This window comes from Gossypium arboreum, chromosome 4 (assembly GCF_025698485.1).
Source record: "Gossypium arboreum isolate Shixiya-1 chromosome 4, ASM2569848v2, whole genome shotgun sequence".
Classification (NCBI taxonomy): domain Eukaryota; kingdom Viridiplantae; phylum Streptophyta; class Magnoliopsida; order Malvales; family Malvaceae; genus Gossypium; species Gossypium arboreum.
In genome coordinates this window covers 114,772,460-114,844,548 of record NC_069073.1, presented here as the reverse complement: position 1 = coordinate 114,844,548, position 72,089 = coordinate 114,772,460, and the positions used below count along the sequence as shown (strand labels likewise).

General features: G+C 32.7%; 2 protein-coding genes, 2 long non-coding RNA genes and 1 pseudogene across 4 annotated transcripts; 3 read left to right on the top strand and 2 right to left on the bottom strand.

The window, feature by feature from the left end:
* Nucleotides 1-23,721: 23,721 nt before the first annotated feature.
* On the top strand, nucleotides 23,722-24,983 carry LOC108459667 (major strawberry allergen Fra a 1-E-like). The gene is made up of 2 exons (XM_017759068.2): nucleotides 23,722-23,961; nucleotides 24,550-24,983. The coding sequence occupies exons 1-2, from the start codon at nucleotides 23,790-23,792 to the stop codon at nucleotides 24,834-24,836; spliced, it is 459 nt and encodes a 152-aa protein (XP_017614557.1). The 5' UTR covers nucleotides 23,722-23,789; the 3' UTR covers nucleotides 24,837-24,983.
* A 1,619-nt stretch (nucleotides 24,984-26,602) lies between these two features.
* On the bottom strand, nucleotides 26,603-33,248 carry LOC108458490 (SAL1 phosphatase-like; annotated as a pseudogene).
* Nucleotides 33,249-33,387: 139 nt separating this feature from the next.
* Nucleotides 33,388-38,950, bottom strand: LOC128291408 (uncharacterized). The gene is made up of 3 exons (XR_008281182.1): nucleotides 38,841-38,950; nucleotides 38,682-38,752; nucleotides 33,388-33,709 (listed from the first exon to the last, which is right to left on the bottom strand). It is a non-coding gene; the product is annotated as an uncharacterized LOC128291408 (long non-coding RNA).
* A 23,395-nt stretch (nucleotides 38,951-62,345) lies between these two features.
* LOC108458277 (uncharacterized) lies at nucleotides 62,346-63,236 on the top strand. The gene has a single exon (XM_017757613.2). The coding sequence runs from the start codon at nucleotides 62,471-62,473 to the stop codon at nucleotides 63,005-63,007; it is 537 nt and encodes a 178-aa protein (XP_017613102.1). The 5' UTR covers nucleotides 62,346-62,470; the 3' UTR covers nucleotides 63,008-63,236.
* An 870-nt stretch (nucleotides 63,237-64,106) lies between these two features.
* LOC108460020 (uncharacterized) lies at nucleotides 64,107-65,366 on the top strand. Its single transcript, XR_008281882.1, has 3 exons — nucleotides 64,107-64,167; nucleotides 64,233-64,538; nucleotides 64,646-65,366. It is a non-coding gene; the product is annotated as an uncharacterized LOC108460020 (long non-coding RNA).
* Nucleotides 65,367-72,089: the final 6,723 nt, after the last annotated feature.

Here is a 72,089-nt window from a genome sequence, read left to right as displayed (position 1 = left end):
TTTCGTAATCACACTAGTAGCCACACGGGCGTGTGCGGATGCACACGGCTGTGTGCTTTTGGGAATTAGGGTTTCGATTGACCTGGGCATCACACGGCCGTGTGGCCGATTTGCAAATTTTTTCGATTTTCACACGGCCATGTCCCTTGGGGACCTGGGCGTGTATGTTTGGGAATTAGGGTTTGAGTGATTTGGTGCCACACGACCAGGCCATACGGCCGAGTGGCTAATTTGAGAATTTAAGGATCCTACACGAGTGTGTATTTTGGACACACGGCCATGTGTAGTGGGCACACGGGCATGTGAGACCCTCACACGGCCGTGTCAGCCCTGTATTCAAATTTAGTGCAAATGGAAAAAGAGTTACACGGCCTGTTCCCACGGCCATGTCCCGGGTCCACACGGACGTGTGCTTCAGTCACACGGCCGTGTACCATTCTTCACATGGGCATGTGCTCCTCATACTAGTGTTTGATCTCCCGCACGTCCTAGGCATTACCACACGGGCGTGTGGTCCTAAGGCACCAAATTTTAGCTTGTGTGTGTTTTTGTTCTGAAAATGTAACTGTGTGCCTCGACCCTTAGCTAAGCTTTAGTGAAGGTGTTTAAGTTTTGATATTTGTGACGATTGTATGAGATGTTTGATTCTGAATCTAAACTGTGGAGTGCGGTTGCATAACTATTTTGTCTGATTGTCTATTAAAGTGTCACTGTTCTACGAGTTTATGTGCACGCATACACTTGCATAAAGTATTTTGGGTGGAATTGTGAAGAGAAAGGAGACTGATTCTGTTCTAATCTAGCAGTTCAACTGCAAGCTTGTTTGTACAGCGATTTACTGCACTGTACGGCATGTGCGATAGCTTTGTTGTGTATCGTTGTACGTTTTGGCAGTGTAACTGCATTTTGATAAGCCATCGTTGCCGGGCAACCCGGGGCGGCAGGTCATTATTGCCGGGCAACCTGGAATGACTTTACATGGTGTGTAGGGTTGGATGGGCCTTTCGAGGTCCTATGTGGCGTGTTTTCGTTAGATGAGCTTAATCAGCTCTTATGGGGTGTGATCGGGGGACAGAGAGGTGTGTTGGCTAGATGGGTGGGTTTTATTGCTGGACTGTTTTTCATACACATCTGTTTGAGCATTTTGGGTGCTTGATTATCTGACTGTATCCTGTCTAACTGAAAACACATATGACTGATTGAATTGTGTGTGATGTGGTGTGTGGTTGAAATGTTATGTTCCGTTGGGACGTTGATCTCAAAATTAAAATTACCTTCTGTTTCAGCATATATATATGTAGTTGTTTGATATTGACTTGGATACTGTATTTCTGTTCTTAGTCTTGATTCGGACACACACTAAGCTCAAGCAGCTCACCCCCTTTTAGTGTTTCCTTTTCAGGTACCTTTTTGAATTCTAACGCCTGGCTCGGTATGCGGAGGTCTCAGACAGTCTTGGACAAAAATAATTTGTCAGTTTGTATTTTCAATTCTATTTTGTTATTCGGATTTTGAACTATAAAGTGTTATAAAATTGTGGTACAAATTCCGTTTTAAGTTTTATTTATTTTTATTCCGCTTATTTATACCACCTTAACTATAATTTTACTGTCTAAATTTTCAATGATTCGATTTGATGCGACAACTTGTTTTGTAAAAATTTTCCTACAATCACATTGGTGATCAATGTGACATCTGGGATTCGGTCTAAACTTTTAGGCCGGGTTTAGGGTGTTACAATGTTTATGATGAATTAACATGGATTTGAAGCTTTAATTTTATTATATGATGATTTTATTAAGTAATTTTCATAGATATTGATTTTAGGACCAAATTGTAAAAAGGTTAAGAATTAGGGTTTGGTATTGGAATTCTAAATATCAAGAGCTATATAATAGCTTAGAATATTTAGATAAACTATCAATTGAGAAAAAAATTAGCTCAATTGATAGACTAATTAGTGAGGGACTAAATTGCAAAAATTGAGAAAGTAAGGGTAAATTTGTAATTTCAAAAAATAAAGGGTATTAATTGTGAGGTGAATTGAAACTGAAATATATGCTAACGAATGGATAATTTTATATTTTAGATCAAGAACTCATCGAAAAATGTAAAAAAGAAAAAATAGCATAATAGTCCCTGAAATACTACAAATTCTACAATTCAACCTAGAAAAGTTCGTATGGTTAAATTTTAATGTTAAATGTTAAATTTATGAATGGTATTATGTATCTATTCACATCATTTTTTGAAAATAAAATTATTTGTTAAAATTATGAAAATTGAATTGAATGTTCAAAGCGAACGGAACGCGGGATTGAGTACAGTCGTTCAGTGCAAAGGAAGAATTGACGATAAATTACCCAAGTAAATTGAGGTTCAGCATTTGTTGCAAACTTTCGTGTTTGCTTTCCATTTAGCTCTCATGAGCTTCAGTTTAACCCTTCTGGGTTTTAGTTTAGCTCTTTCGAGCTTCAGTTTAACCCTTCTGGGTTTTAGTTTAGCTCTTTCGAGCTTCAGTTTAACCCTTATAGGTTTTCATTTAGCTCTTATGAGCTTCCATTCAACCCTTATGGGTTTCAGTTTAGCATATGTGCTTCTGTGCAGCCTTCGAGCTTCCATACACAATGTCTCATATCCGTAAGACGTTGCTGGTAAGTGACATATGGAATAATATTTGAAGACTTAATGATATTATCAATTTTGAGATGAATTAAGTGAATTCATCAATTGAAGTTGTGATTGGCAGGAAATGTATTTTGAACGATTTATTTAAATGAATTGTTTTAGTATGTTCGGTAAGATTTATGTTTAAAGCCAACGAACTTACTAAGCTTCATTAAGCTTACTTGTGTTGTTTAATGATTTTGTAGATTTTTGAGAAGTTGGGAGATAGGATCAGTACTTCGAATCACACTATCCAACTTGCAGGTAGATTTTGTTAAACGTAATATGTTTTATATGGCATGTATAGGGATTGAAATGGTTGTGTAAATATTAAGAATTTCATTATGGTTATGTTTCAAGTTAACTCATATTTGAATGGTTTTATCATGTTTGAAATAGCATTAGTGTGGTTAGTGGATAATGATAAATCATGTTAATGTAAGTACTTGAATGTGTGACTTGTTTAAGTTCTAGTTTAGATTGTTAGAATATATGTGATAATATGACTATAATAGTGATAGGAATTGGTTGTCTTGAAGATTTTGTTATGGCCTATATGTATGAAACTTGAGATGTGTAGGTTAAAGTCAAGAATGGGTGAGAAAAGAGGCCATAAAATGGCCTATTTTTGTCCACACGAGCAAAGACACAGACGTGTGCCTTAGCCGTCTATGACACACGGCCTAGCACATGGGCATGTGGTGTGGCCGTGTGTCACCTGCACCTTAAAATTTCAAAATAGAATGCCAGGTTTTTACACACGGCCTGGCACATGGCCATGTGGCTTGGCCATGTGACCCCTGGACCTATCACACGGTCTAGCACACGGGCGTGTGGTTGGCCGTGTGACTCAAGTCAGAGAGTTACACAGGTAAGGACACGGGCTGGGACACGGTCGTGTGCCTTACATCGAACGCTCACACGGCCTAAAATACGGGCGTGTCTCCTGGCCCTGTGAGCCACACGGCCATCCACATGGGCGTGTGTTCCCTGCCCCTAGTTAAAATTTTAAAGTTTTGTGAAAGATTTCTTGAGTATTCGGTTTAGTCCCGATTCATTTCTAATGTGTATATTAGGCATCAAAGGCCTATATAAGGGACAATATGAGTGTTTTATGATTGGTTCTTGATGTTTATATTAAATATTGTGAAATGTTAGTATTTAATTCGTAAATTTCAGTAATGCTCAGTAACCCTATCCAATAACGAATAAGGGTTAGGGGTGTTACACAACCTTTTATATTTTAAAACAAAATAATTTATACAAAAAGATCACTTTAGCGAGTTATTACTTCAATTAAGTTATTTTAATATATATATATATATATAATTATACCAATATTCAATTTTAAAATTTACCCAATAGTCAAAGGTTAAAACTAAATTTTTTTATTGCACTATAGTTTTCGAAATAACCCAAAATAAGGTTATCTAAATAGAGCAATAAAAAACCGAAAACATTAATCTTTAACTCATTTTTTTTAAACTGTATATGTCAAAACCAAACAGAAACAATGTAGTGGTTCAAGGCCAAATAATTAACAAGCACATGTATCCATAATTTTGGCATAGACAAAACACCAAATCAGTTCACGCATATACGTGCATTCAAAATCAAATAGAAAAACTTACCCTACATATACCACATAAATCCAAAATTGTATTTATGATTAAACAGAGATTCGTATGAATACTTGAAAAATACTTTCAAGCCAATAAATTTCAAAAAATATAATCATAATAGTTGGCATATCCCACAATTCATACAATAAACCATATCATCATAATGTAATCAAATATTTGGAATCATAAGATGCCAAACCTATATAATATAATCAAATTTAAAACCAAATTCTTTAAACATATATCATGATGGCATAAATTTGCATCAAATCACCCCAAAAATTGACTATATATTCATAGCATAAAATTAACAACTTCAACGAATATCCATTAAACCAATTTAGCAAAAATAAGTCATAATTGAATCTATAAATTTTTTTCAATAATCTTAGCATCAGTACACACAAAAATTAAAACCAATTCTAAAATCACGTAGTACACTCTCAAAAATTGTTTATATTTATATACATATAATAAAAAAATACTACTCACTTATCTTGTGTAACATCCTGATTTTCGGGTTTTTCGCGATTCTTGATATTTTAAGTAAATTTCTAAAATTTGGTAGGTGATGATGGAATTCATAATTTGGGTGTGTAAATGGGCTTATGAAAGGCCCATGAGTTGGCCAAACCCGTGGAATTTTTAAATTTTGGACTTAGGAGTTAGGGGTTCGCTAGGTGCCCTTATATTAAGTTGTGGGTAAAGTGTATCACAAAAGATCCTCCGCAAAGTGGCTAAGTGGCGCCACTAGGGAGCTTTAAAGGTGGCGTGTAAGTGTTGGGGAAGACACGGATCGATTCCTGTGTTGGCAAATAGGAGTATTTATTTTTGTGCGGGAAGGGTAAGTGTTGCAACTTTGAGTGGATTCTGTAAGAGGAGAGAGTTGGATCAAGTCAAATGCATAAATTAAGGAGGGATAAGGGAGAGATTTTAGGGATGTGATATGGAGATAGAGTTGGCGAATAAGGGAGTTTGGAAAGGGATTTTCGGCAGAGGGTATTAGGTTAGTAATTTCAAAGATTAGGGTCTTAGTTGTGCCGATTTTGTTCTTTGGTGTGTAGCTTTTCTCTCTTTCTTTTCCAGCCGAATCTACCTCCCTTCTACTCAATTTTCTTCCTTTTCTTTCTTTCAAATCAGCCCACTATTTCCTTTCATTCGCCATTGTTTTCCTTATCTCTATTTTTGCCAAGTGTCGCAAAAAGTGAATCAATGAAGATAGGGGTGCCGATTCTTTGTGACCAGCAACCTTTTATTCCTTCTCAATAGTTGGCGTTCGATTCCCTTACCTTTTAGGCATCCGGATTCAAGAGGAGAAAGACGTGGTAAGTGTTCAAACTCTAAACAATTCCTAGTGTAGCTTTGGTCAAAAGTCAAACTCCAAGTTTAGGAGATGGCGAATATGGGCATAGACTCTATGGGGTCTTCTTTTAATATTTTTGGTTTATTTATTGAAGGAGCAGAAAGGTGTAGTGTCGATTTGGAGTAGCTTGGATCACGGAGTAGCTAGGCCTAGTCATCAATCGCGACAAAGGTAAGGTGCCTAAGGCCATTATGGATGGTGGCCGAATGTGTAAGTGTTAATATTGGAAAGTTCTTAATTTGGTTCAATTATTGCGAGCTGATCTATTTAACAATTGATTATAGGAGAAATCGTGTAGGAGATCTCGTCAAGGAATATCGCAAATCGTGTGTAACGAACCCTTTCATAGCTTAAAGCGATAAGATGTTTAAAAGTAAATGCCAAATTCGGCATTTCGAGGACTTGTGAGCAATTAACGCTCACTAGTTAGTTAGAATCGATGAGACGGTGAACGAGAACGATGGAAATGGTAAGAATGTGATTTTTGGCGTTCTTGGTAAGTTGGGCCTCGAGGGAAGTGGGGGGCCCATTGGACTTTCGGCCCATTTGGGTAAAATTGGTAGAAAACGAAATCTATTAAATTGCATGATAAGACTGTTAAAACCGTTATGGAATATAGGCTAAGTGGGCCTAGACGACGAATTGGCTAAGTAGGGCCCATTAGGGTTTTAGGCCCAATAACTCGATTTCGCTAAAATGGGCCGAATCACTGTTTGCACCCATGGATTGTTAGTAATCGTTAATGAACATGGAAACCCTAATTTTGGTAAAATTATGAGATTACCCTTATACCATGAAAATGACCGTTTTGCCCCAGGTAAAATGACCATTATACCCCTGGGTTTATGTATGATTTTAATACATGGGATTTTGATAAATATGGTATGTATGAGATGCACATGACATGTATGATATGCACATGATATGTATGATATGCACATGATGTAATCATAACGCATTGGGTTGGGTTTTATATGGATGGAGGAAGTGAAAAGGGCTTATGCCCTGTTATCAAAAGGGCTTATGCCCCGTTATCAAAAGGGCTTATGCCCCGCTTATAAAAGGGCTTATGCCCTGTTATTGAAAGGGCTTTTGCCCTAGTTATTAAAAGAGGCTAGGCCTCCAGGTTATATGATAAAGCGACTATCTTGCCGATGGAGAAATATGGCGGGATGGGTCGAGTTAATCCCACATGGTGTGTTGGTTGGTACGGTGGAGAGTAGCGGATGGTGGGTTGAGTAGTCTCCCAAATGGGTTGCATTCTTTCATTGAAATTATATGTGACATTGAAATGGGCCTAAGGGCCATACCGCTTACTGATAAAGGCTTTGGCCCAAGAATATGAAATATGAAAAGGCTTGACCAATATTATGAAATATGAAATATGAAAAGGGCTACTGACCCGAGGCATGATTGAGATTGGATTTGGGCTTAGACCCAACAGTCCGTTATTGTTTTGGGCTCTGAAAGGGCTTGTTGCACATGAGTTTCCAAACTCACCCCTTTCCTTAACCTTGCAGTGAGCCTTGATGTGGGGACTTGGGCGGAGGGATTCAGAGTGGCCACGGTGATCGTCTTGGGCTTTAAATAAAGTGTTGGTTTCGCTTAATTTCCTTTAACTATTATTTATTTTGGGTTGTAATAAGGCCAATTTTAACTTTTCTTTTATTTCTTTTCGGATTATTTTAATTTTAATAACTTTAAAATTGGTTAATTATTATTCAAATGGGCTAGACTTAGGGCGTGTTTTCAAAATGATACTTGTTTTCAAATTATCTCAACACCACGATTCACCGGTTAATCAAAGACGTCCACTTAAACGAATTTAAACTCGAAATGACAAAGTGTGGCTATGGTTGTGAGCATGTCTAGGATTGGATCCAATTAAAGAGCTTGGTACTTAAGCGACCTTCATGGCTCACCTCCTCCGCCTCGGATACCTACACGGTGCTTAGCTTCCATACACTTTGTTAACTCAAAAAACATATGGCTTTTAAAAACTCTAAAACGAAACTCGATTTTTAACTCCGATGTGGCACGTCAAATTTGGCCATAACGTCTGGGCCGGGTTTGGGGTGTTACATCTTGCATATACAAAATAAATCCAAAACTATATTTATAATTAAATAGATTCGTATAAAAAAATTCATTACATATAAACATAAAATTCCTAAAAATAAATATATATGAATTAATTCCAAATACTCGAAAAATAACTAGATTCATCTTTAAAATATTGTATCCATATATTTTTAAAAAAAATGAAAGAATAAGAAATCAAAAGAATTATCACTGCCTCAATAAGAGTTGAACGTGGATTCAACTTTCATTCTTTCCTTTAAAAAAAATAGAAAGCTGTGATTTCAATCAAACTTTCAGAAACGTAAACCTTCTTTATCAATTATCATTGTAATGGAACCCAAAATCATACAAATATCATTAATTTTCCATTCAATTTGGAATTCAAGAATCAAACTGAAGCCATCAATACATATAATTGGAGAATAGATTAAAAATAAAATTATATATTTATAAAACCATAAAATTTTAATATAAAAAATCAAATATTCTACTAAAGTCATTATAACTCTTTCTCTAGTGAACCTTCTTAAAGGAATTCGTTCTTGAGGTTGTTGAGTTTGTTCTTCTAGAACAATTACTTCATCTTGAATAATGAGTTGTTCAACATTGTCTTATTGATATTCTAGATTCACTTATTGATCAATGATAGGTATGAGAACCTGAATATTGTCAAAAGTCATAGCAGAAACTAAGCTAGAATCCAATTCCTCCTCAAAAGCAATGTCTCTAACCTTATTTCTCCCTTCAAACTCAACATTTTCAAAACATGTTGCATTTCTCGTCTAAAAAATATTCCTAATTGTAGGACCATAAAACTCATAGCCCTTAGATCGCTCAGAATTTCCTTGACCCTTATGCTTCATAGACATCAAAGAAGTTAGAAGTGATGTCATCTCAACCTTATTGTCTTTAGCAAAATGTTTCTCAATTTCATCAAAGAAACCATTGGCTTGAGTAATCTTTTTAGATTTTGTGCCCCTAAAGGATTCTGGAATGTTTTGCTTCATAATCACTGAACTCATGCAATTTGAATGATCCCATCTCTCAAAATCCCTTTTAGCATCAGAGGTGCTTTCCACAGTGAGAGGTGTGGGTTATTCTTCCCTTAGTGCAAGATCTATGTCCATACAACCAAGCACTACAAGTAAGTGTCTTTTTCATTCATTGAAATTAGTTCCATTAAGCATGAGTATAGAATTTATATTAGCAGATATTGTGACAGCAAAAGATGAGCTAACTGAATATAAAATAAAAAATAAATAAAAACAAGCTCTCATCAATATTCATACGTAAACAATAAAATCAAAATAATGGCGAATCCCATCTCAAGATACCAAATCCAACATTAATATCAAGTCTTTGGACAGTAATATTAATAGTAAGCGGTACTCTTGTTGTAGCAATCAAACATTGACAATAAATTATGTCAAACAATGAATTAATCTTTGGACTAGCATATTGCTCACATAAAGGACTTTATAATTGTCACACATTTATTACTACAAATGTCGTTAAAATTCTGTCAAATATTAACTTACTTTTAAGTCAGTTAATAAACGCTTAAATCACAAAAACATATAATCATCTTGATATTTTAAATAAACTAATCTATGCAAAAGAGGTCACTTTGGCTACCATTTGTTTCAACTAGTCTATTTAAAATATTAGACATTCTTAATTAAAACCCAAAGTTAAAATCTGAATTTATTTGTTTCAAAGTATTTCTCTTAAGTTCATCTTTCAACCAAATTAAAAGATAATAGTAAACATATGTATATATATATTTATCCCAAAACAACATACAATGATGTTGGCAAATATAATAATAGTTGAATAAAACATAAACAACCTCACATAAGACTTCAAATTTAAACCAAAATAATTTGAATAAAGGTAAACCTCATCTTAAGATATTAGACACTTTATTAATATTTCATATTTGGACAAAATATTAACTTGTAAGTAATATTTTGGTGTAATAATCAAACATTGACAATAAGAACATGTCGAACCATAAATATTTCTTTGGACCAATTTATTGCTCACATGTAAAACCGAATAACTGTCACATGTTTATTACCATAGTTGCACATGTAATGTCATCTTAAGATATCATACATGTAACGCCCCGTACCTGAGACCGTCGCCGGAGTCGAACACGAGGTGTTAACGGACTTAATTCATTAATTAAACAACTTAAACAACTTATTACCAACCATGCATATGCACATCACCAATATCAAACATAACATAAATAGCTAGATTTATAAGTCAGAATTATTAGCTCACTAAAGATCAATATATTTGGCCAAATTATAATAATACATGTTATAAAACTACATCCCTATACGTGCCACTCACTTGATAATTCTAGCATATGTGTATATATTGTCAAGGTGTTGGCTTGATAGTGTGATGCTGCCTCCGACGATCTCCAACCCTGAGCTAACCTTAACCTGACAACACTAAAAGAAATGGAAAGGAGGGGGTAAGCTTTATGCTTAGTAAGCTCACATGAATTAATAATAAGCAATTTACTAACATGCTTTCCACAGTAAAACTAACCCAATTGTACATTTACACATGTTCTGGTTAAGCTGCTTTCTTGAGTAACAGTCACTAAATCATTTATATCTAGAGTTACAGAACTCCAAATTAAGATCTGTAAATTTTTCCAGAAACTAGACTCATATATATTTCCACCATTAAAATTTCAGGATTTTTGGTCCAGCCAATAAGTACAGTTTATTATTCAAATTCTCCCCTGTTTTTATAATTAACAGCTTCGATCTTTCTTCACTAAAATTTATTTATCTCATAGTACGAGACTCAGATAATGTTCCCGTTTGTTTCTATTAAAAGTAGACTCATCAAATATTCTAATAATATAGATTATAACGCATAATTAGTTTTCTAAAATTTTTAACAATTTTTCCAAATTAGAACAGGGGATCTCAAATTCATTCTGACATTGTCTCACAAAAATTAGAATATCACATAATATAAAACTCTTTTGCTCCGCCTGTTTCCTTTATATGAAAATAGACTCATTAAGATTTAATTCCATAATTTATTTGAAATTTAAATCAACTTACACCTCTTCTGCTGCTGTCCAACACTATTTTACTACTAAAACTCACTCTTACATAATTTCACTTTATCCATTTTGTCTTATCGAAGTTCACTCAAATATCGATCATATTGCTCAAAATTTTCTTAAACATATACCTGCACTTATTCTTCATATAATCACGTTCACATGTATTTTTTTCTTAATCGATTTTCCCGTTGAACTCTTCGGAATAATAACTGATACCCAGATGCCTGCACATATTTTCACACTTATAGCCAAAGCTATCTGGTATGCATAGTAGCCTGCACTTAGTACTACACATGCGACCAATTATCCAGTACATGTAGTAGCCTGCACTTAGTACTACACACGTGACCTAACCATCTGATACACGTAGTAGCCTGCACTTAGTACTACACACGTGATCGAAGTTATCGAGTACGCATAGTAGCCTGCACTTAGTACTACACATGCGACCTCACAATAGATCATTCGTATCGCTTCTATTCCGAAGGCTCAACAGGGAAATTCCTCACTTTCCAATATGTTACAAATTTATTCATAGTCCTTTTTCAATTTGCAATTTACAACAAATAGTCATTCTATAGGCAGCCACATTTCATATGATAACAAAATATAATAAAATAAAAAGAATCGATAAATTATTTACGTACAAACTTGTTGAAATCTCATCAGGTACAACCGTGTAGCAATTCATACAACCAAGGTAATAGTAATTTAACACTCAATTCATGTAACAATAATTTGCCATTCAATTTCACATGTCACAACAAGCATTACATTTTTCCATATCATACACACCATCCATCAACTTCTCTTAAACATATTAACAAATAACAATTTATGCCATATCAATAGAGAATTACAATTCATGCATGGTATTGCATTATTATTAACACACGAACTTACATCGATCCAGAAACGGCAATTTACCATTTTAGTCCATAACCTTGTATTTTCCCGATTTAAGACCAAATCTTGATTTCCTTCATCTATAATATCACATTTAGCCTAATAATTAGTCACATTATTTATACGGGTCCAAAAATCATATTTTTACAAATTTTCATTGTTACCCCTAAACTTTTGTATATTTGCACTTTTTCCCCAAGGTTCGGAAATTAAACTTTATCCTATTTTCTTATGTTTTATGACATGCTGACCATTTTTCCCTTCTATGGAAACATCAAATTCTCACTCTAACATGTACTTATGAACATTAGGTATTTTTATTGATTATGTCGTTTTACTCGTTTTCACGTAAAATCACTTAGCAAAAGTTGTTTAACACAATTTCAAGCTTCATATTCTACCATTAAACATCAAAATACATGCATATCATTCATGGGTAAATTTTTAAACACAAATCCTAGCTCAAAATAATAGTAGAAATAGCTAGAACATGTTACCAAGACTTCAAAAATGTAAAGAACATTAAAAACGGGGCTCGGGATCACTTACAAATGAGCTTGGAAAGCTTGAAAACCCTAGCCATGGTTTTTTTCATGAAAAATTCGGCCATGAGGAAGAAGATGAGCAAATTTGGCTTATTTTGGCATTTTTAATTCATTTTAATTACCAATTTACTAAAATGCCCTTAATGAAAAACTTTTAAAAACCTATCATACCATGTCCATTTTTGTCCACAAACTTTAAAATGGTCTAATTACCATTTAAGGACCTTTAATTTAAAAATTCATAACAATTAGACACTTCTAACATGTAGAACTCAACTTTTGCACTTTTTACAATTTAGTCCGTTTGACCAAATTGAGTGCCCAAACGTCAAAATTTTTGAACGAAATTTTCACAAAATCATTCCGTGAAATCTTAGACCATAAAAATATAATAAAAATGAATTTTTTCTCATCGGATTTGTGGTCCTGAAACCACTGTTCCGACTAGGCCCAAAAATCAGGATGTTACATTTCTCCCCCCTTTAGGGATTTTCGTCCTCGAAAATCTTACCAGTAAAGTGGTTTTGGTTTTTTTTCACTTGGATTCCTCAATCCTATAATTTATATTAAAGAACTTTCACTCAAGCTGTGCTTTTACTGTCTATCTCTTTAAATTTCACATACAAAAATCATAAGTGGTATTCACTTTACAATACTTTCACCAAAACTTAGTCTGTACCAGAAAGCTCATGTACTCAAAATTCTAATCCAAACCATCGTGTTACATATACATTCGCACCAGAATCTTTTCAGATTCAAATAGTGAAACTAGTCAGTTCATCTCGGCCTCATACTCTTTATAATGCCACACAGTCCAATTCAACTCTTAGTTACCTTTCATTTCAAAGCCTCCTCTGGCTTTCCCAAAAAAAAATCATGATATGAATCCGAGATCTCAATCTGATTTGTGAATATTAAAATTCCATGATATCCAACATTCATAAAGACATGAAATTCTATAAATCTGGTGAGCAGACATTCGGGTATACCAGCATAATTTACACATCTCAATACGTTTAACAACGCTACATATCACTTTCGTCTTTCAAGGACAGGAATGATCTAGACAAGAAAATCTATATTAACCTTTTCTATTTCCATTCTAATTCCAAAACGGAAAAAATAATTCTGATGATTCTTGCTATACATCTTTAAACTTTCAACATTTCAAGAATTTGTACTCAAAGATAAACAATGATCGTTTCAACATTTTTTTTTAATACCCAGATTATCTTCACATTATCAATATCAGATCTTCTTATTGTATACGATTCTTCTAGGAAACATTCACTTCTTAATTAGACTATTCGTCTTTTTACTCGTGAAGAAATAAAATCTTATTCTCAAGTATGCACATCTCATTAAATTTTAGACATATACTCCATACAGATTGAACAATCAAGTCGACCTTATTCATCTGTAATTGATATTTCAAGAAATTCTCTCTTATAGTCAATAGAACAATTCAACATGCATCATTCCAAATTCACTCATCATGCCAATCGAAGACCATAACAAATGCATTAGCATAAGTAATACTGATACCTCAACTGAATACATTAACTCTGATTAACTTACTTGAGAAAAGAAATCCACCATACACATTGGGACTTGAAATTTCAACACATTATCAGGATCAATTCAGAGGTATAGTTGTATTTGTTCTTTATATACATCAATCACAAGCTGAAGGTCATACTCTAAATGCAAGCCATGATCAACAAGTTACAAGATAAAATATCCAGAAAAATCAAGATAGAGAAATCTGAAACAGAGAAGCCAAGAATAAAGAAATCCAAAATAAAGAAATCCATGATACCAGAATCCAATTTACAGCACTGCATCAAAAGACCAAGAACCAGACTTATAAAAATATGAAAGACCCCAATGGTTTTTCAAAGAAAAAAAAATCTAGAATGACATCATTCCAAACCACTAACAACAAATACGACCGGAACTATATGCTTCTCATATATATATATATATATATATATATATATAATCAATCAAAGCAATGATCGATAGAAATAGAATCTTGGCACAATACACAATTTCTCATCGATTCTCAACAGGCGGAATATAACAAAATACCAGAAAAAAATAGAACCATGCAGATTATAATCCAATTAGACTAACAACACATTCGTCTAACGTTAAGATCAGGGAACATTTCCTTATTTCAAACATTATTCCTTTAACTATTTCTACTATCCCAAATTCCATAATATTCCCTTTACTAAGAAAACTAGTTCATGGGGAAATTGCAATCAATACATTTCTTGACATCATACCAGGATAGATCGTTTTACCAAAATTAATTTTTTTTGCTAACTACGATGTTGCGAAAGTTAAACAATCTTTTGGTCAATCCGATATCTTTCTAGCTCATGTCTGTACTTATCAACCCATTCTCAATCTCTAATCATGTTTATAACCATTCCATCATTGAACTCTTTGGTTTCTCGCCTGGAAACTCATTCAACATAAATCTCAGGAATTTCCCTTATAAATCACCACTTTGGTAAGGGGGAGGGGTCGTAGGGCCTCTAACTCAACTCTCATATACAAATGTAACACAGTTTTTATCATAGCAATCATATTTCAATCATGTCATTCATTTCGAGTAACTAACATTTATATTAATTTTACACTCACTTTTTTAGTTATCTCATTTAAATAAGTGTACTTATACATGTATTTCAATGTTTCCTAGATAATATTACTTATGCATTCATTAAATCAGACAAGTCAAGCACATAATATCATATAAGGGCCAAACAAACATGAATAAGTATATCACAGTCTAAACTTTCATCTTACACATCATCATATACATATTATTACAATCATATATATCAGTCCAAATAATTTAATACATTTACTCAAGTTATACGAGCTTACCAATCATAATCATCCCAACCAATATGCATGAATATTCATCTTATCAATATTTTTGATAAGTTACTCAAACACATGCATTTGTTCAAATAAATCGATCATATACATTATGGAATTATCTATTAATCATAGATAAACTTATTTCACCATGTACACATTTCATGAATCCTCATCCGTACCTTTCCAAGTTTCAATTCGTCATGACTATACTTTACTCAAATATTTTAGCATCACATTCAACATGGTCGGTGTAGCTCGGTTGGAGAGTACCTTTGTCTAAACAAAATGGCTTTCATACGCGTCGGGAGACATCACACTATCACGGATTTGTGACATGTATAGTTGGACTTTTACACATGCTAGGTTAGTCCGAGAACTGACTAAACCATAGCTCTGATACCACTAAATGTAACGCCCCGTACCCGAGACCATCACCGGAGTTGAACACGAGGTGTTAACGGACTTAATTTATTAATTAAACAACTTAAACAACTTATTACCAACCATGCATATGCACATCACCAATATCAAACATAACATAAATAGCTAGATTTATAAGTCAGAATCATTAGCTCACTAAAGACCAATATATTTCGCCAAATTATAATAATACATGTTATAAAAATAGGTCCTTATACAAGCCACTCACTTGATAATTCTAGCATATGTGTATATACTGTCAAGGTGTTGACTTGATAGTGTGATGCTGCCTCCGACGATCTCCAACCCTGAGCTAACCTTAACCTGACAACACTAAAAGAAATGGAAAGAAGGGGGTAAGTTTTATGCTTAGTAAGCTCACATGAATTAATAATAAGCAATTTACTAACATGCTTTCCACAGTAAAACTAACCCAATTGTACATTTACACATGTTCTGGTTAAGCTGCTTTCTTGAGTAACAATCACTAAATAATTTATATCTAGAGTTACGGAACTCCAAATTAAGATCTGTAAATTTTACCAGAAACTAGACTCATATATCTTTCCACCATAAAATTTTCAGAATTTTTGGTCCATCCAATAAGTATAGTTTATTATTCAAAGTCTCCCCTGTTTTGCTTTTTAACAGCTTCGACATTTCTTCACTAAAATTTATTTATCTCATAGTACGAGACTCGGATAATGTTCCCGTTTGTTTCTATTAAAAGTAGACTCATAAAATATTCTAAGAATGTAGATTATAATTCATAATTAGTTTTATACAATTTTTAAAAATTTTTCCAAGTCAGAACAGGTGATCTAGAATTCATTCTGATACTGTCTCACAAAAATTAGAATATCACATAATATACAACTCTTTGCTCCCCCTGTTTCCTTTATATGAAAATAGACTCATTAAGCTTTAATTTCATAATTTATTTGAAATTTTTTTCAACTTACACAATTTTTGGTAAATTTTCAAATTCACACATCTGCTGCTGCCCAACATTGTTTTACTACTAAAATTCACTCTTACATAATTTCACTTTATCCATTTCGTCTTATCGAAGTTCACTCAAATATCGATCATATTGCTCAAAATTTTCTTAAACATATACCTACACTTATTCATCATATAATCATGTTCACATGTATTTTTTTTTCTTAATCGATTTTCCCGTTGAACTCTTCGGAATAATAACTGATACCCAGATGCCTGCACATATTTTCACACTTATAGCCAAAGCTATCTGGTACGCATAGTAGCCTGCACTTAGTACTACACATGCGACCAATTATCCGGTACACGTAGTAGCCTGCACTTAGTACTACACACGTGACCTAACCATCTGATACACGTAGTAGCCTGCACTTAGTACTACACACGTGATTGAAGTTATCGAGTACGCATAGTAGCCTGCACTTAGTACTACACATGCGACCTCACAATAGATCATTCGTATCGTTTCTATTCCGAAGGCTCAACCGGGAAATTCCTCACTTTCCAACATGTTACAAATTTATTCATAGTCCTTTTCAATTTGCAATTTACAACAAATAGTCATTCTATAGGCGACCACATTTCATATGATAACAAAATATAATAAAATAAAAAGAATCGATAAATTATTTACGTACAAACTTATTGAAATCTCATCAGGTACAACCGTAGCAATTCATACAACCTGTAATAGTAATTTAACACTCAATTCATGTAACAATAATTTGCCATTCAATTTCACATGTCACAACAAGCATTATATTTTTCCATATCATACATACCATCCATCAACTTCTCTTAAACATATTAACTCATACAATTTATGCCATATCAATAGAGAATTACAATTCATGCATGGTATTGCATTATTATTAACACACGAACTTACCTCGATCCAGAAACGGCAATTTACCATTTTAGTCCATAACCTTGTATTTTCCCGATTTAAGACCGAATCTCGATTTCCTTCATCTATAATATCACATTTAGCCTAATAATTAGTCACATTATTCATACGGGTCCAAAAATCATATTTTACAAATTTGCATTTTTACCCCTAAACTTTTGTATATTTGCACTTTTGCCCGAAGGTTCAGAAATTAAACTTCATCCTATTTTCTTATGTTTTATGACATGCTGACCATTTTTCCCTTCTATGGAACCATCAAATTCTCACTCTAACATGTACTTATGAACATTAGGTATTTTTACTGATTATCTTGCTTTACTCGTTTTCACGTAAAATCACTTAGCAAAAGTTGTTTAACACAATTTCAAGCTTCATATTCTACCATTAAACATCAAAATACATGCATATCATTCATGGGTAAATTTTTAAACACAAATCCTAGCTCAAAATAATGGTAGAAATAGCTAGAACATGTTACCGGAACTTCAAAAATGTAAAGAACATTAAAAACGGGGCTCGGGATCACTTACAAATGAGCTTGGAAAGCTTGAAAACCCTAGTCATGGTGTTTTTCATGAAAAATTCGGCCATGAGGAAGAAGATGAGCAAATTTGGCTTATTTTGGCATTTTTAATTCATTTTAATTACCAATTTACTAAAAATGCCCTTAATGAAAAACTTTTAAAAACCTATCATACCATGTCCATTTTTGTCCACAAACTTTAAAATGGTCTAATTACCATTTAAGGACCTTTAATTTAAAAATTCATAACAATTAGACACTTCTAACATGTAGAACTCAACTTTTGCACTTTTTACAATTTAGTCCGTTTGACCAAATTGAGTGCCCAAACGTCGAAATTTTTGAACGAAATTTTCAGGAAATCATTCCGTGAAATCGTAGACCATAAAAATATAATAAAAATGAATTTTTCCTCATCGAATTTGTGGTCCCGAAACTACTGTTCCGACTAGGCCCAAAAATCAGGATGTTACAATACACTATATTAATATTTCATATTTGGACAAAATATTAACTTGTAAGTCATATCTTGATATAATAATCAAACATTAACAATAAGAACATGTCGAACCATAAATCTTTCTTTGGACCAATTTATTGCTCACATGTAAAACCGAATAACTGTCACATGTTTATTACTACAGTTGCACATGTAATATCATTAACCTTTATTTTGGCCTATCAATATTAACATAACTTAAGTTACCTACGCACAACCTTTTATATTTTAAAACAAAATAATTTATAAAAAAATCACTTTGGCGAGTTATTGCTTCAATTAAGTTATTTTAATATATATATATATATATATATATCAATATTCAATTTTAAAATTTACCCAATAGTCAAAGGTTAAAACTAAAATTTCTGATTACATTATAGTTTCCGAAATAAACAAAATAAGGTTTTCTAATTAATGCAATAAAACAACAGAAAACATTAATCTTTAAGTCATTTTTTTTAAACTATATATGTCAAAACCAAATAGAAACAATGTAGTGGTTCAAGGCCAAATAATTAATAAGCACATGTATTCATAATTTTGGCATAGACGAAACACCAAATCAATTCACGCATATACATATATTCAAAATCAAATAGAAAAACTTACCCTACATATACCACATAAATCCAAAATTGTATTTATGATTAAACAGAGATTCGCATGAATACTTGAAAAATATTTTCAAACCAATACATCTCAAAAAACATAATCATAATAGTTGACATATCCCACAATTCATACAATAAATCATATCATCATAATTTAAGCAAATATTTGGAATCATAAGATGCCAAAACTTATACAATATAATCAAATTTAAAATCAAATTCTTTAAACATGTATCATGATTGGCATAAATTTGCATCAAAGCACCCCAAAAAATTGAATATATATTCATAGCATAAAATTAACAACTTCAACAAATACCATTAAACCAATCCAAAAATTATAGAGAATCAATTCGGTCTCAATGATTTGTCATGTTAGAACTGTAAAATAATATCTGATATAAAACTTAACAAACCATAAACTAGGATTTGTCATGTCAAATCATCAAGAATAATTCAAGAGCAAAACTAGATGTGGAAGCTTACCTGAATTCATCGATTTTTTAAAATCTACGAATCTTGCGGTTTTGATATTCCAAATTAGCACATAAGTAATCTAGAGAAGGTAACTCTCTCTTTTCTAAAGATATCTTATGTGTAATTTGAAGATCATAACCCTAATACATAACTTCGATATATTAGCTCTAATTTCTAATTAGCCCATCAACAATTTGAAATTAGTTACTAGAGTATCAACACATATTTGACCCATACTTTATTTAATAATTAAAGCCCAATAAACCTTAACCAAATTAGACCACTTTTAATTTGGACTAACTTATTATGATAACATGTAATTAACCTTATTATACATGTGATGTCTATAATTTCTAACATCCTAAAGAGAGAATTCAAATTTAAACCTAAAAGTAACATTATTAAGAGAGATGAATCATGAATCCTAAAATTAACATGAATGATATCTGAAAAATATTCAGTCAAATATTTGGTAGATTACAAGAGATATTTCATCTTTTCAAATTGGTATTAAGTATATTAAAGGTGAATACCCCCTCAATTATTAAAACAAATCATAAATATTCCCCTAGGTCCTAGAGATAATTTGGCCTATTGTTTTTTTAACTTTCTTCCAATAACCGCCTCCTCCACTAGCAGCCTACAATATTAAGAAACTAAACACCCCCTCAATTATTCATCACAAAATAATCCCATTTTCCAATTTATTCATTAATTAATATTTCTAGGACTTAATTCATAATGGTACGAGTGTGGATTAAGAATATAATGATTTTATAAGCAAAAGATTCTAGAGAAGGAATTAATTATGCCATAGAAAACATGTCGCATGGATTAAAATGATGTAGCTTTACAACAATATATACCACTTTTTTTTCTTCTTAGGATATTCACGTCTAAACATAATCTTTTTAAAATTTCATAACAAACTCATAAATTTGTCATGATGGACCTTGGGTGATAAAAGAAATGATTTTTTTTCTTTCAAAAAATAATTAGGAAATACTCACGGTAATTATTAGAGTCAACGAAATTAGTAATATTATTCATGAACGTATTGAGCAATATAATAGAGAAGTAAAGATTGTAAATACTGATACCATACTTCAAGTGGACAACGCCATTGCTCGTATTCATGGTCTTGATGAAGTAATGGTAGGTGAATTAGTAGAATTTGAATAGGGCACTATAGGCATTGCCCTAAATTTGGAATCAAATAATGTTGGTGTTGTATTAATGGGTGACAGTTTGATGATACAAGAGGGAAGTTCGGAAAAATTGCTCAGATACCAGTGAGTGAGGCTTATTTGGGTCGTGTTATAAATGCCTTGGCTAAGCCTATTGATGGTCGGGGTGAAATTTCAACTTCTGAATCTCGATTAATTGAATCTCCTGCCTCAGGTATTATTTCGAGAGGTTCTGTTTATGAGCATATTCAAACAGGACTTATAGCTATTGATTCAATGATACTTTCAATAAATCCAATAAGAGTGAGTGAGAAAATTTGAAAATTAATTTAAACTGAGATGCTTAAACGATTTATGGAATACAAATTAAAAACCACGATTACTCGAATCGAAACGGATTCTATTTTCATTTAATTTATAATAAATTTAAATTTTATTATTTAAAATAAATATTTTATATTTAAAATAGTGAAATAATTTACATTTTATTTTTTAAAATAACATATAAGAATTATTGATTATCTTTTATTTACTTAATTTTTTATAAATATTTATGGAGAAACTTTAAAAGCTTATCAATTAATGTTTAAAAAGATGTAACATAAAGCTCATTTTATTTAAAATAAGTCTAAAATCTCAAAACACAAACATTTAAATAGGAAAAATCGAAAATCAACTGCAGCGAACTTACCCCTAAAATCTAGTATTGATCCCAATTAGTTCTATCTTCCAGCTTTGCGACGACCTCTTAATGGGTTCACAACATAAGAACATTTGAACATATAAAACCATGGAAACCGAAATTGTACGCTATTAACTTCGGTTTTTATGATTTCATTAATCTTTAATTTACATTCTAATCCCAAAACAATAATGCATACATACAATTTTGTTTATTATAAAAATGCTTTCCATAAAGTTCTACTTGGACCAAATTTATGACACAAACATTCTTCACTCAAAAATATCTCAAAGTGGTTTTGGTTAGTGCTAAAGCTACCAATAAAGTGTCAAACAGCAGAATCTAAGAGGACTACTATGAAATTTTTAAATCTATAAACTATATCTAAAAGGAAGACTTCATAACACGTGCACACACCCATGACAATTTTTTTTTCCTTTAAATATAAATGGTTAAACTTTAGTTCTAATCCCTCTACTCTAATCGTATTTGAGAATTAATCCTTATCTACAAACTACATATAAAAAGCAACGTTTTACTGCCTTCTTTCATGACACTTGCACACCCACTATTCTTTTCTTTTTTTATTCTTTTATCCTTCAAAGATAAATAATGAAATTTTAGTTTTAATCCTTTATTATTAATCATATTTAGAATTTAACCTTTACATATTAATTTTATTTAATTTGGTGTTTTACTTTTACAATCTATATAACTATATATTGAAGGAAGGACTTTAAGCTGTCCTTTTGCTGACATGTGTATGATTTACATTATAAGAAAATGTTCAATTTTGGTTTAATCTCTCTATTGTACTTGAATTTGGGATTTAATTTTTATATAACTTACTCCTATATTTTATAATGTTATTAGTTAATCCAAATAGCTAAAATATCATTAATATTTCGATTAAAATATTACGTAGTTATATATAATTTAAATACTCTAACAGTCTTAGAGCTTGACACATCTTTTGGATTTGCTTGGCTTTTTTTTTTCGATATCTCTATCATGTAAATCTAAAAAGTGTATATATTAATTAATATTCATTCAACAATTGAAAGTTTCGTATACATAAAACAAATAGTTTGGAATTTTTAATTTGAGTCAAATTTGGCATGCATGACCTATATCAATAAAGCAAGAAATATAAAAGTTACAAAAAGGTGTAAAACCACTTTAGATTTGCACCGATGTAAATAGATTTCTCTTATAATATTATATAAAATTTGAAACCTATGATTTGTAAAAGAGAATATAATAGGTAAAAACAAAGGGGAGTACTTGCTTGGCAAACTAAAACTATGGTTAAAATGATACTTGGAACTATGGCCACAGTTTTAATCACAAAACAAAAAGTGCAAAATCAATAAAAAGAACACTGAGATTGTTTATGCGGTTCGACATCAGTCTACGTCTATAGGGTCTTGCCCGGAGTAATAGTCTACTATCTTTTTCACTATACAACCAATGATTTAAGTCCCAACACTAGTCTAACATTCACCAATTTAGCGACCTCACCATTGTACAAAAACTAGATCACTATCCCTCTAAACTTTCCTCCCGAAATCTTAGTTTTGCAACTCAAGAGACTCACTTGATTGCTTACAGAAATAATGCACACACATGTTCCTAACTTGAACATATTTGTGCTCTATCCGAAGTCTCGGTTACCTTTAACCTAGGCAAAACTTAATTTTATATACTACTTAAGTTGTGTTTACATAAGAATTACAATCTAATCACTTCTCTATAAAGAAGGCTAAAGATCAGCATAATTGCATGAAATAATACTTCCATAAGAGTTTTGGTTTAATCCAATGTCTTCAAATATAAAAAGTGTTTACTTGTTCCGCAATAGTAACCGCTATTAATTCGCAAGAAGTCAATCTTCAAGTCTTCAATTTCAACTCAATTTGTCTTTATATTTTGAGCTTTGCTCGTCCAATTATCTTTAAGATAAATAGCACAAACTTTAAAATAGACAAGTAGAGCAATGTAATAATGTTTGAAATAATGTTTGAAATTATGGTCAGTATGTCAATCATAGAAACAAGTTTACCTCACAATGTGGCAACAATATTGACTGGGATTAAATTTAAAAAAAAAATAGGGGATGTGTGTGCAATAATTGGATGTAAGAAATAGAAACGTGAAAACATAAAAAAGGATAATAATAATAATAAAGCACCTTACGTGGGCTTTATTGCAGTGTCTTATTATAAAAACCGACTCCACCTGTATACAATATGTTTGTACTCACACAAACACAAAAAGAGAGAGAAGAAGAAGATGGAGACGATGAAAGGGGAAGTGGTACTGAACATCCCGTCGGAGAAAGCTTGGGAAATGTACAGAAACAATGAAATCCTTAGCAAAATCAACCCTGATTTGCTTTCTGCCGCTGAATACATTCAAGGTGATGGTGCCCCTGGCAGCTTGAGGCTTTTCAAGCTTGGTCCTGGTTCGTAGCCCTTCTTTTACTTACTTACACACGTCTCTCTTACCTTTTAATTTACTTGAATTTATCGAGCAAAAGGGATTTAAATAGTGGTCCTGACATGATTTATCATCATATATATTACTTTTTTCATTTTTTTTATCATATTATTTACCTCAATTGATTGCGATGTTGATGGTGGTTTTTTTAGATTAATTTTGGGATGATTGTTTAGTTTTGATTAAGACTCCATCTGATTAATTATTTAGTACCACTAGTTTTAGCATTTTCTATGATCCGAACCCAAATAGAAGGGTCGGGTCGTATAATTGACTGTGAGGCCTATATTATAATATTGTTGTAGATTAATATGGAGATGTGGACTATAATGTTTCTATCATAAAAGCTTTAGATGCTAGATCATTTTTAAATTATGGGATTGGTCTTAAAAGTTTGTGAGTGAATTCATGTTCCAAAATCTTTAAGATCATCATCCTACACGACGCGATCATAGTAAACGATTGAAAACAGTTACAAGAAAAAAAAGTGAGTCAAAAGTCTTTGTAAAATACATGTTTTTTGCATTACAAGTCAAGTCATAATTACATGCAGCTATAAGGAATTATGTGAACGAATCCGTGGAGAAGATAGAAAAGGTGGAAACGGGAAGGTCGGTGACATATGAAGTGATAGGAGGGGATTTGAAGGAGATGTATGATCCTTACAGAGTCACTTTCTCATTCATTCCTATTGAAGGAAATAACAACGTTAACAAATGCATTGCTGAATGGAAGGCTGAGTTCAAGGTGTCCGCACCGGCCACTCCGCCACCTGAAAAGGCTAAGGATGCTGCTCTCCGGTTCCTCAAGTCCTTTGATAACTTTCAGCAAAGCTACTAGCAGATCATACATGCACGTCATATCATTGTCTATATATTGTGTTCACTATAATTATTATGACTCTTTTGGAATGAAATTAGACGTGAAACTGTATTCCATATTAAATAAATTGAAAAGAAAAACGTGTGGTTTGTTTGTAATCTCAAATCATATATGTTTTTTTTACACAATATTTAGAATTATCTATAGCCCCTCTTCAACCTATAAATAGGAAGATAATGCGTTTTATCGCAGTCGAATCCTTGTCCTCCTGCATTGACAATAATATCCATATCAATCGAGCTTAAAACTCAATTGACTGTAATGAAATTTTAATCGGTTTAGAATAATAATATATTAAATCAAATAAAAAGAATTAATTAATCAAATTTAATATAAAGTGTGATGGGTAGATCGCACATATAGACTTCACCCTCACAATCTCGTCATGCAGTAACAACAAACACCAAGATCTAGTCAATGCCAATACTTGTCAGGCTCCATGAACATATGTATAATTAGCACGTAGTGCTCTTTTAGTTTACCACGTCAAGAACAGGCGTTGGGGGGAGGGGTTTACAAAAATAAGATAAAAAATAAAATAATACTTAAATAATACAATCAAAAAAGTATGTACCAAAATAGTACATCCCAGGGTGGTGCCGCCTATGGCAGTGGCATGACTACCCTGGGTCTGACATTTTCTGACTTTTTCTATTAAAAAAAGTAAGAAACAAAAAAAAAACAAAAATCTAGAAAAAAAAAAGGTGGAGGATGTGCTAGAGGCAGCACCGGTCACGCCTTCCTCATAGGCGGTACTAGTGCTGCTGCCATGGAAGAAGAAGAATAAGAAGAGAAAAAGAAGAGGGCGGCGAGAAAGGAAAGAAAGAAAGAAAAAAAGAAAGAAGAGAGAGGGAAAAAAAGAGAAAAATAAGAAAAAATAAATAAATAGAAAGGAAAGTTTAGGATTTCGGGAAAAATAATTAAACCCTCGTTTTAATTGCTATAATTATTATTTCTTTTCCTTTTTGGGTTTTAAAAGAATAATTAAAGTGTTAAAATATAATTTTTTTATTATAAAATTTAATTTATTATTATTGTTGATTTAATTGGAATTTTAAGTTTTAATTTTTAATTTTATTTTTATAAGGTATTATTTGGTTAAAAAGAATTATTAAGGTATGCTTGTATTTATTTTACATTTTATTGATTTATAATTTATAATTTGATTTATAATTTATTTGCCAAGAAAATATTTTCCGGAAAATGATTTCGAAAAATGATTTACTTTTCGAAATGATTTACTTTTCTAGTGTTTGGATGAATTTGTGTAAAATATTTTCTATTGTTTGGCGCTTTTCTTGAAAATGTTTTCCGTAAAAGTTGTTTTTACATATATTAATAAATTTATATTTTAAATTGTTTTTAATAAATTTATACTTTAAATTGTTTTTACATATATTGCAATGATTTATTTATAAATAAATAAATCAAATTAAATATATAATAATACTCAATTATTAAGCTAGAATATTAACCGTCATAAATTGAAAACAACCAAAGTCAAATAAATTATTTGTAATTGTGTTATAAAAAATAAAAACAAGGATTGAATAATTATAAATTAGCTTCCAAACCACATTTAATACTATAAATTAATAACATTATCCAAATGCATAATTAGTAGCACACTACATAATAACAACAATATTGTCCAAGTGTATAATTAAAAGGAAAGGATGAAGCCTCGCCTCTAAAAGCAGATCATGAGGATGGAGCTTTCTCTTTCAGGATTCTTTAACTGCATTCAACAAGAATGGCATTAACTTCGGTTAGAGACAATGATGCTGTGTCCACATCAAGATGCTTTCCTTAGAAAAATCCAAGGTCGCCTGCAAACATCTGTGACCACACCCCACTTTCGCAAATCATGAGTTGCAAACAGTGAAAGGGTAGAAAAATAAACCAATGTCACCAACTAATCCTTAGCACTTTGAAAGAAAGCCAATGATGGAGTGAAATTGGTCCATACCGTTACAACAATACACCCAAAGACATGATCCCATATTTTCTCTCAATACCCTTTGTGAGGAAAACGCAGATATATGGCTCCATCTCCTCCAGACAGGCACCATATTTTGCCCGATCATCAATTCTAACCGGCAGTGCTTTAGCACCAAGTTTCATTAACATCTCAACATTTTTAGTGCATTATTCATGTGCTGGTCTATATGTGTCTGTGTGTGTGTAGAGAGAGAGGGGGGAGTATGTATGACCTAATTTTCAAGGTGTTTCGAACGGTGATTTGAGATCACTAAATCCGACAAATGAGTAGGAAATATTATTAATTTAGTGAGTATAAGTTAAATGTGAAGTTAGGAAAAATTTAGAAATAGTGAAATGTACTAAAATATATATATATATATATATTAAAATAATTAAAATTGAAAACAGGTATCGAGACCTCGAGAATTTTAAATCGAGCCATAAATATTTTATAAATATTTATGGAGTGTTAAAAGTTAGTATTAAAGTTTCACAAGAAATTTTAAAGTACTGATAGCTAATTGAACAAAAAGGACTAAATTGTATCAAATGCAAAATTGTGGGAAATGATTAAATAGCTTAAATGATAAAAGAAAGAGGGTTTAAAAGGCAAATAGACCCAAGGTCTATTTGGGCTGGACGGCAAGAGCATGAAATCACCAAGAAAATAAGGGGAATTAAGGGCAAAATTGGAAAATTGCAAAATTTACTTAATAAAGCGAGGACTAAAGTGGAATTATCTAGATTTCTCTGTATTTTTCTGCATTCTCATCAGTAAAAACACCATGGAAGAGTTCCCTTAAGCTGGTTTTTCATATTTTTACTGCAAGTAAGTTCAATTCTTGATTATTTCTTGAATTTTTTGTGTTTTTGTGACTTTTACAACTAGGTCCATTTGTTGAATTCATTAGTTCTTGATTCTATGAAAGAAATTGAAAGTTTCTATGAATATGTGCTGGAAGTATATGATGATTTGACATAGAATTAGAGCTTTAAATTGTTTATATGCTGATTTTATTGAAAGAATTGAATAGAAAGTGAATGTTTGGGACCTAAATTGTAAAAGAGTTTGAAGTTAGAGTTTTATGTGGAAATTCTGAATTTCAATAGTTATGAAATAACTTATAATGTCTATGAAAAGTATTAATTGAAAAAACTAGTTTAATTGAGGGTTGATTAAGTAAGGACTGAATTGTATGAATCAGAAATTTGGGGCAAAATGAAAATCAACATTTTGCACTAAAACAGTTTTGGACAGCAGCAATAGTCTAACTTTGAAAAATCTCCAAAAATTGTATAAAACTAATTAGAGAATGAATAAAATATGAAATTAAAGCTTATTGAGTCTAGTTTCTTATAGAAGAAACGGTGTAAGCAATGGAATTGTAAATCATGAGATATAATAAGTTTTGTGAGACAATGTCAGAATGATTTCGGGTTCTCCTGTTCTGACTTTGGAAAATCATCAAAAATTGGAGAAAAATAATTAAGGGATTAAATGTATATGTTTAAAATTATTAAAGAGTTTATTTTCAATAGAAATAAGCGGGAACATCATCCGAATCTCGTACGTTGAGATAATTAATTCTTAGTGAAGAATGGTCGGAACTGTCAGACAAAGAGAACAGGGGCAATTTTAAAGAATAAACTGTACTTATTGGCTAAACCAAAAATTCTGAAAATTTTATGGTAATAAGATAAGTAAGTCTAATTTTAAGGAAAATTATCGGATCTTAATTTTTAGTTCTGTAGCTTAAGATATAAATAATTTAGTGACTATGACGCAAATGGACAGTTTTGAATATACATAAGTAAATAGTGAAATTATTGATAATGTTACTTGTTGCATGTTATATAAATTAAGGATGTGGAATGGAGAGGAGGAGGAGGAAAATATGTATGAATATTCAGCTAGCATGGCTAATTTGTATGTTTTAGGCTCATGGACTAAATTGAATAAAAGTAAAATTTTATGGGCAATTTTGTAAAAAAAATGTTAGAAATGACCAATTTGCATGAAATGGATTATTTTATTATTTAAATTACAAAATTGAATAAAATTATTAATTTAGCTCAAGATCGGGAAAAACATATTTTAAGGATTAAATTGAAATGTGTTAAAATTATGAAAAATTCGACATTTTATAGAATTCATAGGTTGTTATCAATTTGTGTGAGAATAACGACTGGAAATAAGGATTAAATTGCAATAATTTTATTTTATTTTAATCTAAAGATGAAATCGTCATTAATTAAAAGTTTAGGGGTAAAATGATAATTTTGTTTAGAGCATTAGTTGAATGTATTATAACATGAAATAAATGAAAACGACGATCAAATTTCTTTATAAAGATCCGAATGACTTGAACGTGGAAAAGAAAAGATATCGGATTAATGAAATATCTGATAAATGAATCGGTAACACCGGTAATGCTCCGTAACTTTATTCCGGTGACGGATTCGGGTTAGGGGCGTTACAGAGTACTTGGGCAATCAAACTAGATAAATCATGCATGGAGTGTGCTGCTTCATATGACTCAAAGAATGATGCTTCTTCAGGATTTTCAACAGCACTTACTTGCACCTAGAACCCATAAAATTGTACAAGTTGCAAATACCTACTCAGATTAATAGTAATAAATTATAATAAATTATAAAATCATTATAACCTTCACTGCTGAAGAACCATCAAGTGGCTGCATATAAGTTCCACCACCAACTTCAGCAAAGAAAAGGCAGCCAACTTCTTTTACACCAAATTGTAAAGAAATCCATTCATAACATATATCAAAACCAAGACAGACTTGTGGTTTATCTTGCATGAAGTACTGTTTAGGTCGCCCTTTTTCTAGCTCTCCAATCAATCCTTCTATACTAAATAACAGAAGATTGGAAGCAAATCTAAACATCTCCCTGCAGCAATCATGGCTGAGTTAAAGACCGAAAATAAAAGTTACTACCTCATGTTGGATAAGGCATATCGTAAACAACAAGCACTCAGCGAACATGAATCATTATTATAGCAGACACCAACTTATTTATGACTAAAATAAAATTGCTTGTGTTAAATATAAAGTTTCTGATCTCACCCTTTAGTACCATCTATAGGATCTAAAACCCAATGTCAACCTTGGCAACCACCTTCAGATATGCCACTGTCAATGGCCCTGAGAACGTCTTCTGTGGATAAAGTAACATTGTATGATCCATCACTAGTTAAAGAATCGTTCACAAGTTTTGTAATGTGCTCTACTATTTCCTGGGCACCATCTTTGCGAAGATCTTTAGAATCCTAAAGAGAAACCAAACATTATTTAGAAGGAAATAAGGATTCTATGATGTTAAAAAGAAAGATGGCTGATGGATGCTGCTGAAACTATTATTCACAAGTATAGAGATTCACCTCCTCGGCAACTAATAAGAATTCAGCATGAAGTTCCTGCTGCAGCACAAAACTAACCACTGCTTGTGAGCCTGATGAAAATTTTAGAATATAAAAATGTCAAGGCAACATGTTAGTAATCAGTTTAGGACTCTTTTCTGCCACCCTTTAGTTGAAAGATGACGAGACCAAGAACAACATATATTATTTAAAGCAGAAACTTTTAGGGATAAACAATGTAAAAGTAAAAGACAAAAGAGCATTGCATCCAATAGAAACTTTTGCTCAATGCAGGAAGGAAAACATCATTCAACTTTGTAAATTCCCTAGTATAACAAATTGTGAAAAGAAGGAAAAACTAAATTCCTAATAACATGCTAGCAAGAAGGAAGAAGCAAGTAAATCATCAGGGTAAAAAAAATGGGAACCCATTTCAAATCCAAGATGCATATTTCTTAAAGGGGATTAAAAGACTGGTAATGTTGGGTGAAAGAACCAAAGAGGAAGCAGCAGTTTAGAAACAAACCATAATCAGCTACTGTTACAAGAGTTTTATCAGTTTTGGATTGAACATCTGATTGCAGCAAAGCCTTTTGTACATTCTGCAGATTAAAACAAACACCCAAAACCCAAATTCAGCTTCTATATATATACACAGCTTGACACAATGAAATATATCACAGACCAAACCAATGATAAAATCATCTGTATATTTTCCTTTTGAAATTACAGAACAATAATGCCTTCATTAATCTAAATTGCAACATTGATGCATATGACATGCCAAACCGAATAAATTGACTAAATAACAGATTTTCCAGTTGCGTGATATTAGTGTCAATAAATCATGGGATGGTTTTCACAATGTAACATTCTTACATCCATTCATTCAATAAAACATGATAGAACATAAGTAAATTTGTTTGCTCCTGACACAATCTCAATAGAAAACAAAATGAAGCCAACATTGGTCCCTTAAAAAGATCCACAATCTTCAAATACAACATGGACAAAATCATGAGATAAACAAATGATAAAATGCTCAGTACAAAAACATGCAACTTGTTTAATTTTTCTAATGCGAACAGTGCAGATAAGCTACCACTTTGTTAGCTTACAATTATCCAGCATATAATTGATGGTAATTTATATCCATTAAAAGAGAACCTAATAACGAAATGAGCAATGAAACCAACCAAATCCCTAAAAGGAAAATCCCCAAAAAATTGATAACATTATTAACACTGTTCAAATTAGATTAAAAAGGGCATTAAGCTGATAATCATAATTGAAACAAAAAATTATCTTATAATGCAACATTAAAAAGAAAAGTTGAAACTAGAAAAAGAGAAATAGATCAAGAAAAGGGGAAAAAAAACACAATGATGACCTGATAAAAGACTTGCCATTGAGATGATTTTCCTCACGAGAAGGCTTTTTGTCAGGATCAACGTGAAGCTTTGTAGCATAAAGGCCTTCGTTTCCACCATGGAAGAAGAAAGAACTAGAACGGCGAAAAAAGCTTTGGTTTTGATATTCATGGATAGAAGCACCCACTTGGTTTATGGCAAAGCAGCTGGAATATATTAATACTACAAATGTGAGTTTCTGAAAATACCCATTTCCAATCAGATCATTAGATAAACAAATGAATTCTCTATTGTTGCTCATCAAAAACCATCGTTAATGAAGTATGGTAATTGTCAACGAAAAGCCTAATAGAAGAAGTAAGAGGAAAGTACCTGGATAGAGAAAAAGGAAGATGAAGAACTGCGCAAGGGGGAAAGACTTGAGAGTTGGAAAATGTCTTACGGAAAAAAAATCTGTAAGACATTTTCCCTAAAAGCATAGGCATTTTACCCGTGATTTTGAAAACATTTTCTCCATGGAAAATGTTTTCAGTCAAACAAACATCAGAAAATCACGAAAATATTTTTTGGAAAATAATTTTTTAAAAAATAATTTCTGAAAAATGATTTATTTTTTTGGTATTTGGATGAATCTATGTAAAATATTTTCTATTGTTTGACAAATTTCCTGAAAATATTTTCCTGAAAAGCTATTTTAATAAAATTTATATATTTAAGAATTTATTTTCTTTTCCTTATTTGATTGAGTTTACTTTATATATATATATATATATATATATATATATATATATATAATAAATTTATATTTTAAATTATTTTTATATGTATTGTAATGATTTATTTATAAATAAATAAATCATTTTAAATATATAATAATACTCAATTATTAAATTAGAATATTAACCGTCATAAATTGAAAACAACCAAAGTCAAATAAATTATTTGTAATTGTGTTATAAAAAATAAAAATAAGGATTAAATAATTATAAATTAGCTTCCAAACCACAATTAATACTAGAAATTAATAATATTATCCAAATACATAATTAGTATTACACCACATGATAACAACAACATTATCCAAGTGCATAACTAATATTACACCATATGATAACTAATATTACACCACATGATAACAACAATATTGTCCAAGTGCATAACTAATATTACACCACATTAAAAGTATCAATATCTTCAACCTTGAGAAAATTTTTGAAGCCAAATTTTTCTATGCTTCTTACTTTTAACTAAAAAAGCTTTTGCCTCAGATTCATGACTCACTAAATAATCAAACACAGAACAAAGGAAGTCATCATCAAATCCTTCTACCTCCATTGACATCACTTCTTCGTAAAGATGTGGTGTCTTATCCGCAGTAAATTGTTCCAAAGCATTAGCAATTTTGCCAAGTTGTTCACCCACAAATTTAATTTGTTCATTATTGACACTTTCTTGAGCCTTTTTTCTTTTACATTTGGATGTGCCAGATGAAGATACATTTGTTCTTACCTCTTCAGTCGCTTCATTCTCGCAGTCTATAGGCACTGAATCTATGTTATCATCATCCAAATCTATGTCAGCAAATGTTCTGGCAAAACTCCCTGTTGCCATATCTTTGCCAACAACCAAAGCCATTTCATCATAATGATCAATGCTTTTATTCAAAAATAGCTCATACTTCTTGTGCGCCTGTTAGATATTATACAAAATTAGAATAACAAGTAAAAATAATTGAAATATACTACCATATATATACATATATTACCATTACTGCTGCATCATATGTCGCTCTATCACATGTGATCATTTTCATGTTATCATCCCATCCAAAACCACTTTCACCCCAAATTGTGCATATAATCTGCCACTGTTTTTTTACAGTCCTCAAATGATTTTCCACATGTTTTGCATCGCATTGGACTTGAAATTTTTCAGAAATAGCTTCGACAACTCGATTAATAGAAACTGCTTTGAAAGTATTAGAAGGCTTATTTCCTTTCTGGGCCTCATCTGCTAAAATTTCAAGAAAAAGATGTTCTATCGGTTTTGTCCACCTGAATCGCTTGGAGGTCCCTTCTTTGTTGCCCTTACCCATTCTACATTAATAATTGTCATTGTCAATCATTTCAATATCCAACAAGCTTAAAACATAATAAACTCAATATCTAACAAGCTTGAAACATAATCAATATCTAACAAAATCAAGACATAATAATTTCAGAATCCAACAAATATAATAAACTAAAATTTTAGAATCCAACATTAACAAAAAAAAAAAACAACTTTAATACTAAAACATACATAACATAGAAACAACAAACCTAAGCCCTAAACCTACCTAATATTTCTAGCCATATAATCAGTCCACATAGTTTGTGCAATTTCATCTCTCTTAACAGACCATTCTCTTGCTTCTTCTCTTTCTTCTCGCTCCGTAAGAGTTGATATTATCAAATCAGACTCAGGCTCCTCGTATAATCCTTGATTAAGTAAATCACTAGGATCAACTCCCATAATATGATTATGAATGATGCAACAAGCCAAAACTATATCTACTTGAGTTTGAAAATTCCAAAATGGTTCAGCATCTAATACACGAAACAGTTTCTTCAAAATCCCGAAAACACGTTCAATAGTGATTCGTAATGATGAATGACGAAGATTAAAGAGTTCCTTTGCATTTTCAGGCCCCTGAGCACTAAACTCTTTTAAGTGATATCGAACACCACGATATGGGGTAATAAATCCATTACGGATGCCATATCCAGCATCAGCAAGATAATATTTACCTACAATTTGACAAAACATAATTATTAGTAATAAATTATGAGCTTACTAGAACTATTTGGTATTTAATGTTGTATAATTCTTACCTTCCGAAATTCTTAATCCTCTTGGGCGTGAAAGTGCATCACTTAAAATACGAGAATCATGTGCACTACCTTTCCAACCAGCTAGAACATAGGAAAATTTCAAATCAAATGTAATGGCAGCCAATACATTTTGTGTCGTCCCCCTTTTACGACTACGAAATCTTCCTTGAATGTTAAGTGGAACGGATGCACGAACATGAGTTCCATATAATGCTCCAATACAATCTTTAAAATAAGGATAAAACATTGGATTGTTTCTGATTTCACTAGGAATTGACTCATCAGGTAATCAAATAACTAGCTTATACAATTTCAAAATAGCTCTCAATACAACCCTAAAATAACGGTGAATTGTCTCAGTTGATCTATAATATCTAGATCCTATCACTCGAAACCTTACATTATGACCAGTTATATGTAAAAATATAACCACTTGCTCCCTAATATTCACCGATTTAGTTGATTGTAACAAATTATTTCTACTAAGAATATCACACAAATTAAAAAATACAATCGGTCTCATCCTTATCACATCAATACAATGCTGGTCACCACTATATAAAATACTATTAATATAATTTTCTCTTTCATAATCTCTATTCACATGAGGGTGAGAAGTAATTTCCTTCCTAGTTTTTAATTTTTTAATCCAGAGAGCCCCAAAAGCTAAAACTGAAGCCACGACTCCGACAATTGCATGATATTGATTACGATCCATCTACACAATACCACATAAATATTTGATCACTACAAAAAATACGTAAACTTTTCATAAGATCACATATATGACTAAAATTACCATGACTAAAATGCATACATATATATATAAAGCTTCTCAAGTAATGACTAAAGTTACCATGACTAAAGTTACACTTATACATTTCTTTTAAGGTTGAGTCTTCTTCTTCTTCTTCTTCTTCTTTTTTTATAATCAAAATTTGCGGCGCTTATCAAGTAGTCGTCTTTGCTCCAATGATAAATCTTTTGCTGGAGCGAAAAACTACTTTCCTTGCACAAATCAAACTAACATTTCTTTATACTTTATCCAATCTAAAATCTAAAAATATATAATAAACTTAAAAGTCCTAAAATATACTAAAAACTAATTTATAAAATAAAGTGAAATTCTAAAATCCTACTAAAATAAAAAATAAATAACTTTGATATGAATGCTCCTCCAAAAGAAGCTCTTCCCACTTCGCAAGGCATTATTTTTGCTTAATTAAATTTTTTAGGATTTGACCTTTGGCTATTGTCTTCTTTTGTTGCAGTGTATTATCTCAACTTCTCATTTCACATAACGTGTTTCTCAATTTCTTTTTCATTTTTATCCATTTCTCTTCGAGCTTTCATCTTTTCTTGCTTTTGAAAATAAATCTTTTTTATCAAGACTTCAACTTTTATTAACTTTTGAGCTTTCACAAGTCGTTTCTTTTTTCCTTCACCAAGAACAAAATGATAAAAGTTCATGAGATTAATTAATTTTTGTAGTCACTAAAGAGTAAAAGAAAACCCAACTTTGAGTAAGGTCAAAGAAATCATTCAGCAACAAAACTCCAATTTTGAAGTAGATACATAGTCAAAATCAAGAAAACAAAGTAAGCTATTATTTTCAAGAATAAAATGTTTTAAATGATAACTAAGATAAGACGCATAAAATTGAAGAAAATTTATTGGATTTAACCCAAAGAAAACAAAAGCAGAGTAATAGTAGTTTTCAACATAAAGACAATGAGAGAAGACCAAGAAACAGTGCAGAAGAAAGAATTAAGCACGTTATTGGATGATTCTGTCATATTTGGCATCTTTATTAATGAGTCAAGTAAGAACACTTAGCATTACAACTCTCTTCTAATTTCGAATCATGATATTTGCACATCAGATTTTCAAATCTGTTTTATAAGAAGAATTCAAATTTGCTTTTAATATTTCCAGTTGGTGGCAAACAAACGGAGCCAAAATAATGCCACACAAATATTTGATCACTACAAAAAATATACAAATTGAAAACGTGCAATGCCTCTCCAATCATTCAATTCGCACAAATAATTGTGCAAAGTAAATAAGAATCAAAGTGCAAACATACAATTAATCATATAGTGATAAGATTAAGATAAGAGAATAGAATAAAGATTTTGTTGATAGGCAAGATCTAGCTTTTGTGGAGTATGACCAAAGACATGAAAGACACAGGAATCAACAAAGGACAATATGTTAATCAAAGGCGACCAAATGAATACTTTGGTCACATGTTTATGCTGGATGTTAAGAAGGAAATCGGCAACCAAACCGACCAGATTAAGCTACAAATGCATTGACCCATAATTTTTTATCGTTCAACCAATACTTTGGTGCTCATGTTGCCACCACACACAAAATGAATATCTATTTTGGGTCTTAAGCGTAAGATTTTATTGACGAGTGTAAGACATTTTACATTGTTGGACAAGAACCTATCAATTCCTTACTTTCATGGACCGTCTTGTTGTTAGCAATCCACAGATTGGCAAGAAAAGTAAGAGAAGAAGTGATTGAATTGTTCGATCACCAAAACCCGCATCCAATGATAATTTAATTTTTATGTTTATTATAAAATAAAATAAACATTAGTTCTAAAATTATAAAGCCAAACAGAAACAACAAAGCGAGAAACTGAGACTCATATTATATGAATGAAGGAATGTTTGAAACAGAACATGCAATACAAATAGATATACATATTATACTTGTTATGGAAGGGTTTCAATTTTATTTATTAATTCTACCTTCTCAATAGCAATGGTCTAACCAATTCATCCTTGTGATTTCATGGACATTAAAAGATGACACAATACAAATAAATATACATATTATATGAATAAATGCTGAGCTTCAGGTTCCGTCTTCTTTTCTTGATGTCCTAGTTATCATTGATAATGTTAAACTACAGATTTTATACCATTGTTCATGTAGGATTAAAAGAGAAGTTTAAAGATACTTGAGTGTATACATCAAGAAAGAATCTACTCATTCTGTTTTTTAGTCATGCTAAATATATACACATATATATATATATATATTCTTGTGATGTGACTTCTATTGAAAAATTTAAGTTACTGTTAGGCAATTTAAGTTACTTGGTATGCTGTGTTTCTCTTAACTTCTTTAAGTCTTTCACCATAAGAATTAAGGTTTGTTTTATTCTTATGATTCATCTACCATACAGTTCATTTTAAGGTGCCTACTCTGATTAAATTCAAGATCCTATGAGCAGAGTTGTTTCCTCTTCTTTTGTGACTATATTAAAATTCTCAAAAAAAAGATTTATTTGCAGGAAAAGTACGAGAAGGCTTTGGCTTCTAATGCTGAAATGCAGAAGAGGGTGGTTATGGAGAATCAATGTTGCAGGCAACCTTGCAATATGAATCTGGCCAAGCTAAACCACAAACTTCACAGTGAGAAATATTTTAAGCAGCTTTCTTTTCTAACATTCACTGGTTTACATAAGAAAAAGACAATTCTAAATATCCCAACTCATATCTCCATTTTTATAGTTTCCTTGTATTCAAATATTTTTATGAATTTTTCAATTAGCTTGATGTTGATGAAGAAAACCATGAAGCAACGTAAAATGCAAAGATCATATTTACTTTGATCCAGCTATTTAAAAAAACTTGAATTTAGTCTACATAACAATGGTGTTAGAATTGTTCTTCCATTATACATTAGTTTAGTCAACTTGAATTTGATATGGCAGGGAATACATAATGTTGAGAAGCCTACAGATGGTAAATCCAACCAAAGTGCAACGGAGGAAGAAACTAACACCGAAGACAGAGAGAAGAGCTCTAGTTAGGAATAGTCCTAGTGCCATTGTTATCCTTTAATTTTGTATTGGTCTTCCATTTTTCCTTGAAAAAAAATGATCTAGAAATGACTGAAAAAAAACCTTTCTCTACTGCTTGCAGAGACTTGTTAAGGTTTGGGCAGACATTTCCAAAAACAACAAGCACAAGAATCAAGCACATTTGCAAACAAAACGTGGCACCAGATTACATTTTCATTGCCCTGAATCAATAGAATTTCCCAAACTCAAAAAAAATAAAAAATAAAGAAACAAAGAAAGGCATAAAATTTCAGGCATGAAATCAGTTAAAATTTGGACAAGTAAAGAACAAGAAGAAAAAAAATAGCTTTTTAAAAGAAGATGCCATACCTTGCAAAGAGGAATGAGATCCTGAGACAGAGAGAAAGATAGGAAACGAAACAGCAACGTGTAAAATTTGCCTGAGAAGAGAAGATATGTGACGGAAATTGGGAAGAGGAAGTTGAAAAAATATTATAAGAAGTTGAAGAATGGAAGAAGAAGACTTACCTGGATAAAGAACGAGAGATGGAAAATGTCTTACAGAAATGAAATCGGTAAGACATTTTCCCCAAATTGAAGGTTATTTTACCCGTGTTTGTAAAACATTTTACAAATGTAAAATGTTTTCATGCTTCCAAACACCGTAAAAGCAGGAAAACAATTTACGGAAGACATTTTCCTTGCTTCCAAACGGACCCTTAATGTTTATTGAAGTAAAAAAACATATTTATGTTATGTATAAAGAATGTTTTATTTTTATGTAATTTATTTGCTATGTGTGTTTAGGTTGATTAGATATATTTTTATGTAATTTAAATTATTTGGCATGTTATAATTATTTGTTGTAATTAATCATTACAAATTGGTTACTTATCTTGTACAATTAACTCGCAAAATATTACACTATACTAAATTATGAGTTAAAAATTATATCAACTTTTAAAATAACATAAAAAATTTATACCGACTTTTAAAATAACAATACACACAATTATACATATAATATTTCTATTGAATAAACTAAGAGAAAATAAAAATAAATATTACAAATTTATAAACTTAAATATTTATATATACAAATAATATAGAAATATAAAAAAGAGAGAGGAAGGAAAGAGAAAATAAATTTAAATATTACAAAATAAGGAAAATAAATAAATAGAAAGGAAAGTTGAGGTTTAATATTACAAGTTTATAAACTTAAATATTTACAGAGAATAATATTTCTATATTATTTGTAAATTTGAAATATTTTATAATAATATTTCTTTATTATTTGTATATACAAATTAAATTTATAACAAAAAAGTTACCTTTTAAAAACTTTAATTATTCTTCCCTAAATCCTAAACTTTCCTTTCCATTTATTTTTTTCCTTATTTTTCTCTTTTCTTCTCTTTCTTCTTTCTTTCTTTCTTTCTTTCCTTTCCGGCCGCCCTCTTCTTCTTCTCTTCTTCTTCTTCTTCTTCCATGGCAGCAGCACCGGTGCCGCCTATAGGGAGGCGTGACCGGTGCCGCCTATAGGGAAGGCGTGACCGGTGCCGCCTCTGGCACGCCCTCCACCCTTTTTTTTTCAAATTTTTGTTTTTTTTTTCGTTTTTACTTTTTTAACAGAAAATGTCAGACCCAGAGTGGTCACGCCATTGCCATAGGCAGCACCATCCTGGGATGTACCATTTTGATACATACTTTTTTTGTTGTATTATTTAAGTATTATTTTATTTTTTTATCTTATTTTTGTAAAAAAACTCGGCGTTGGGCCTTGTCTTGCATGTTTCACACATCCCTATCCCATTATTGCCTGCCTAGAAATTATTGTCTTCCAAATGATCGATCATGATAAGATTTGCGCCATACATGTGTCAAAGCCTCAAGTTTGAGAGAGGGTCACCTTCACCTATCCCTCTGCAAACCTACTTCAATCAAATGCATCCCAACCTCTCATGACTCCCCGCACATCATTATGTGAACTGTCACTTAACCTGCAATCTACTTTTGTTGAAATTTGGACAAAATCGCACAATAGATAGAGAAAATTAGAATTCAAATTTTATATTAGTTATGATTCAACTGTTGAAGAGAGACTAAAATCAACTATTAGCTAAACACCATCGATAAGATAAAATGATATTTTTGGATATAATTTGAAGAAAAAGGATAAAGTTAATTCGATATGAATCCATCCCAAACAAAAGTTAACTGCGCCTCCATTCTTTGCTTCAAATCACAAAGATTGGTTGTCTTACAATTGTAGTGATTACATAGTAACCTAATCTAATCTCAGTGTTTCTCTTTATTCCATTTGACTGACTTTATCTTTTTAGAGGTGAGTGGGTAGAATAAAGGTCTCACTTGAGGGGTAATTATTATTAATAATAAATTTCCTTTCTCATCACGTTTTCATTTTATATAAAATATTACTAATAACTGATAAGAGGAAGTGGGTATCTTTCATTACCATTCATTGTGCCTTCATTGCTACTTCTTCTTTATTAAACAAAGAGGGAATGGTATAAAAAGCTTCTTCCATTTTGTAAAGTAAACCAATCGTGGAATGGGGTATAAATTAATTCATGAAAGAAAACCAGAAAGGTGTTGTGTTTGTTGTTAACATCAACAATCTAAAATCAAAGTCAAATTGGAATTTATTTATGAAAAGACGCAGGAATTTAACTCTTAATGCGAAACCACATAAAGCACTTCATAAACATGTATTTCTTTATTCATCCAACTTAGGGATGAAGTTTAGAATTTGGTGTTGGAGTACAAATAAATTTTAGTTTTTTAAGCTAAAAGATATTGTATTAAATTAAATCAATAATTTTTGGAAGGGTTAAAAAATTTAATTTATCTGTTTATAATTAAAAGGGATTAGAAGTGAAATTATTAAAGTATATATATATATATATATATATATATTTTTTTTTTTGATAGCAATAATTTAACAAGTGTTTGAATATAATGGTAATATACATTACATTCTTAAGGGAAGAATGTAAGTATAAACTTTGGAGATGATGTTGTCGAGAGAGACAGCTACAATCCTAGAACATAAACAGTGAAACAGACATGTAAACAAACATGTAAAAATCAAAAGCGGAACAGTTATAATAATTGTTTGATTAGTTTATTGTATAAAATTACTATTTTTACCCTCATATATAACTATTAAAAAGTTGAAAATATGTTATAAGAAAAACTCAGTTTTACCTATTATCCCTTAATTGTATTTTGTAAACCTAAATTTGAGATTGAAAATATTAAAATAATTTTAGATAATTATTTTATTTTTAAAAATAAAAAATAAGTAAAACACCAAATTGAGCGGAATGAGATGTACATAAAAAATGGAATAAAGTGACTGCATATAGGAGTGTTCAATCGGTTAACCGACCCAAAATAATATTAATCGAATTAACCGACCCTTCAAAATTTTTAATCGTTAACCGAACCAAAATTTAATTCAAAAAAATTAACCGAACCGAAATTTTTTCGGTTAATTCGGTCGGTTAACCGAATTAACCGAAATTATATGTTTTTTAATTTTTTGTTAAAATAAGTATAAAATTAACCGAATTAACCAAGTTACTCGAATTATCCGAATTAACCGAATTATTTGTATAAAATTATATGTTTTTTATTTTTAGTTTTAAATTTTTATTTTTATTTTTATTTTTATTTATTAAATTATTTGTAATTTTTATGATTGGGTTGGGTAATTAGGTTGGGTTGGGTTGGGTTGGGTACTTGGGTTAATATATATTAGATTGGGTATTTGGGTTTATGTTGGATTGGGTTTGAGTGAATAGTGGGCTATTTATATATTATAATTTTCTTTATTAATTTTTTCGGTTAAACTGAAAAAATTTGGTTAACTGACCGATTTTGAACCGAATTAACCGTTAACCGAAAACTCAAAAAATTATTAACCGATTTCCGACCAAATTAATTCGGTTAACCGACCAATTAACCGAATTCGATCAGTTAACTGAATTTTTTCAGTTTTACCCGAATTTTGCATACCCCTAACTGCAGAGGTGAATTTGGCATCATTCTTCACTACCATCTCTAATTAAACCTGTATTTTCTTCAGTTAAATTTAAGTATTTGATGCCTTTTAAAATACCAAATTTAGCCCATCATTAAATCGAAGGGCCCATGAGTACACGAAATAAAACAAAAAAAATGGGGGGTAAATCTGGCATGATGGATTAAGCAGCAAAAATTAAACAATCCGATGTAAATCATTATGTAAAAGAAAACGTTCAAAGGCAAAAAAAAAAAAAAACAGTACGTAGAAGGTATCCAATACAAAATATTTAGATATAATAGAATCTTAAACTCATACACGTATGTAACTTTTAAATTACTACTTAAATATAATTTATAAAATTAATCTAAAAATCTCAAAATTATAATAAACACTCTTAATCAATACACTAAATACTTTGATTCATTATGTTTTATGTATAACAAGAAATGTAATCTAAAGTAATGAACATATAAAAAGATTATAACCTTTTGAGAGTTGAGGTATGATGGTGGATGTCAAATTGGTATATATCAATACATATCGATGAAATCAACTGTCGAAACCATTTTTTTTTCGTTTTTTTTTTAATTTAAAAATGATGGATCAACTTTTTGGAAAGCAAAAATGGAGTCGCCACCAATCTTTTCTTGTTTAGGTGTGATCGGATCACCTAGAAATTTGGGTTGTTTTAATAAAACATTTTGATTTACTAAAACAATGATTTTGGTCTACGAAAATATGAGAAAATAGGCTCGGAAGTCGGTTACGTATGAGGAAGGATTAACACCCTCATTACGCCCAAAATTGGTACCAAATCGATTAAATATTGTCTTTTTGTCTAAAATTAAAAATGTTTTTGAAATGTGGTTCTTGTTAATAACATTTGAATAACCCGAGTCCTTTGCCAAAAATCTTCTTGTTTAGACGTTCGAAAATTTATAATTGAAAATAACAAAAGGATGCCCAACTATTTGGTCCAACGAAAAATCGATACCCAGCTCAGTAGGGCACGATTCCTCGAATTTCCAAATATTGACCATTGCCTCACCTTGGAAGATATGAGTGAAATTCCGAAGAGACATTCGATTATTTTGAACAAACGGGAGATTGCAACCCAACACAATAGGGCACTATTCCCCGAATTGCCAAACATCGAACATTTCTTTCATTTTAAAGAGTTTTTAGAAAACGTGAGTGAAATTCCAAAGGGATCTTCGATTGTTTTGAACAAATGAAAAAGCGCAACCCAGCACGATAGGACACAACATTTCAAATCCTCGATACAAGATCATTTTATAATTTCCAAAACTCATGCTTTTGAAATTTCAAAAGGATATTTAGTTATTTAGGTTAAACAAGAAAAATTGAAACCTAGTAAGTCAGGATACTATTTTCTTGAATTTCCTAAATTTGAAATATTGCCTTATTTTTAATTTGAAAAAAAAACATGGACGAAATCTCGAGAGAATATTTATTTGGTCAAACAGAAAATCGAAACCTAACACGTTAGGGCACAATTTCTCGAATTACCAAACACGAAATATTACCTCGCTTTGAATTTTTATTTTTTTTAAAAGGGGATGATTATGGAAACAAACTTGCAACGTATTTATTCGATTCATTTGAAGCAAAGAAAATGAAATGAATAATTTCAGGCAAATAGGTTGATTTCAAGCAAATAGGTTGGCAATCTCAATCATAATATAATACATAGGGATGCAAAACAAAGTAACAAATATGGAAAACATATATCAATAATATATTATACAATTTTTTTGAAAAGTACAAACACTAAAATTGAAACATGCCCAATGATAATAATCTTACCACATACATATTTAACGTTTCTAACTAATGGTTAAATAAAATCTATTTTAAGAAAAATATTTTAAAAGGTAATAAAAATGTTAAAATAAATAAACTTGGAATGAACAATTTAAAAGTAGCTAAATTATATATATATACATAAGCAGATAATACATGCAAAAAATTTACAATAGATCGTAAAATAAATAAAAATACATAAAGTATATAAAGTTCAACATATAAATAAGCTTCAAAATAAGTATTATAAGAGGAAATTTAAAGTTAGTGTTATGCAAAATAATTTAAAACCAAGATTCAAAAATGTATATATGTATATAATATATATTATGTGCATAGCAATAGTAATGTGTACCTATATAAAATTTTAGAACGAATAATGTACATATTAACAAGTTGTAATATAGATGAATTATATAAATGCAACCATGTAAGAATATACAAAAGAATATAAGAATGACATACTATATAATATAAATCAATAATTATACAAAATAATTTGAAACAAGATTTACTTACCAATAATTAACAAGATACATAAAGCATAAAACTTAATATAAACATTGTATATAAAAAAATAGTAATATAGGCAAGTGTCTGAAATAAACAAAGTATAATTTAAAATTGGGGAATAAATAGTACACATAAATAGATTTAAAGGGAAAAATATAAACATGTTTGCAAGGGAATTCAAATAAGTAATTCAATTAAATTATGTATATATATATATATAAAATAAAGAAAATAAAATAAAATAACAAAAATGAAAAATGAACAAAGGGAATACAAGAAATTAAAATCAACTTTTTTTTGCTTTGAATTTTTTATCTCTATGTGAAAATATAATGTTTTTTTTTATCCCTCCTCCCCCTTTACATTTGGCTTTATGATGGCTTTTATAGCCTTGTTACAACATTTTTTATTATTATTTACTATCTTTTCTTTTTACAAGTGGTAGACAAAAGAGGACTAGGGCGGCGCTTAGGGCGGCAAATAGGGTGAAGATGTTAGGTTTTTTTCTTTTTCTTCATTTTTTTATTTTTTTTATTTTTTATTTTGGGTTGTATTTGGACTTGGGTATTTTGGGTTTTAGTTGAGTTTTGGTATTTGGGCTGTGATTTTATTGGGCCCCGGGCAAAATTTGGGTCTTAGAGCTGCCCCTCTTTTGCTCATTGTTGTGTTAACAGGAATAGAGCAAAGACTATAAAAAGACCAATTTTGCCCGGGCTCACCGAGTCTTGAGTTCTTGATCCTTGATCTTCTTTAAATGGCCTCTTGACGGCTTCAATCTGCTTCACTACAACTCAAGAATGCGATATCTGCTATCTTTGATCTGCTCCCCGTCTAATACAGAGACGCCAAATCCGTTATCTTCGATCTACTTTCCGCCGCTAGAGACGCCAAATCTGTTATCTTCGATTTGCTCTCCGCCGCTACAGAGACGCCAAATCTGTTATCTTCGATCTGCTCGCCAAATCTGTTAACTTCGATCTGCTCTCCACCGCTACAGAGACGCCAAATCATCTTCGATCTGCTCTCCGCCGCTACAGAGACTCCAAATATGTTATCTTCGATCTGCTCTCCGCCGCTATAGAGACGCCAAATCTGTTATCTTCGATCTGCTCTCCCCCGCTACACGATCTGCTCTCCGCCGCTACAGAGACGCCAAATCTGCTATCTTCGATCTGCTCTCAGCACTCTGAGAGATCAAATCATTATCTTCGATCCGCTCTCCGCCGCCTGAGACATCAAATCATTATCTTCGATCCGCTTCCGCCGCCACTGAGACGCCAAATCATATCTTCGATCGCTCTCCGCCGCCACAGATATGCCAAATCTGTTATCTTCGATCTGCTCTCCGCCGCTACAGAGACGCCAAATCTGTTATCTTCGATTTGCTCTCCGCCGCTATAGAGATATCAAAGCTGTTATATTCGATCTGCTCTCTGTAGCCTTCAATCTGCTCTCCGCCGCTATAGAGACGCCAAATATGTTATCTTCGATCTGCTCTTCGCCGCTACAAAGATGCTAAATCATCTTCGATCTGCTCTCTGCCGCTACAGAGACGCCAAATCTGTTATCTTCGATATGCTCTCTGCCGCTACAGAGACGCCAAATCATATCTTCGATCCGCTCTCCGCTACAAAGACGCCAAATCATTATCTTCGATCGCTCTCTGCCGCCACAGAGACGCCAAATCATATCTTCGATCGCTCTCCGCCGCTATAGATACGCCAAATCATTATCTTCGATCCGCTCTCCGCCACTACTGAGACGCCAAATCATATCTTCGATCGCTCCGCCGCTTCTGAGATGCCAAATCATCTTCGATCTGCTCTCCGCCACTACAGAGATGCCAAATCTGTTATCTTTGATCTGCTCTCCGCCGCTACAGAGATGCCAAATCTGTTATCTTCGACTTGCTCTCCGCCGCTACAAAGACGCTAAATCTGTTATCTTCGATCTGCTCTCTGTCGCTACAGAGATGCCAAATCTGTTATCTTCGATCTGCTCTCCGCCGCTATAGAGATGCCAAATCTGTTATCTTCGGTCTGCTCTCTACCGCTACAGAGACGCCAAATCATCTTGGATTTCCTTTAATGTAAACACGTGAAAGCCAAATCAGCTATGTCTTCGATCTGCTCCCCGCCTGATACAGAGATGCCAAATCATCTTGGATTTGCTTCAACGTAAACACGTGAAAGCCAAATCAGCTATGTCTTCGATCTGCTCCCCGCCTGATACAGAAATGCCAAATCATCTTGGATATCTTCAGCTTGTTGCCCCACTGCTTAGGGGGTTAAGACTTATGAATTCACCGATTTTACTGCACTGTCCTCTGAGGAACATAATCTGTAAAATAAGTTTCATGTATTCATGTTTATGCCAAATAATTAGGATGCTATGATTGAAATGAATCAAATACTCCTGATTAAATGTGATGCTTTATGTCAAATAATTAGGATGTTATGAAATAAATCAAATGTTCCTAACTAAATGAATGGTTATGAATGTAGAAATGTTATGAGAGTGATTCCTTTTTAAACGCTTAAAGTATCATTGCTCATAGTTCATGCGGGTTCCCTCATTGATGTACTATCGCGTCTTCTTGCTTAGCTGTTATCTCGATGTAAAATTTGAAGAAATAGTCATAATTTGGACTACTCTTTTCCCAATGTTTTCCACTTTTGAGCCTGGTTAGTTCTGACTAGTGGCCCTGTTTCAGGTCCTTGTACTATTTAGAGACTTTCCAGAGTAATATGCGTAACTTCTTTTGTGTGAATATGATAAGTCAAAAAATCATGATTTCAACAAAAAATGCTCGAAAGAGATTATCATAATGGACAAATGGAATTTTATTAAGTAAAATTTGATGTGAATATATAGGATAACAAATCTGATAAGGTGCAAAAAAGGTACCCCAGATATCGCAGCACGAGCTTCACTATTCTAATTTTTCGAAGACTCTTTCGAGCTAAATGTGTGTTCAAGAGATCCCCCGTATTTTGTTGATGCCCCAAAATGTACTGTTCTTCCTCTTTGAGGACAAGACTACCACATGCCCCACATTTAAAAATTTAGCTGCCCGATTTTGGGTTTTTAACTCAAAAACCCCTTTGGTCTCAAAGTGCCCTTTTGCGGGTTTTCACCTTGGCCTTTCTATTTATTTATTTTTTTTTGGTCTCAAAGCGCCCTTTGCGGGTTTTCACCTCGGCCTTTCCTTTTTTAGGTAAAATACTTCTTGACGGCATCCGAATTTACGAGATGGGGCAGGTTTTTACCATCCATCTCGGCTAGAATTAATGCTCCTCCGGATAAAGCTTTCTTCACCACGTAAGGCTCCTCCCAATTAGGCATCCATTTTCCTCGAAAATCTTTCTATATGGGAAGAATCTTTTTCAAAACCAGGTCTCCCTCGTGGAATTCTCTAGAGCGAACCTTTTTGTCATAAGACCGCATCATTCGTTTTTGGTACATTTGACCATGACGGATAGCTCTTAGCCTCTTTTCCTCAATCAAGTTCAATTGATCCTATCGAGACTGGATCCATTCTACTTCGTCCAACTTTAACTCCGACAGCACTCGAAGGGATGGGATATCGACTTCGATTGGCAAAACTGCTTCCATTCCGTAAACTAAAGAGAAAGGCGTTGCCCCAGTTGAGGTTCTGACTGATGTTCGATAAGCAAAGAGGGCAAATGATAACTTCTCATGCCAATCTTTGTAGGTCTCAGTCATCTTCCCCATGATCTTCTTAATGTTTTTATTGACCGCTTCCACTGCCCCATTCATTTTCGGATGATACGGTGACGAATTGTGGTGTTTGATCTTGAATTGACTGTAGACTTCCACATCATACTATTGTTCAAGTTTAAGGCATTGTCAGATATAATCCTCTCCGGCATTCCGTATCGACATATGATCTCCTTTTCAGATATTTGCTCACTGTCGACTTTGTCACGTTGGCATATGAAGTGGCTTCTACCCATTTGGTGAAGTAGTCAATAACTACAAAGATGAACCGATGCCCATTGGAAGCCTTAGGTGATATTGGTCCAATCACGTCCATACCCCACATAGAGAAAGGCCATGGGGAGACCATGACATGCAGCGGTGAAGGAGGCACATGAATTTTGTCTCCGTAGATTTGGCATTTATGACACCTCTTGGCGTAATTGATACAGTCTCCTTCCATAGTGGACCAATAATACCCTAATCTCACAATTTGCCTGGCCATTGTAAAGCCATTAGCGTGTGTCCCGCAGATGCCTTCATGGACTTCTTCTAAGATTCTCTTAGCCTCTACAGCATCTACGCATCTTAATAGCACTTGATCTTTTCTTCTTTTGTATAGGATCTCTCCATCTAAGACGTAGTCGATGGCCAATCTTCTCAGCTTCCTTTTTTCATTCTCGCCTGTCTGGTCCGGGTACTCACGATTCTTCACGTATTGTAATATATTGTGATACCAAGGGTGATCATCTTTTTCCTCATCCTCCTCAATACTGTAACAGTGGTCCGGAGTTTCATAAATGCTCATCCGGATGGGTTTGACATCTTCTTGTTTGTTCACCTTGATCATGGAAGCTAAGGTGGCCAAAGCATCGGCCATCTGATTTTCATCTCGTGGCAGGTAACAGAAGGTAATGTCATTAAACTCTTTGACCAATTCAAGGACCGCTTCGATAGTCGATCAACTTGGGGTCTCGGTCTCCCATTCTCCTTGAGTTGATAAATCACTAGTGCGTAATCCTCATACACCTCTAGCACTTTAATCTTGCGTTCTATGGTCGCACGGATACCCATGATGCACGCTCAGATTCCGCCATGTTATTCGTACAATCAAAATCCAATTTACCAGTGAATGGATAATGATTTCCTCTTGGGGATACCAAGACTTCCCCGATTCCATTACTCACAGCATTTGATGCCCCATCAAAGTTTAGTTTCCAAGGAAGCTCTTTCGGGTCATCTTCTTCAGTGGTAGCAACACACATTAGGTCTTCATTCGGGAAGTCAAAGTTCAAAGGCTCGTAGTCTTCCAAGGCTCTACTGGCCAGAAAATCTGCTATTGCACTTCCTTTTACTGCTTTTTGGTTCACATAGACTATGTCGAATTCAGAAAGTAGAATCTGCCATAGGGCCATCCTTCCATTCAAAGCTGTTGACTCCATCATATACTTCAAGGGGTCCAATTTTGAGATAAGCCAAGAGGTGTGATATAACATATACTGCCTCAGTCTTCAAGTTGTCCGAATTAGGGCACAACACTTCTCTATCGGCGGGTACCTTGCCTCACATTCCGTGAACTTTTTACTGAGATAGTAAATAGCTTTTTCTTTCCTCCCCGACTCGTCATGCTAACCCAATACGCATCCCATGGAGTTCTCGAATACTGCCAAATACAATATCAATGGCTTATCGGGTTAGGTGGTATCAGTACCGGTGCATTAGATAAATACTGTTTAACCTTGTCGAAAGCCCTTTGGCATTCTTCATCCCATTCACCTGGGTTATGTTTCTTGAGGAGGCGAAAGACAGGGTCACATTTCTCGGTCAGTTGTGAAATGAACCGAGCAATGTAATTTAATCTTCTTAGAAAGCCTCGAACTTCTTTCTAAGTGCGTGGCGGGGATAGCTCTTGTATGGCTTTAACTTTGTCTGGATCAATCTCAATCCCTTTCTCACTAACCACGAATCCGAGCAACTTTCCAGACTTGGCTCCAAAGGTACATTTGGCGGGGTTGAGTTTCAGCTAAAACTTCCTCAACCTCAAGAACAATTTTCCCAAGACTTGTATGTGCTCCTTCTCTATTCGAGACTTAGCTATCATGTCATCCACATAGACCTCGATTTCTTTATGCATCATGTCATGAAAAAGGGTTACCATTGCTCTTTGATAAGTTTCCCCCGCATTCTTCAGTCCAAACGGCATCACCTTGTAACAAAACGTACCCCACATGGTTACAAATGTGGTTTTCTCCATATCTTCAGGATGCATCTTGATCTGGTTATATCCCGAAAAACTGTCCATGAATGAAAACATTGAGTGTCCGCCGTGTTGTCCACTAGGGTGTCAATATGAGGTAGTGGAAAATTATCTTTTGGGCTGGCTTTATTCAAATCTCTGTAGTCCATACACATTCGCACTTTTCTATCTTTCTCAGGGACAGGGACGATGTTGGCTACCCAATCTGAGTATTTCACCACCTTCAAGAATCCAGCGTCAAACTGCTTTCGAACTTCTTCCTTTATTTTTAGCAAGACGTCGGGCCTCATTCATCGGAGTTTTTACTGAACAGGCTTACACTCTTCTTTTATGGGGAGTTGGTGCACCACGATGTCAGTGTCCAACCCGGGCATATCTTAGTATGACCATGCGAAGACATCTTTGAATTCTTGAAGTAATTCAATAAGGTCTCACTTCATCTCTGCAGTAATACATGTTCCGATCTTCACCTCTTGTCATTCTCCTAAGCTCACAATTTTGACTGATTCTTTGTGAGGTAGGATTTGTTTCTCATCTTGTTCTACCATCCTCAACAAATCAGGAGATAGGTTACAGCCTTGGCCATTTTCAAAATCCTGAGAATCATCCATACACACATCTTGCTCGAATGGAAATTCTGAGTCGCTAGCAGTGTCACTCGTATTATTAATATCTGGGGACCTGTTATGAGGACGAAGGCAGATACAAAGAATCAAAAGAATTTGAAACATTTATTTGAGTGATATGATTATGAATGACGAATAAAATAATATTTAAAAGAATGTTTCAAGAATAAAAGAATTCGAAAGTAATCATTTGTATGGTTATGAATGGAATTGAAAGGACGAGATAACATTTGCTCAAAAATGATAATAACCGTGCATTTTATTGAAATGTCGTTTTTAAACATCGGCCTATTTCACAAAAGATTCTTATTACTCCTAGGCCTAGAGCAATAAGTGTGTTTTAGACATTACTCTGAATCCGTTCTAAAAGCTACAGGAATCTCTTCCGCAGTCCAGTTGTCCAGAACACTTCCAAACGTGCAGAGGCAAATGCCCGATAAATTCTCTTCTCCGGTCTCCTCTTCGCATATGACGTTGATGTCCAAGCTTTCCAGCCTTTCTTCTATAGCTCCCGTCATTGGTGTGTCTCTCTCGGGATGAATGATTACCCCGGACACAAATGTTTTCGATATATGGGGGAATGCCATTGGTCCCTACTTGATTTCCTCCCCCGTTAATCGAGCTCTTCTTCTTTCTTGCTTCTTTCCCAGCTCCTTTCTCCTTTGTTTCGCATCCGGCTTAAATCCTAAATCGAAGCCATCTCTCTTGTCTTTCGTTATTTTCGTTTCAACCCTTCCTTGCAGATGTCTCCCAAGTCCTCTTTCGGGTAGGGCTCATTTTCCAATCGTTAACTGGAGGCTCATCCTCGTGGTTTTGGACAATTTTGGCACCAGAATTTTGCTTCCCTCAGCGATGAAGGTTGCATTAACAAATTCTAAAGATCGAAATAAACATTTGATTGCTTCGTCATCTGTCTCCAAATAGGGCACATTATTGCTCATAGTTGCAATGATATCCTCTTCAGCATTGATCGTTATCAACCTCCCCTCTGATACCAGCTTCAACTTTTGATGCAACGAAGAAGGCACTGCCCCAGCTGAATGTATCCAGGGCCTCCCCAATAAGCAATTATATGAGGACTTGATATCCATTACTAGGAAATCCACCTCATATATGTTTGGCCCAATCTGAAGAGGTACCTCGATTCTGCCCATCACCTTTCTCTCCGTGCCGTCAAATGCCTTCACTATGTTCTGGCACTCCTTCATGTGAGAGCTATCTATAGGTAATATGTTTAGTGTGGTCAATGGCAGGACGTTCAAAGCCGATCCGTTGTCAATCAGTACGCCTGGCAGCGTATATCATTTACAGCGTGTAGTAATGTACAATGCTTTAGCCGACCCTATGCACCGGGTGGTATCTCATCGTTATTAAAGAAGATATAGTTGTCGGCACTTATGTTACTAACCAATCGGTCCAGTTTGTTAACGGAGATATCATTGGCAACATACGTTTCATTCAAGACCTTCAGTAGCGCGCTGCGATGAACTTCCGAGCTTAGAAGTAAGGCCAGCACTGAGATACGAGCTGGTTGTTTACGTAGCTGTTCCACCATGCTGTATTCACTATGCTTTAGGAATTTTAAAAACTCCTTAGCCTCTTCTTTGTTAACTAGCTCATTGACAGGAAGTTCAGATTTGGTCGCTTTTTCCTTCACCCCTTCGATCACTAGGGCTTTTCCTTTTACGGGTTGTGCCTTCTCACTCGCTGTATCGTAACGTCTTCCGCTACGTGTATAGGATCCCCTATCTTGGTCCTCTTTTAAAGTGTCAACTAGGTTTTCCTTCCCCGGAATTGTCACATTACAATCATAATTCCATGGGACCCTTTTGCTATCTTTGTAAGGGAAGACTGCAGGTATCTGGATTATGACCTTTGGTGGTAGTTGAACTCTAGCTTAATTATTTTTGGGTCTCGATATGATAACCACAGGGTAGTTAACTGTTTGATTTTATACCGTCGACTCTCCCTCCGACGCACATATGTCTCCCTCTACGGGGTTTTTAGTCTCTTCATAGAATTTCATTTCCTTATTGTTCATCATGTTCTGCACTAGGGCCCTGAACTCCACACACTATTGGATTTCATGCCCCACCTCATTGTGGAACTCGCAGTAGTTCCTCTCTTCTTTGGATTCTCTTCCCAAATCCAACGCGATCAAACCTCTCATGACCATCTCCCTCCACACTTGTCTCAACGGAGTCCTGACTTTCGCAACCTCACACTTAATCTTCTTGTTTTTACCTTTACTTATCCCGTTCACTCATTAGTCGGTGTGATTGGGGATTGGGTTTCCTACTACATTGGGCATGGCTGATTCATCAAATCTCACGATTCCCACCTTAATGAGTCTTTCGACCACTTTCTTGAATGCAGTGCAATTTTCGATTGAATGCCCGGTAATTCCCGCGTGGTATTCACATTGGGCGTTTGTGTCATACCATTTGGGATACGAGGCCTGCAGTGGCTCCAGGTAGAAAGGGGATACCATATGGGCGTTGAACAGGTTCTGGTACAACTCCCTATACGTCATAGGTATAGGGGTGAAATGTGGCCTTTCTGTGTTCTTCCTTGCATTGGATTCAGGGCTTTGTTGATTGGTGGTCACCATTTTGGGTTGATTTACTAAAATGATTTGGGCCGCCTTGTTGAATGTACTCGTGTTGTTCACTTCATTATCCCTTTTCCTCGGGACTGACTTCTTAGCACTCTCTCCCAATTCTATCTTGCCGCTCCTTACAGCATTTTCGATCATTTCTCCCGTCATCACTATGTCAGAGAAGCTCTTGGTGACGCTTCCCAACATATGAGTGATAAAATGGGCTTTCAAGGTGTTAATAAAGAGCATTGTTGTCTCTTTTTCTAGAAGTGGCGGCTGAACTTGTATGGCCACCTCTCTCCACCTTTGTGCATACTGTCTGAAACTTTCATTTGACTTTTTTTCCATATTCTGGAGAGTGATCCTGTCGGGGGTCATGTCCGTCACATGATTGTATTACTTCATAAAGGCCTGATCCAAGTCTTTCCATGAGTTAATCTTGGCTCGACTCAGTTGGTTGTACCACTTAGACGCCGCTCCAACCAGACTATCTTGAAAGCAGTGGATTAGTAGCTGGGCATTGTTAACATATCCCGTCATTTGCCTGCAAAACATGGTGATGTGGGCTTCAGGGCAACTTGTTCCATTGTATTTCTCGAATTCAGGCATTTTGAATTTAGGGGGGAGGACTAAATTTGGGACCAGGCTCAGATCCTTGGCATCAATCTCTTGATGATGATCCGCGCTCTCCATGGCTTTGAATTTCTCTTCAAGCCATCTACACCGTTCTTCTAATTATTTTTGCGAATCCATCCTTACTTTTTCTTCTTCAGCCACGTCATCCAAGTCGGGAACAGGCGGATAGTTTGGGTTGTTGACAAAGTTAGAGCCTGAGCCGGTTTGGAAGTTCATCGGAATTGAAGCTCCGGCCTGAACTTGCTGGGACATGATTGTAACCGATGGTTTTTGTAGGTTAATCTAGGGCTTCATCGGTATATGCATTGGAGTAAAGCCAGGGGGGTATTGGAGATCTTCATTGATTTCCTCAACTTGGTCCATGGAGCCCTTTCCCTTATCTATTCCTCTCAACAGTAATTTGGATAACTGAGACATCATCTCTCTCTGAGACTCCATCATTTGCTCCTTCATCTCTCGCTGAATTTTGGCTAGCTGCTCTTCTATCTGGGACTGTATTTGTTCTTGCATGTCCTTTTGCATTTGCTCCAATTTCTCGAGTTTCTTATCCATTGATTTTTTTTATTGTACCGTAGGGATGCATGGTTGGTTGGTTTTTGTTGGTTTCCAGGTTACTGAAATAATTTTTAATTAATTAGAAAACTCTTATGGCCTTAATGATATGATGTAATGCAAATGTATGAATGCAAAGGAGGCATCAATTTTGATTCAATTGCCCTTAGAAAATTTCACTTTGAAAATAAAATCTTTTACATAAGGTCGAGTTACAGATAACATCTCGCTCTAACACTTAAAGTCCTAATTTTTCTAAGCAACGAGGCCAGCTCTTGTCCGCGGTCTGACTCCAACTCATACTTCACGCTCAGTGTGTCCGTCTGAACCGCTAAAGTTTGCAAGTAGTCTGCTACTTCCCGAATCTGGGTTATGGCTTCCCCCATAAGGTAATCTCTGTTTCTGACTTGCTCTTGCGCATGGTGAAGCTGCTCTTTCCAACGATCCTCGTTTGCCTCGAAAAACTGGATCCGCATCTCGCAGTTCTACAGTGACGCTTCTAACTCTTCTATCATTCCTTTCATTTCTTCTATCTTACTCAAGCTTGCCCTCAACTCTATTGCGGTGTTGCGGTTTCAATACTGATGCAGAGACTTCTCGAGTTCTGCCACTCTAGCACTTAATTCCCCTTGCTCATTTCTGCTTACCGATAGGCTTTTCTCCAAATCTTTGTTTCGTGATTGAGCTTCTCGAAATTTTCTTTCCCACCGATCGGTATTGGCTTTTTCTTCTTGAATTTCGTGGCACCATTGTTCAGAAGTCTTACCTAAACCCACAGTCATCATAAATAGGCGCAGCTTCTTGTAGTCTGTCTTCAAGCTATTTAGGTCTTCTTCGGCCTTAGTTTTTCCTTTTCTCCATTTCTCAGCCTCTAACCTCTGAGCATCAGCATCTAACCTTAGATGCATCTTCTCTTCTTCTAACTGTTCGATCTTCTTCCCGAGCTTCGAATTCTTCTTCTCAAAATCTTGCCTTATATTTCCAATTTTGATGGGGCGGCATGTAATTGTTCCCTGATAGGTCAAGCATTCTCTAAGTTGGGCCTAGGAATATTATCATTAATCCTTTTCTTAAACCACTCGCTATACTCGAGCGTTACCAAGGAACCGATAGCTAACCTCTTCATCCAACAAGTTTGCTTCCAAGCATCCGATAACTCCCGAACTCTCTTCTCATAATGAGCACCTTTAAATGAGAATTCACTCTGAGCAAGCCCATAGGTCATGGGTACAAGCTGCCTCGACTTATATTGCCTCAAGGCTAACAGTGGAGTATACCCGGTAGCCCCCCAAATTCCTAACAATGGCACCCAATCGAAGTTACCACATCGGTACATGATATCGTCAGGAACCATCCAATAAGCTCTCCACTCGATATCCCCCTCCTTGAGGTTCTGAAGAATGTCCATCCACTTCTCCTCTGAGATATCCTCTCTCCTCTGTATAGCTGCTTCTTCTTTTAACGGTAAATAACCCTCAGAGAAGACTTGATAGGAAATTTTGTCTACCTTCCAAAAGTGCCTGTGAAACCATGCCATCAATAATTGTGCACATCCAATGAATCGTCCCTTGCCTGTCTTCCGACATGAGCTCAAAGATCTGAACGTTTCTGCCAATATTGCCGGTACCAGTGTGATTCCCTTTTCAAGGCGATCAAACAAGTCAATGACTGCCTCATCCACGTGTCTCAAAGCCTTAGGAAATATCACTAATCCGTAGATGCTTAAGGCAAATATATCAACCCTCTATCTTTCATCCGGATGTGTCAAGATCAAATCTCACAAATTCTCCCAAGGGATACATTTGCTATCTCCTTTTTGCTGAATCCGAGTAGTGACCTAAAGCTCGCTCATCCCAGAAATGCTTATCGGTTTCTTCATGAAAGTCTGACTACTAAAAACCCGAGCATAAGTTTTCCAGACCTAAATTTTGGGACACCTGAGCAAAGTAGTGTATTCCTCCATGGTAGGTACCAAATCTGTTTCTCCAAAAGTGAAACACTTGTACGCAGAATTCCAAAACTGTACCAAGGCTCGGAACAAATTCTTATCCACTCTAATGTCTAGCAGGTAGGATACGTCACCATAATTTTGGTAAAACAATTGCTTGATTCCTTTATTCCAACTAGCCCAAATGTCTCTCAACTCTTGCAGCTCGTTCTGTACTACATTGATGCGAGTGAAATCTTGCAGCTCCGATACATACCCTTCTACCAAGCTATCCTCTCTCTCCGATTGCAGCCTCTCCGACCATGTACGAACGGTCGCATTATCCTCGACTTTACTAAGAAATTCATTCTCCATGTCAAATTTTCTAACTTAGTAATTGAATACGGATTAACGCCTCCTTTAGTATGCAATGTTATGCAAAAAATACAAAACAAAACAAAACATCGGTTAGTGTCAATAATAGCTATTATGACGCATATACGGGTAAGTACTAAGGCTCGACGCGGCTTTACCCAATGATGGTTCCTAAGGTTCACTATATGCGGTTTAGTTCTAGAGATAAGGCACCCGAACCAGCAGATTCCTCAATCCTCACCCATTATAGGCTCATATAGATCGAGTTCGACTCGGGGGGATACATTTCCCTGTGACCATGCGGAGATGAAAATCTCACGAAATCATAGGTACGGATATACCCCGGAAGCAATCCACTAGCCCATGCGGAGGTGAAAACCTCACGAAAGCATAGTTTCTTACTCCCAACTTAGAAGGTGTGACCACAGTGGTCATGCAATGCCATGCAATATTATTCTATGGGACTTGAACCGAAACGAATGAAGTAAAAGGATCGTCTATTAAAAACCAAATTTTAAATTTTCAACAAAAGGACAGAAAATAATCTATTTTGTGGCTTGACTCTCTTATTGTCCCCAGTGGAGTCGCCAAGCTGTCGAAACCATTTTTTTCGTTTTTTTTTTCGATTTAAAAATGATGAATCGACTTTTTGGAAAGCGAAAATGGAGTCGCCACCAATCTTTTATTGTTTAGGTGTGATCGGATCACCTAGAAATTTGGGTTGTTTTAATAAAACATTTTGGTTTACTAAAACAATGATTTTGGTCTACGAAAATATGAGAAAATAGGCTCGAGTTTGTTACGTATGAGGAAGGATTAACACCTCATTACGCCCAAAATTGGTACCAAATCGATTAAATCATCGTCCTTTTGTCTAAAATTAAAATGTTTTTGAAATGTGGTTCTTATTAATAACATTTGAATAACCCGAGTCCTTTGCCAAAAATCTTCTTGTTTCGACGTTCGAAAATTTATAATTCGAAAATAACAAAAGGATGCCCAACTATTTGGTCCAACGAAAAATCGATACCCAGCTCAATAGGGCACGATTCCTCGAATTTCCAAATATTGACCATTGCCTCACCTTGGAAGATATGAGTGCAATTCCGAAAAAACATTCGATTATTTTGAACAAACGAGAGATTGCAACCCAACACGATAGAGCACTATTCCCCGAATTGCCAAACATCGAACATTTCTTTCATTTTAAAGAGTTTTAGAAAACGTGAGTGAAATTCGAGAGGATCTTCATTGTTTTGAACAAATGAAAAGCGCAACCCAAAGACGATAGGACACAACATTTCAAATCCTCGATACAAGATCATTTTATAATTTCCAAAACTCATGCTTTTGAAATTTCAAAAGGATATTTAGTTATTTAGGTTAAACAAGAAAATTGAAACCTAGTAAGTTAGGGTACTATTTTCTTGAATTTCCTAAATTCAAATATTGCCTTATTTTTAATTTAAAAAAACATGGATTTAAATCTCGAGAGAATATTTATTTGGTTAAACAGAAAATCGAAACCCAACACGTTAGGGCACAATTTCTCGAATTACCAAACACGAAATATTACCTCGCTTGAAATTTTATTTTTTTATTTTTTTAAAAGGAGTGATTATGGAAACAAACTTGCAACGTATTTATTCGATTCATTTGAAGCAAAGAAAATGAAATGAATAATTTCAGCAAATAGGTTGATTTCAAGCAAATAGGTTGGCAATCTCAATCATAATATAATACATGGGATGCAAAACAAAGTAACAAATATGGAAAACATATATTAATAATATATTATAAAATTTTTTGAAAAGTACAAACACGAAAATTGAAACATGCCCAATGATAATAATCTTACCACATACACTATTTAACGTTTCTAACTAATGGTTAAATAAAAATCTATTTTAAGAAAAATATTTTAAAAGGTAATGAAAATGTTAAAACAAATAAACTTGGAATGAACAATTTAAAAGTAGCTAAATTATATATATATACATAAACAGATAATACATGCAAAAAATTTACAATAGATCGTAAAATAAATAAAAATAAAAATAAATAATACATAATGTATATAAAGTTTAACATATAAATGAGCTTCAAAATAAGTATTATAAGAGGAAATTTAAAGTTAGTGTTATGCAAAATAATTTAAAACCAAGATTCAAAAATGTATATATGTATATAATATATATTATGTGCATAGCAATAGTAATGTGTACCAATAAAAATTTTAGAACGAATAATGTACATATTAACAAGTTGTAACATAGATGAATTATATAAATGCAACCATGTAAGAATATACAAAAGAATATAAGAATGACATACTATATAATATAAATCAATAATTATACAAAATAATTTGAAACAAGATTTACTTACCAACAATTAACAAGATACATAAAGCATAAAACTTAATATAAACATTATATATAAAAAATAGTAATATAGGCAAGTGTTTGAAATAAACAAAGTATAATTTAAAATTGGGAAATAAATGGTATACATAAATAGATTTAAAGGGAAAAATATAAACATGTTTGCAAGGGAATTCAAATAAGTAATTCAATTAAATTATGTATATATATATAAAATAAAGAAAATAAAATAAAATAACAAAATGAAAAATGAACAAAGGGAATACAAGAAATTAAAATCAACCTTTTTTTGCTTTGGATTTTTGATCTCTATGTGAAAATATAATGTTTTTTTTTATTCCTCATTCCACTTTATATTTGGTTTTATGATGGCTTTTATAGCCTTGTTACAACATTTTTTATTATTATTTACTATCTTTTCTTTTTTCAAGTGGTAGATAAAAGAGGACTAGGGCGGCGCTTAGGGCGGCACATAGGGTGAAGAGATTAGATTTTTTTCTTTTTCTTCATTTTTTTATTTTTTTTATTTTTTATTTTGGGTTGTATTTAGGCTTAGGGTATTTTAGGTTTTTGTTGAGTTTTGGTATTTGGGTTGTGATTTTATTTGGCCCTGGACAAAATTTGAGTCTTACACCAACAATTATTAATTTTTTTTAAGAGTATTAATATATTCAACCTAAATGTGCATCCAAATTCGTGATACTCATGGCATTTGACTATCACTCTTTTGTATTTATTTTTGAGAATGTTTTGGGTGGTTTCCAACTTCTTAAACCTCCAGGATTGGTTCTTAAGTGTTTTATTAAAGGTCTAGGTAAGCAAAACAAATTGTTCTTGAAGCTCTTCAATTGAAATGAAGACTGAAGTGCCCACTGTAAGAATAGTAAAAGTTTTATATAAAACTTAAAACCATAAATTAATATCTGATATGTCAAATTATTAATAATAAAATACAAAATTAGATGCAAAAGTATGCCTGAATCTATTAATATCATGAAATTTGGAAACCTTGTAATTTTGATTTTTCAAATTAATCCTCGTGGGTAGATTGATTTTAGATTCATTCTATATAAATTGAATTCTCCTCTTTTCTTGTCCGTAATCAAAGAGTTAGTGAGACTTTTTAGGTATACCACCAAATTTTAGTGAATCCTTATTTAATTTTATTTTTTTTTGAAGATGAGAAGTTAGAAAAGTTACTATATGCAATTTGGGATCATAACCCTAATATGTAACTTTTTCTACATTAATCTTAATTTCTAATCAGTCCATCATCAATTAGAAATTAGTTACTAGATTATCTACATGTATTACTTTATTTAATAATTGAAGCCCAATAAACTTTAGTTAAATTAGATCACTTTTAATTTAAATTAATATTTTGTGATAGTAAATAATAGCACGTAATTATTCTTATTATATATATGGCGTTTATATTTTTTTTCCAACAGTCACTTCATGTGTTACTTGTAATGTGATACTCCTTTCACCTTTAATTTTGCCCCATTGACTTTTCTAACTAACTTAGAGCCGGAGTATTATTCTCCAAGAGTAAATGTTTGATTAGGAAAATCACATAGGATAATATAGATTTCATTGATGGTTTCCGGATGTTGTATTTTTAGAGTTTTGAATTTGGTGGTTAACATTTGCATCTTGAATTGTTTAAGTGTACTAATACATTTATGGGCTGTTTCAAATGTCTCATACCTCTTTAACAATAATGCACTTAGAGATCCTCTTAAATTCTTGTTGATCAATGCTACAAAAGATATCATAAAATGCTTTAAAGTTGGCATTAGCAAGTCTCTTTTTATCATTGGTCCATTTAAACTTAGACTAATGGGCGCTAAAAAATGCTTTTAAATCCAAATGCAAAAGCACTTTTTCTAATTTCTTGCGTTTAGAAAAATGGGAAAAGTATTTTTGAAGTCAAACATTTTTAATTCTTATTTATAATTTTACGTGATATTTAAATTGGATATAAAATTATTTTTTATTGAAATTTATTCTAAATATATAAATCATATATATAAATTTGTAATGATTATATTTTAATATTTAAAATATTGTTTACATATTCAAATTATATTTTACAAATAATTAATGCTAATTGCTTAAAAATATTCAAATATTATATTTTATATATCAAAATATTAATAACGAATTATAAATAATTATTTTATATTTTTATTGAAATTTCATAATATTAATGAATTTAATGATTATTTAAATAATTTTTTTACTTTAATAGGTTATAAATTCATTTATCAAAATACTTCTTCTTTTTTTTACAACAACACGAAAATTCATACTAAATTGAACAAAAGTTGAAATGGAGAAATGAAAAATGTTGAGACAAAAGGTTTGTCTTTTACTTATCTCTACAAGTAATTGAGACGTGAAATATTTATTTCCATTTTAGCATTATAGATCATTACCCGCCAAAAGCCCCAAACACCTTGATTGCCAGCCAAGGATGGCGCCAAATTTGGGCGCCAATCTCCAAACCATAGCTTTCCCGCTAAATTCACCCGCCACGCTTACCTTAAACTCCCCTCTAAAGCTTCAAATACAAAAGCCCACCACACCTCTGTCACACACACCATCCAAACCCCCCTTTCTTCGATCTCACTAAACTGTTTATCGAAATTCCCGAAAGGGTCTCAGACTACTACTAAGCGTCAAACAATGGTGGTTTCTCTCGGTCCTGGCAAGTTCTACGGAAGCAGTCTTCCACGGCCTCGCATCTACACCGACACCAAGTTCAACCCCGGACGCGTGGATCCTCCTGTTCCAGTCCTTGATCCGCTGCTCTCATGGGCCGATGAAGCCCATTGGTCCATGGGTGGTCTCAGTTTCAAGCGCCTTCGTCTCCAAGGTCGCATAGAAGGCAACGTCAAAAGGCTTAAAGCTCAGCGCAAGAAGCTCCTCAAGGACACCCCCGACAGGGGTCTTAACCTTAAGAAAAGCTTAAGGGACGATGAAGATGACGAAGACGTATCTCCCCCTCCTGCTCCCGTGGCGGTTAAAAGGAGGAGGTTCTTGGATCTTAACGATGACGACGACACAGAGGATGAAAACAAAGGCGATGATGATGAAGAAGTAACGGTGGCGAAGAGAAAAAAGAAGAGGGTATTGAGGAACGGTGCGGTGCGGAAACTGGGCGATGATTTTGAGCGAGTGGCGAAGAATAGCGGCTTGGTGAGCAAAAGAGAGGAACTTTAGCGATGGGATAGGTAGCGATGTGAAGAAGATGGTGGAGGAGGTTAACAATGAACCGGAAAGTGAAGGAGATAAGGAGAAAACAGAGGCGCAGAGTGGGAGTAGTAGGACTTCACCAAGATTGGCAAGGCGTAGCCGCTATTAAGATTAATGTATGTTTGTTTTAATTTGGTGTTGCTGTCATTTAGAAGCATTGTTAATCGTAAATACAAACTGATTTTGGTTGTTAAAATCCAAGGTGACACTCCATTGATTTGGGGTTCCTGCATATCTACTTGACAGAATATTAATTTGGAAATTAGATGTTTCATGTTAGTGAATAATTTATATTCCCGATAAAATAATAATCTAATCATATTATAGTACTTTCATTCACATTTTAATAAAATTTCTACCTCAATTTTTATTTACCAAGTAAAATAATTAAATAATTGAGGAAAATCCTCAACTTCAAAATCTTAAACCTTTAATTTACTTTAATAGTTAGTTTTTTTAATCAATTATACATAAAATTTGGGGTAATAAATGAAAATGTTGAAAAGATGATCTAGTCTAGTATACAGAGTTCGTTAATATGTTGAAAAAGAAATTATTTGAGAAATTAGGTTGAAATTGATGGGGATGTGGATATGGGGTCTATTAGTAGTGTCGATTGGAGTACAATATGTGAGCAATTATTAAGAAATGTGTCGAACAAATTTAGGATTGTTCTTTCAAACTATTGAGGCTTCAAGAGTGGTTGATTAGGGGTTTGCTAATGCTTCATCTCGCAATCTGGTACATTTAAGGTGGCTACTACTTCTAGTTGACTTGAAAGAATCGAGACGACTTAATTGAGGATCAGTAATGTTGGTGACATTGTATTAAGAATTGTATCGAGCAACAATATCGAATAAAACTAAAATCAGCAATTACATGTTTCTTCAATTGTGGGCATGGTATCGACTATCATTTTTTACATTCCCGAGTGGAACTCTCTTAAATTCGCACTCGTAATATGGTAAAATTTATTCCACAAAATCATTACTGTTTTTATTTTTCATTGTTGTAATTTTGAAATAATATATTATTTAAATAGGTGGAACAATAACGCGAGACACAGCGATATACCAATCGAGCTCGAGGATATTCGACTAGTACTAGATTAAGAAATCGAAAAGGAGGTTAGTTTATGAATTTCAAAATTATATAATATTTATTCTAGCACTTGAAATTAAATATTACGCAGGTTCTAAAAATTATAAATTCATAATGCATTTTGTATGGATGTCATATGCGGATCCGAGGATTCAAGAATATGTCTCGATCGAATTTTGGCCAATTGCAACATCTAGCATGTCAAAGTGTCATTGGTCGTTTTTGCAAAGGTCGAGATGCACGAATGTGATCAAGTCATGTGATAGTTCAAGTGTATGCAACGTATTCTGTCGCCACCTCAAGAGCTCGATGACCTATACAAGATCGACTTGTGGAGGAGACTCGAGGAATATTAGCCAACATTCCACAAAAAGTATATCGAGATGTGGGAGTGTAGGTATGATTTTTTTCCAACGTGTTAATCATTTCTTACACCAAAGTTCGCGACGTCTTTAGATTACATGGATTACTTTAGACATAATGACAAGTCATATCTATTGCCAGCTTCAAAGAGTAGGCAACATCGCCGTAGAAAGCCAAAACGAGTGCCTATCAATCCTAGGTCGGGAGATGGAGATGAAGTGAGATCGACATCTGCCCCATTTGCATCGGAGGACCTGATTGTCGTGCAACCTCCCGATCAGTGTGGTTCATTTATTTTTGCTTCGAAGCCATTTTTTTGTTACAAGCATCACAACACACACACATACACACACAAAAAAACTGATAATACTCTGAAACATCATATTTTTATGTGCTAATTGCATGTTTATTTTGAGTATGTCCTACTAATTTGGGCTATTTTAGGGTTCTTTGTCTTGTAGGGACTTAATTGAAGATAAAAGGAAATTTGGGGGCAAAAAGCGTGAAATTAAATATGAATTGGGCCAGCATACGAAGTAGGAGAGAAGTGGTGCCGAAAATGCAAAGTATGGAAAACTTTTGGAGCAAAAATACAAAAGAAGAGATTTTATAGCATAAGACTCTATTTTAGTTTCAATTATATTAGGATAATTATTAATGATTTTTACTTAGATTTAATTTTAGGATTTATTTTCATTTATCTTTAATTATCTTTATTTATTTTTATTTATCTTTGAGAATTTAATTAGGAATAGGCTAGGTTTTCTAGTACTATAAATAGGGGATGGAGTGACACATATTTGACAACTCTTTTTTCTGTAAGCACCTCTTCACCTAAAAAGTTTGTTTTTTGTTCTCTCCATATTTTCTTCAATAAAAATCTCATTTCTAATATATTTATTTCTTTCTCAAAAATCATGAGCCACTAAACCAATCTAGCCAAAGGTTGTCGAAATTCCTCAAAAAGGTTTATGAGGCTTAGAATCTGCGCTTAGCCTTCTCAACAGGGTATTCATTGCTTCTCCGTATTACGGGGCTGACGCTTCCGTCCATGTCCCTTAATAGGTGATCTTTTCAACTTGTGCAAGGAACGGTCGCTTTGTACGTTTTGGGAAGGTTGCATAGTCAGTTCGTTGGCTTTCTGCATCAGAGGTTGGCGAATCCAAGAGACAAAACGGCATGGTATTCGTCGTTGGGAAGTGATGATCTAGCAGAAGATAGTCCCACACAAAAGTGATTATTGGCTAGAGTCAGGTTTCGCCAAATCTTAAGTCTAAATTCTTGGAGTTGGTGGTCGTAGGTGTCCTTTTCCACTATAACTAGCTTATCCTGCTCGAGAATGGTTACTTAAAAGCCAAGGATTAAACCAAAGGGATCCACAATGGGCGATTAAGACACGACCGCAGTCAACCACAGAGGAAAGAGATGAAGTCAGTGATCAACCCCGGCATGTAGGGGTGAGCAAAATTCGATTTGACTCAAAACAATCGAAAAAAATTTGAATTTCGAATTATTCGAATCGAGTTAATCAAATTAATCGATTCAACTCGAATTTTTTTTTTGAATTTCAAGTTTGAATCGAATTGAGTTTTCAAATTCGAATAAACCAAATATTAAACTACCCACTCTTAAAAAAAGAAATTTGATACCATATAAATAAATTGGATGTAGAGAAACAAATTCTTTTTATTGAAAAAACCAACTTAAAAAAAGAAAAGAAAAGAAAAGATAACCGGCTAACAATAGTTTAAAATTCATATATGGATTTATCAGCTAACAATATATATCTTAACTAACTGATCCTAACAAACTTTAACTAAATACTGTAGTTATTTAAATTACTAGAATTAGGGGTGAGCAAAACTCGATTTGACTCGAAAAAAATAAAATAAAAATTCGAATTTCGAGTTAAACCAATTGAATTATTCGAGTTAATCGAGTTATTCGACTCAACTTGAATTTTTTTTCGAATTTCGAATTTCGAGTTCGAATCGAGTTGAGTTTTTGAATTCGAATAACTCGAATAATTCGAATAATTTGAATATCAAACTATAATATTTTACATTTTTACCCAAACTCTCAAACCTTTTTACTTTCTTTCAAAACTTTTACCCCTTCTCACTTTCCCCCCAAAACTTTTACTTCCCTTCCGTCCCAACCCCCTAATCTACCCAAAATCCATTTTCCACCAAAATTTTACTCTTCCATTTACTTTTTCTCAAAATTTTACTCCTAAAAACCCTTAAAACTTTTTATTTTCTCCCAAAATTTTTACTCCCTCCCACTTTCCCCCTAAAATTTTTACTTCCTTCACATCCCACCTCTCATCTACCCCAAACTAATCCCCCCCAATTTTTTTTTAATATTTTCCCTCCAAAATTTTACTCCCCTATTTACTTTCTCTCAAACTTTTATTGCCCAAAATTTTTTATTTTTCCCTTAAACTTTTATTTCTCACCCATTACTCTCAAATAAAAATTTAAAATTATCTAAAAAAAACACTAAACATAAATAATAATAATTTTATTTATATCTCTATTTATATTATTAAATTAATTTTCACATTTTATATTATTTATATTATTAAATTGTTTAGCCATATTGAATATTTATATTAAAATTGAATTATTAATTATGCCATTAAATATTCATGTTAAAATTTTATATTGGTATCAATTTCACATTTTATCTTTGAAATAACTTTTATTAAAAATCAAATTTTTACATTTAATATATTTTTAATTTCAAAATACATAGTGTATATAAAAATTAATAAATAAATTATGAGGTGATGAAAGTTAATAAAATTTTTTGTTAAGGTGGACAAATTTTATTACGATGGGTGACAGTGGTTACAAGGACCTAAAATTATTTTTTAAAATTTAACTCGAACAAATATATTCGATTCGATTCGATTCGAATTTCATCTCACTCGACTCGATTCGAGAAAATTTCAAATCAAATTAGGATGATAAAATATGATTCGTCAACTCGATTAACTCGAAATTTTTCATTCGATTCGATGGAACGCTCACCCCTAACTAGAATTAAGTAGAATTATTAGCTAACGATGAGGTTATTTTATTTAAATGCCTGCATGAATTTGATTTCAAAGTTGATGCTCTTTTGTTGCTTAATCAACATTGGTTCATCATGTTGCATGATGATATTCGGATATGAAATATAATCTGATTTTTAAGCACAAGAAAAAAGTAGCTAGAGAGAATGAAATGGAGGGTGCTAAACAGAGCTGTTTATGTGCTGGTTTAAGTTAGGCTTATGCGTGGTATCAATATCATACATAGTTATTCATGTCCGGTCTAATTTGAAATATGAGTTTTAAATATTATTCAAGTCCATCCATATTTGTAAATGACTAATCAAGTTCGCTTAGGTCAGCTCATATTTTTTTTTATATTTTTAAATATAATTATTTTTGTTTAATATTTATTAATTATATATCCTTTACTAACACTATTTTTTATTAAAATTTTAAACTTAATATAATTTTCAATTTTTACATTTAATTTTTCTTATGATATTAATTATATAATATATAAAATTAATGACTTTGGTCTAAATTAGACTCAAACTTTGATATTGAAATTCAAGCTCTATTCATATTTTCAATAGATTTTTTTTTGACTAAATTCATTTTTCAGTTCTTAAATATTTTTTCAACTTTTTAAGATTTTAAGCTAACTTTTGAGTTTGAGCAAATAGCTCACAGAATTGTAATGTTAATATCTAGTACTTTTCTATTTATGATTATTATATATAATACAAAAATCTTAATCCCTTCGAACAAATATTTAGAAATAAAATATTTAATTTCCAAACAATATTTTTTTCGAGAAGATTAACGAGGACAATAAAAGATCGAACCAAAACAACAAGGAATATCTATATATATATATATATATATATATATATATATATTGTTAGGAGTTTATCTGGATGAGTGATTTATTGGACGAAATTGAAATTTTCAACGGGAAAAATTCAACATGATGATTGGTGAAAGGAAATCTACCTTTTTTAAAATAATTAAAACTTTAATAAATTTAAATAAATTTGGATTATTTATTTTAATGTAAGACTAATTCAGTCTTATGATATTCCTATACTTAATTAAAATCTTTAACTTTTTTATATAATGTCTAAAACTAAATATTCTTCTTCAATCATTATATAGAAGGAGAAACACATTGTATTGTGCTTAAATCCATGTCCTCCTACATTAATAACAATACTGATGCAAATCAATTAAGACTTAATCAAACCCTAAAATTAATTACATCAAAATATATTATTTAGAGTGATTTAAATCAATTCTACTAAATTTATATATATATATATATATATATATATATATATATAACTGGTTACATATAACAAAAATATAGTATAATAATTCTCATTTCTATATCTATTTCTTGATCTACATTACTAACTATAGGAATTTTCTTTTGAAAGAATATAGGAATTTTAAAGATTTCATTATAGATTAATCAAATTAATCTCTCAAGTAATATTTATGAATGAGAAAAAAATTAATGTAAATCACATAGTTGTCTTCAACATATTTAAGCTTTAGTGGAAATTTTTATTTTCAAATATAAGGTTAATAATATAATACAAGTTCTTATATTTTATTTTAAAAATAAAAGGAATAATATAATATTAGGCCCTAAAATTTGGCAATTAGGTCCACTTTGGTATATGTATTATTTTTGGTTCACTTTGGGACTTAAACTTGACAACTAGATCTTTTTTGATCCCTAAACTTAGATTCAATCAAGCTTTGATGGTGTGATCAATGTTTTTGGAACATGACTGGATTGATTTGTAGGATTGAAAATTGACTAATTTACTGGTCCAACAAAAGTATTGAACTGGTTGAATAAAAAATTGCTCAAAAATCGATAAAAATAAAAAAATTGAACAAAAAATCAATAGTTGAACAGGTTGAACCGATTTAATAAATTTTCTAGAAAAATCAAATTTTAATTATTGTTAGTCTAGAAGTTGAATCAATCAAACGATTGAATAGGGAACCAATGGTTTGACCGGATCAACCACTGGTCCTGTTATTAGAATACTGTATGTGACATTTTAAAATTGTACCATGTCATCACTTAAAATTATATTTTGCAAGTTTAGGGATCAAAATGAATTTAGTTGTCAAGTTTAAGTACCAAAATGGATAAAAAAAATATAAGTATCAAAATGGATCTAATTGTTAAATTCAGAGATAAAAATAATATGATCCCAAGATAAAATTGAACTTAAAATGAGATATATATATATATATATATATATATATATAATAATGATTTAACCCTAAAATAAAAATAAGAAACATTCTAGATGTAGAGAAAATAAATAAAATGAAAATATGGTGTTTTGTGTAATTTGTCTCATATGAGTAAATATAAACATTTTAATAATGATAAATATGATGCATATATTGGAAAGAAGTATGATCCATTTTGCGGATGCTTTCTAGATTAAAAACAAAAATCAACCTTTTATATATTCAAGACGATCCAAAAACTATCAAATTTATTTAAACATAATGAAATTGAAAGGGTCCAGTCAATGTTGGAATGAAATATGATCCACGTTGTGGGTAATTTCTAGATGGAAATAAAAAATCAACCTTTTTCACTTATTAATTTACATTATTTTAATCCAAATAGTTGACCCATTTTCCATTTTAACCCTAAATCTTAAGACTATAAAGACTTTCTCAAAAGGGCCCATTCTTTTAACATATTCTCTTTGGCATATATGACCGGCCAAACTATAGGGTTGATGGCTATGAATGCGTATGTGTTGTTGGTTTATTTGTACTTAAGAGTTTAGAATGCCTTCTATAGGTTATTCATTTGGTCGTATAGAGTTTAAGCTTCACTTGCTCGTAGTTTTCTATTAAATCTATCTTCTTGAAAGCTTAGTCATAAAATGGTCAAAATAATTTATTTATAAAACAATATGTATTCAAAACAAATTTCTTTAATGAACAAATTAGTAATCTTTTTCACTCGTATATAAAACAATAAGCAAGTCTCTAATATATATATATGTATTATTTGACTTGTATAATTGAACTAGTATGATTGTCATGGAAATAATAGAGTTATGCCCCAACTAGACTTCTTAATAGGGCATAAGATAAAAGAAATCGTCTTTACTTTAACTTCTTTGATTGCCTTGGGGGTTACAATAATGATTTGATCACAGGTTATTGGTTATTGCCGAGGAAGGTGAACAAAGACTAATAGATCACAATTCGGGGTTCTACAAAGACTCTTTTAATAGAATTGTTTAATGCAATCTCTTCATCAATCATAATCTCAACAATTGTTGCTTAATATCCTTAAAAATATGCACAAAAATAGTTTCGATAGTTAAATCAAAATATGTAGACAAAATAGATAATTAACCCTGTGTCTAGTTGTAAAGTGAGTTGCAACTGACCATACAATTGATAAAACTAACAACATATTGATAGTAGCATTTTAATGATATAACAAAAAAAAAAAAAAACAATAATGCTTCTGGATGAAATCATTCTTTAGCAGAAGCTTTACATGTAAGATTTTAACCCATTTTATGGATCTAATTAAATTTAAGGTAATTAAATTATTTATTTTACTGGATGTATTAAGTTAAAAGTTGATTATATATAAATTTTACATAAATAAAATTAATAGAAAGTTTACAACATCCATCCTTTATTTGAGTAACAAAAAGAAAAAGGTCAAGAGTGAAATCAAATTATTAAGTGTTTTGGTTAAATCAAATGATTCACTCCAATTCTACGTCGAATAATTTCGTATATTTGAGAAAAAATATTATAATTATTTTTGTATGGAATGTTAAGTTTTGATTTTTATTATATGGAATTTTTAATATTTTACATTAAATTCTAGATTCAAGTACTAACATATTTGGATTTGTCTATGTATTTTGATTTAATTGAAGTTATCCAACATAGATACACGTTCTCTTATACCTTAGCTTATAAAATATAAAAGAAAATTCATTTACAAAGAGCTATAATTTCTATATAATTAAACTTTTAGCTACACAATGTAAAGTTGAATAAATAAAGATGAAGACAGAAAAATATTTTAGAAGACCGAAGATCAATCATAAATTTTTAGAAAATTAAATTATAATTTTATCATGTAATTTCATAAAATTTTGAAAGATTAAACTTTCGCCATTACTTACACTCAATTAACAAAGTTTAACTAAAGCTCAAATTCCATAAAAATATTTTATTATTCTACCAAATTTCACCAAATCCATCACAAATCCTACCAGCAACATACATTCTACTTGTAACATCCTCAACCCCACCTAGACATTAAGTCTAAATTTAAAAAATTAAATTGGTCACATAGATAACCCGGTAAGTTATCGGAGTTTATCTTAAAAGAACACTTAGCCTATTTTCAGAAGAAACTCATGAGTTTAACAAAACCAATTAAATTTAACATCTTCCTTGTAACGGTAACCACTTTTGAAAACTTAATTAATTTTTTCCTATTTATTTATTATTCAAAATTTATCT

Bases quoted from the DNA above. Each gene is read 5' to 3' on its own strand.
- LOC108459667 (XM_017759068.2), top strand. From the start codon at position 23,790: ATGGAGACGATGAAAGGGGAAGTGGTACTGAACATCCCGTCGGAGAAA. The intron at 23,962-24,549 runs GTTCGTAGCCCT...AATTACATGCAG, and splicing joins GCTTTTCAAGCTTGGTCCTG to CTATAAGGAATTATGTGAAC.
- LOC108458277 (XM_017757613.2), top strand. From the start codon at position 62,471: ATGGTGGTTTCTCTCGGTCCTGGCAAGTTCTACGGAAGCAGTCTTCCA.